At 38.3% G+C, this 72,089-nt stretch overlaps 1 protein-coding gene across 1 annotated transcript; it reads right to left on the bottom strand.

Annotated features, from left to right (window-relative positions):
• Window positions 1-40,381: 40,381 nt before the first annotated feature.
• Window positions 40,382-51,387, bottom strand: LOC124112665 (zinc finger protein ZIC 4-like). Its single transcript, XM_046472799.2, has 2 exons — window positions 50,246-51,387; window positions 40,382-42,274 (listed from the first exon to the last, which is right to left on the bottom strand). The coding sequence occupies exons 1-2, from the start codon at window positions 51,117-51,119 to the stop codon at window positions 41,772-41,774; spliced, it is 1,377 nt and encodes a 458-aa protein (XP_046328755.1). The 5' UTR covers window positions 51,120-51,387; the 3' UTR covers window positions 40,382-41,771.
• Window positions 51,388-72,089: the final 20,702 nt, after the last annotated feature.

Consider the following 72,089-nt stretch of genomic DNA (forward strand, 5'->3'; position numbering starts at 1 on the left):
GATTGAAACATCCAACCAAGTGGAAGTTTCATTGGCATCGCTTCGGGTTTTCCTCCCACATCAAACTTACACTCCGTGTTGATACTGAAATACTGTTTACTCCCTCACTCGTTCCGTTTCTATTGTTAAACAGGGGATGTCTACGGACGGCGCACGGCGAATGGCGACCAAAACAGTTCACGAGGATCCATTCCCCGTTGTCCTTTCAAGTCGACTTAAGACTGAGAATAAAATATGATATTGAAACGGATAACCAGTGTATTTTCATAGTAATAAGAACTCTAACCTAAAAATCTGTATGAGACCATGCGTTACTGTTCAACAGTGGGTAAGTTTGGTTCAATGCCGTTTTGACGATCCGAGTCAGAATAGTTCTTCAGCAACCCATGCTTGCCGCGAAAGTCGACGATGCTTGTCGTAAGAGGCGACTAACGGGATCGGGTTGTCAGGCTCGCAGACTTGGTTGATGCATGTCATCGTATCCGAATTGCGTGGATCGATGATCACGATGTCAGTCACTGGATTGTCTGGTCCAGACTCGAGTATTTACAAACCGCCGTCATATGTTGGAATATTGCTGAGTGAACAACAAACAAACAAACAAACAAACAATACCACTTTGACCAGTATTTCTGTTATAGCAGCTTGTTTACTGAATGGCAGGGACGTTTATAGTGACGTATATTGTAATTACTACTTCACTGACACCCACGAGCATTGTAAAGTGCTGACACACAAGTGATCATAGTCAAGGCGCATTTGGGATTTAAACCACGTCAAGCGGAAGCTAAGGGACTCAACTCTGCAAAGCAAGCTGCATTGCAAGGCGACAGGACCACCCGTACGTCCTGAGAGGACGTTTAGACGTTTCTGGCACAGATGAAGCAGTCGTGAAGGATGCAGAAAGATGTTAAAGTATTAATCCTGCACCATTTATCATGTGATTGTATGAGCGGAGCTATATTGTCAAATGCTGTCATCAAGAATAATAAACGGGTATACAAGGACTATAGTAAGACGGATCCTACTTCTTATGTGAATATTTAATCACTTAGCCCAACTTATACACAAAGGAGGACATTAAAGCGTTCGAGGTGGAATATCAAAGCTATCTGGCGTCTATTATTTACCTCGGGCCCGGAGCGTGAATTTATTAGCACAATTATATAAAACAGTCTTATTTTGTGTTAAGCGACCTGAGTTTTGACTGAAGCAATTACGGCCATGGAACACAGCCCTCGGAGCCCCCATTGTAACTAAGTGCACACAAAGGATAGGACTGTCGGTCTGAGCTCATTAGTGTATAACCATTTTAACGTCATTTCGCGTGATTCCTACGAAAACAGGACATTAAGACACTCGGTTCGAGACAATTAACTTAAAGCACAGGGCACGAGACACGAGATCCACACAGTGACTTTGATCTGTCGTTCCTCGCTCTTATTTTAATTGGAACAGTTCGCGAACATTTGTAACAAAATAAAACACGGATTTCTCCCTCCAGCTATTACCCGGATGCGACGTCGGTGAGAACGTCGATAATTTGGAATCATCTTGCACCTGGAACGAAATTTAAGTTCGGCTTATTAAAACGGATTCTGATCCCTACTCTTCGTCTCTTAATCCATCCTCTAATTTTCGTTTCGACCAATTGAAATCACCCGCTTAGTTAGGGCTAATACCGGTTTCTCGCGAGGCATAAATACCACTTACTTGGCGATTATTTCCGAGTTGGTAAGCTTGGTTACCAGACGGCAATCATTCAATCGTATAACGCGAGCTTATGTGATGGTAAAACGATGATCATTGCTCGAGAAGAGAGTGCCTTCGTGAAACGAGCAGACTGAATAACTACCAATATAGAAACTAGCATGATTCACGGATTCAATATTGTCATTAAGAAGGAAAAACGGTCGTAATGATACGGCGCTGATGAAATTCACTCGCTAATTCTCGGCTGTTTCGTTTGTGGCAGACGACCCAAATGAACAGACGATATTTCGTCGCGTGCAGATCGTGAGCGGAGTCGTTAAATGTCGAACAAAGCCCGAGCTCTCGCTCTGCTCCCACCACTCTTCCTTTCACTAGCCACGGTTCAGTGAAAACACTGCAACAGATTTTGGGTCTCGTTATCAACCACAATCCCGTTTTTCCGCGCCATTGTGAAGAATATAGAGGGGGGGGGGGGGGGGGGGTCAACAACGTTGTCTACACGATATGACCACTTTAACTGTTCACAAATGTCCGGTATACTAGTTTATTCTTGTTCTAAGTAGGAAAAGGGACAATTTGTCGTCATTACGAAATTTGATTATCCGGGCTGAACACATCGCGGTAGAGACCATCTGATGGAGACAACTGCTTTTTTCTTCTCTGTGCACGTGCACATTGTAATTCTTTTGTTCGAAAACCGCATACGCTATTCACGCGAGAGGGTATGAAAAGATATTGTGAACACATGAATAGCAATACAAATTCATTTCAAAATCTTACATTATCTGTGAACTAAACTACGCGCGCGAGCAAGAATAGGAACGAAAGCGAAAACAGCCAATCAAGCACAAGCTCTTACAAGCAGAAGAACGGGGACCGCACGTGCTTGTGATTGTCATTGCGCATGTCAGGAATGGTGACCAGGATTACAAACTGCATTTCTCCTCTATTAACTTCAAGAGTAATTCTTTCTCCCGTCGATTGAGCCCGACCGCACGAGACGTAGAGACCATTGTCTGATGAACACCGAAAATTCCCGCCATTTGTCAAAACCAGACTACTGGCACAATAGCCATGGCAGAGGGCAAATGGCCGATTCTTCATCAAAATGTATCGGCTTTTGAAGGATTTTTGTAGCAATTTGGTTTGATGCGAAGTTGAAAGGTCAGACGGGAATGACAATTGAGCTGTGACAATGGCACACTCGTACCAGCTAATTTCTCTTTATTTTTGCGACATGCCGTAAAAAGAGAGATCGTGTTTGTTGCCACAAAGCGTGTAGCTGTACAAATAGCACCTCGTAACGTAAACGTCAGGGTAAAAGAAAGTTTACACCCATGTTTGATGGTGGCTCAAAGACACAAACAAGAAATGGTTATTCCATGTTGATGTATTTGATACGGGTATCATAGTTGTGTTATGTATCTTAAGTTTACAGCGTTTCGAGGACTGTTTTCAGCCTAGTAAAGTTTTGTTAACGTTTGTAATGTGTTGGTCAAAGAGAATTTTCATGTGTGTAGTTTACTTTACCCGTCTATATCATTAACCAATTCTGATATGCGTATTTAGATTGAGGTCCGAATTGTACCGATATCAATATTCTTGATCAACAAAATAATTTTGTCTTAATGCAAATATGTATGCAAGTTCAGTAAGTTACGTTTTCGAAATAACGAACACAAGGCACCAGGTTCAGTGCTGCTAGACAGCATCAGGACAACAGGGCGTCGATATCTCAGTCGAATCATTTTATGGAGCCAAATTTAGGGCCCACTTGCACAAAGCAATCTTAGCGCTACACCTATTGTAAGCCTATGTTAAAGTATGGAAGTTACGATCATCTTGGTGCCAGGCTTGGTCTTAGCTCTAGTGCTGACATGCACACCTCCTAACATTGTAAACTACTATTTTCGAAAGTGGCAACGGCTGAGGACATCTATTATTTCTTAAGTGACATTTAGTCGAAGAAGTAACGATTTAAATAATTGACACACGATGAAATATTCAGTATGTCTGTCCTCAGTGAGGGGGGCTGGCAACGAGGATGTTCTGTCGCCATGACCACCAAGAGGTGATTATCTCAAGCGTTGTGATGCTGCTGTATCTTGTCTAACGTCTTCACAGAACCGCCTCCGTGGTCTAGTGGATACAACGTCTGTTCGGGAGAGCGGGAGGTCCGACCGCGTAACCAAAATACTTTAAAAGATGATACTTGTTGTTACCCTGCCTGGCGCTCGGCTAAAACAGGAACTGGTCGGCTCGGAGTCAGTGGGGTACTGTGTCTGAGTGGGGTAGTCATCTTAAACTGCAGCATGGTATCGCAGAGGCTAGCACAAACAGCCACACACACACGCACACACACATGCATGTACATGCATGTTACTTACAAGCACCATTTCACCCGATCTCATCAGTTGACAGTTGATTTTATTATTTCAATGACCAGGGCGGTCGGGTAGCCTAGTGGTTAAAGCGTTCGCTCGTCACGCCGAAGACCCGGGTTCGATTCCCGACATGGGTACAATGTGTGAAGCCCATTTCTGGTGTCCCCCGCCGTGATATTGCTGGTATATTGCTGAAAGCGGCGTAAACCATACTCACTCACTCACTCACTCACTCACTATTTCAATGACCGCGTTCACATAACCTCCATTATCTCTACATGTGGTATATAATGGTAAACTTGCATCATTAGCATCAGCACCTGAGACTTCACTCGGCACCTGTTTGTCTTCAACTCCGGATAACTCGACCCCGTCGGGATTCTGGGATACAACTGGTTTGCGGCATGAGGTGACGTCATGGATCGGGTGACTTGGTGACTTGGTGACTTGGCATGTCATCGTACTTCGTCGGCGTGGATCGTTTCACACAGTATCAATCACCGGATTGCTTGGTCCAGACTCCCCATCAATTCGATAGTCCCATTGATTTGGAGTTGACGATTTCACTATATTCTATGAGTTATCACAAATTGTTACCCTTTCAGTTACATAAACTGCAAGTGATTCCATTTAATTTGATTGGCACACCTAATAATTATGTTGGTGTTTATGCTTCCATAAGCCGCCAAAAACATTAGGCTACGCCCACTAGCGGACTTCAGTCTCATGATTGGCTGATAATAGAGAAAGCGGGACTTATTGCGCTGAGCTCATGTCACTGATGTCACTTTGTGTGTGTTAAAGATTAAATAAGCAGCCTGTGAAGTTATTTTTGTTGACTTATTAATTAATAAGAACTGACTTCAATATATTTGCGTCTATGGCATTATAAAAGTAAAAAATGGCGTGCACGCATATTTACACTGTGTACACCCCGTCTTTTTACAGTTTTACCCGGTTTACACGGTGTTCACACCGTTTTTGCACGTTTACTCCCCCATAAAGTCATGTTTTTAGTTTTATTCACTTTTTGAATACACCTGTGTGAAACATTTACTGTGGGTGAAGGTGGAAATATTCCAACAATATGACGGCGGGGGACACCAGAAATTGGCTTCACACATTGTACCCAAGTTGGGAATAGAACCCGGGTCTTCGTCGTGAAGATCGATCGCTTTAACCACCAGGCTAACCTACCTCACCTTGATTGGATAAGGTGAGCTTACAACATAAATGATGACAAAAACATTTAAGGGGGCAAGAAGTAGTTCTGAACGTCGTTACAAACAAAAGAAACGTTATTCATAAAAAAAGGTTTCATGACGTCGCGATCCTACAACTTATGAAGGCCAAAGACTTGATATTTGATGGCGCCATTATCACATGCGGTCCTATTACCTATCACATATATGTCTCTAATCGAGTGACGTCAGGGGAGTAGGGGTCGGGGAGGAGGGGGCGAGATATTTTCACCAAGGGAATATCCAATTTAGTATATACTTTTTGTGTAGTTGTCAACTGGAAAATTGATAAGTTTCATTACAAATGTAAAACCTTGAAACATAAATTCTCCCTACCTGACACGCAGGGACTTTCACCACCCCTTGTAATTGCGAATTAAAAAGTAGTTCCGAGTTTGCAAACTCTTAAAGCTTATAAACAAAAGCAATAAATAGTATTTGAGGTCCCTAAACCTATTTATCATACATTTGCATGTCATAATAAAAAAAATCAACTTCAACAAAACATATTTTTGAAAGTTGCGGGACCGCTGTTGGAAGCGAGGGATAGACGGTGGTCAGGTGACAAAATGATGCTTTGCGAAACAAAAGTCTCGATTGACGAATGAAATGAGACATTTACTGTTTAAAACGAAACATTTTCAAGAGAATAACAAACGACAAGAAGCCATTTTAACTCCAGTAATGACCATATGTCATTATTGTGCTTTGTCAATGATGAACTAACGTAGACAGGAAGTCAGCAGTTTGTGTGCAGGCCAGACACTTACGATAAAGGGAGACAATTTGCGGGGAGTTAACTCTTGTATCATAATAGTTCACCTTTCTCAACTACAGAAAACTGTCTTTCGCACTGAAGTATATAATAAATCACCTAAACACTTTTATGAATTAAACATTACTATTCGGTTGTGATTTCCAAACGGAAAATCCGGTAAGCACTAAAATAAAAGCATATTTTGACCACAGTTTATAAAACAGAATTAGCAATAGTACCACTTAAACACTGGCGGTTTCATTGCATTATCCACGCCGCGAGTGCTGACTGAAGCATACAGGATCATTTTCACCATATTTTTTATAATTCATTTGCGAATGAGTGACTTTATTGACTGAACGAGACGGTAGTTCTCAATAATTAATCTCTCACCCGAGATATCTCGTCTGGCGATCGCTGATTCCCGTCCCGTTTCAGCCGATTGCCTGTAGTCCAGGTTTTCGATCCGCTTATGTGTTAACCCGATAGTCACTGTGTGGTTTACACCCCAGACAGAACAACACTGTACTGAAAGCTTCGTTACGCCAAGTTACCCTTTGAAGGTGTTTATTTTCATCACGCTTACAAGGAATAACATCTCCACGGAACTCGGTCTCGCTACTCGAACACTCAATTCATCCAGATAACAAAATATTTATCAAACATATATCAATGTATGAAATAGGATTCATCACCTGAAGGCCCGATGGAGCAGGATTTGATGTTTTATCGTAGCAGTGGATGCGATCCTTGTTGACTTAAAGTCTTCGATAGGCATTTAGAAGTTGGAAGACCACGAAAACATGACACTTTTTATGGATAGCAATTGTTTTATTCTTTATCACGACGTTTTAGAGCTGCTTCTAGCTCCTTCATCAGGTGATGTATCCATATTGACTTAGTTTCTTATCTAGGGGCGGTCGGGTAGCCTAGTGGTTAAAGCGTTCGCTCGTCACGCCGAAAACCCGGGTTCGATTCCCGACATGGGTACAATGTGTGAAACCCATTTCTGGTGTCCCCCGCCGTGATATTGCTGGGATATTGCTAAAAGCGGCGTAAAAACTATACTCACTCACTCACTCACTAGTTTCTTATCTTGTTATCACGAACTCTCATATGTCGATTCATGTTATATTGAATGAATTACAGTACACAATCGTTAACTCGAACTTCACTATGTCAATATACGGGTAAGTCGATATATTCGATTGTGCCGCTGTGGGTTACTGTGTACAGTGTTCGGGACTCCCTCAGTGGTATGGGTGAAGAGCGTCTTCCTGGAGAGGAAGGTCGCGGGCCTAACAATTCAGTGACAGACAACATGAGCATCGATCCATGCATAGTCATCTCTTACGAAAAGCATAGTCGCCTTTTGCGACAAGCATAGTCACCTCTTACGAAAGGTATAGTCGCCTCTTACGACAAGCATAGTCACCGCTTACGACAAGCCTAGTCACCCCTTACGACAAGCATAGTCACCTCTTACGAAAGGCATAGTCGCCTTTTACGACAAGCATAGTCACCTCTTACGAAAAGCATAGTCAACTCTTACGACAAGCATAGTCGCCTCTTACGTAGGAGCATAGTCACCTTTTACGTCAAGCATAGGCGACTTTTTCGACAAGCAAAGGTTGCTAGGAACCTTTACTTTTATCTAGAATCCCATCGTGTTGTTTTTACGATTAATATACTTGATGGTTTTATTTTAAAAAAATGACATCCGGTGGCCAGGCTGAATATTGCTGACTGCGGCGCTAAACAACAGTCACACTCCCCTCCTTTTGTACAATTTATGTACCTCTGAAGACGTGTCGCTCGTTGGATGTTACTGCTGATATAACAATATCAGTGAAAATCTAAATTTGTCATAAAACAATGCGATGTTGTTATAATATGTTTGTTATACAGTTATTCACGGGAGCTGTCGTGTTTGATGAAAATGACGCCTGCGAAGTCCTATGTCAGAGCTGCTGATCATAATAAGCACTTATGGTGATGATGACAATGATAACGACGATGATGATGGGGATGGGGAGAAGAGAAGAAGAAGAAGGAGGAGTAATTATCCTTATTAGCTCATGATTATGATGATGATGATGATGATTTCCATTTTTCATGATGATGATGATGATGATGATGATGATGATGATGACTACAACAATGTGATGACGATAACGACGAAACACACATGCTTACCACATCCACGGCGACAACGACGCCAATTATTAAGTCAAAAGAAAAAAACGACAACGGCACCATTTTGACGCCTCGTTCCATGAGAAAATATAAAACAGAGCTAAGACGTGTGTAAAGTTAAGAGAAAACAAGGGTAATTTTTTTAATTCTGCAACATAATTATGTATAATCGAAAACAAACTTACCCGAGTGTGGCAACCAACAAACTACATGGGAAAACAGCATAATAAGGTGCCATCAAAACTATAGCATCTATTCATCGACTTCGTCTGTCATTCGCCTTTCTACAAGTATCTATCCACGCATGCCGTCTCCCATCGGAGTTTTAAATGGTGTGTATTTCTCAGGTTTAACAAAAACATCTGGAAAATACACATCATCACGGGGAGTAATATTAATATTTATTGCATATGTGCGCAGGGGTCACATTATGCACTAGTACGCATATTTCAAATGTCCCATACGTTTATTTTGAGTGTAAACGGCCAATGCGATTCGCAACAACTCTATTAACCATTGTCCAAAACTATGTTGCACTCACATTGCATCGACCACATTCTCGTACCACGGCCATGTCCTTCCGTCGAGCAGATTTGATTTTAATCACATGGTATTAGAAAAACAGCCCTTGCTTAAGACACGTTGGAGTTCGTGCTTTCATCTACAAGTCTTAAGTAGGAAAGGAAATCTTGGTAGCATCTGCGCAGAATCGGAATACCACGTGCTCAATGTGATGTGCATATTCAGTCTCGCTCAATCGGAGTCTTTTTTACAAAGATGGTCCCCGTATGCTTCATGGTAAGGAAAAGGGGGTAAATAAAGTTTTTCATCAAAATTCTAAGTGCCATGAAGACATGGTAAATTTGTAGGAAAAAAGCCAAAATATTGTAAGCACAGGTGCAGTGTTAAATCCATCAGAGATTTGCATTCGCAGGAGGAAGCAATCACTTGCTGGGGTCTGTGAGCAAAGAAGGCCGATCCCCCTATAAAAAGTGCCATTTTGGTTATTTGTCGATCGTAAATTCAATTTCAAAATATTTACGACTTTCAATTGTACGAAATAAACCAAATAATCGTTAAATCGGCCGCTGGGATGATTTATCAAGATGCGTCTGTATTAAGCGTTATAAAACATAATGTTAATGCAATATTTATGGACGGGCTGGAAGATTAATAACGACTAGCGCCGGTAATTCGCGTTTCTGTGACAACACCATGGAAAACGCTGAATAAAATAATCTCCAGGACAGGTAGAATATGTCAGAATCGTGTTTTGTTTCGAACAATAAACAATCGGTCCTGTCACGCGTGGTTTAGCGAGATATGAAACTGATACCTCCTATTACAGATGGAGGTAGGATTATCATGATCAGTAGGAAAATTGATACTCTTAACTTCACACAGAGTAAAGGGGAGAAATAGCGATAGTTCTTGCTCCGGTAATATTAATATTTCTATTGACGTGTAGGAAATGAATTTCACATAAATCTTTGCTTGGAAAATAAGTTTATGTTACCGCGAGGCGGCTCAAAAAGCTACGGTATTGATATTTTGGCTTGTTTTAAACTAAACGCGTCATTAATCTAATGCAGTGATTGTATCGCTGTCTTGATGAAGTACATGCAAGGGCGATTTAATGAAAACATTCGAAGAAGGACATGGTTCTGGAGATTTATTATCATTATTATTATCATCATCATCATTATTATCATTATACATATGGCGAAAATGTTGTCATGAGTATATAACCTTTACTTCCCTGTCGAAAATTTACTTAAATACACTTAAAGTTAACCGTTAGGGAAATACCCCTAGCAAATATTTTACAAAATATTGATCAGTCACTATTTAAATCTTTTAGATTTTTTTAGATGTTTTGTATTCTCAGTTCAAGAATAAGTATTCATAAACGAATTTGTGTAAAAGCATGTTTTAGTCTTCACAATGGATTTCTCCACAAGATAAAAAATACGCTTGATGCTTAAAGGTGGAAACACATCTGTATCATTTACACTAAGGATGCTGCTGATCACAAGGGTCACTCATCTCGTCATCTGCAACCCGTGGGATGCTGGTGAAACCCCCAGGCCTCATCCTTCCATCGACATGCTTCAAATGAACTGAAAAAGAACTGCAGAAAAATATGTAGAAAATATTAAAAAAAAAATTTAAATAGATAAATTAATCAAGTACTTAATGCCACCATTAACTTATGGATGACACGCCCCGGGGTAGATCACAACACAGCTGTGAACCAGGCCACAAAGTCATCCTTGAGAATATGTTCGCTTTAAAGTTTGCTGAAAAAAATGTTTTTTAACGTTTGAAGACAACTGAATGTGAACTTTTATATGTCATTATTTTTGGCACCCTGCAGCACGTTTTATTTCATAAAAACCATTGTCTAGATAAAGTATAATTTTTGTTAAATTAAGAGCGATATGCCTTGTTTTCTATGGATTCGACAAGACACACATCCTCTAGAAATACACGTGACGCTAACCCTTATTCCACTCATCACCCCGTTATAACACTGATTTTGATTGCAAACAAGTACTTCCAGATCGAATGTTACTTGATATTGTTTCACAGATATTCATCTTCGACCTATACATCGAAAACTTCAAAACACTGAGGTGCAGTATGGAAACAAAAAAATACGCGTTGAAAAATATAAAAATATATATCAAATACACCCATGCTTGATGGTGGCTAAAAATGAAACAAACAAGAAATGGTTATTCGATGGTGATGTATTTGATACGGGTATCAAAGTTATGTTTTGAAAGTTAAGTTTGCAGTTTTTCGGCCACTAGTTTCAGCCTGATAACGTTTTGGTAATTCTTGTAATATTTTAAACAAAGCTAATTTTAATGTGTATACTTTCGTTGTCCCCACAGTTTATATCGACTACAGTATAGGATATAATATAAAAGAGTACAATTACAGAAACTTCAATGGGTGAGGTGAGGTGAAGTTTGGTTTAACGTCAGATTATGGCACTTATATAGCGACGTGCATGTACGTGTGTGTGTGGCTGCTTGTACTAGTCCGGACAGATGCCGATTTATAGTGCTAGCCCACTGAGATACCATGCCGCAAATTAACATGAATACCCCACTCAGACACAGCATACTTACTCCGAGCCGACCAGTCCTTCTTTTAGCCCCTTGATGCCGAACGCCAGACAGGGTAACAACAAGTACCATCTTTTAACGTATTTTGGTATGACGTGGCCAGGGATCGAACCCCGGACCTGCCGCTCCCCGGGCGGACGTTCTACCACTAGACCACGGAGGCGGCCTAAACTGCAGTGGAGTTGAAAGCCTAACCTTTCTTAGCACAGCACAGCAATTCATAAGCAAAATAAAGAACACAAGACACAAACAACGAACACAGGACATCGCAACACAACGCAGTACAGAACAAAACAAACGAAAACATTGTAATACAAACTAAACTTTATGATGCAATCCAACACAATCAAACACAACCCAACACGATACAAGCCAGTGCCATACATTGGAATATACAAGGGAGCAAAACTATACAACAGGATACAATGGAATACAAAACATAGACCATGTAAGATACAACATGGAGAATACAGATGTGTGTACACCACAACAAGGCAGTCAATACTGATGTGTCGAATGGTCGGTTGTGTCGAACTGATTGAACAGTTGATTGTGAATGACGTTGGGAATCCGATGTTGGGTGTTGCGAATACTCAGAGAAGTTGAATTTCTCAGATCCTTTGGATCGACATAATGTGTTCAACTGCACATAAAACTGTCGAAAGTTGTGACACATGTTCACAAGAAGAATTGATAAAATATATTTACATACTGACAGGCTAAACAAGGTATATACCATGTTTGATGGTGGCTAAAAATGACACAAACACGTTAAGAAATGGTTATTCGATGGTGATGTATTGATACGGGTATCATAGTTATGTTTTGGACCAAGGTTTGCAGTGTTTCAGCAGCTGTTGTCAGACAAGTAATGTTTAATAACGTTTGTGATTCTATAGTTAAATCCAATTTTCAAGTGTATGCTTTCGTTTGCACTGCTGCCCATATCCTTGCAAAAGTCACGTTGGCATTGGACCAGCACTGGTGATGATTTATTAGCCCTGCTTAAATCATTTATAGATGTACATGCAATCGATGTGAACCCATTAAACCCGTTCCCCTTAACAAACAGCTTTCGTTTTGAGGTTATTAAATGTGGTAGTTTTTATCTCGGTTGACACTTAGGTTTTAGTATATGTTAAATAATCATGAATGAATAGAATGAGCTGGCTTGTACCATCTACCCTTTTACCTTTTCTAATCTAATGGCGACTATAAACCACGAATGTAGTTCATTAAAAAAATATTAAAGCATGCAATCCATTTTGTATTTGATCCAGAAAAGACATTTCATGAAGCATTAATTATAAGCTGTTGTAAACATATGGACACACACGCTTTTGTATCGCCCATGCTAAATACGCCTTCAGTATAATGTACTTATAAATGTTAATATTAGCAAGTGTATTTATATATCAAATTACTTATCTTATTGATATATGGGGGGGGGGGGGGGGGGGAAGGGGGGGTCTTACTTATCGTCAAGGCTAATAGACTTTTGCTATGTCCAAGGTGGAGATTAACCAGGCGCTGATGCAGAAATTCCCATTGTATTATGATACGGATAAAATATCACGAGGGATCATTTTCCCTTCGCACCGTTGGAGCCAGCGATGTATCTGTTTATTCAGCGCAGGTTGTGGATGGCTTAGTATTGATATTGACATGCTATGTACAACACCGCCCTATCAATTATCAAAGAACAATGGTACTGATATTGACAAAGCTCACCTAAAATAAATGTTTACAGACAATCTGCAAAAGGACTTTTTATCCAAACAAAAACACTATATCTGTAAATTCCAATAAAATAACAACGGTATTAAACCATGCGATTTAAATGCCACCGTTTGCCAATGGTGGTAACGATTTTTTATTGAGATGGACGGAACCAGATCTCTTCATAAGATTATTGATAAAATTATATAAAAGGCATGACGGAAGCGGCATCTATTTTAAGAGTTACAAACACGTCATTGTGTATGTTAAATTTGAAAAGATATGCATTTTGTGCAGTCACAAAAATGTTATTTAAAATATAAAATAAAACGTCAAAGGTAGCAATTCATCCTTGATTGCACGCATCAGTTCATGTAATTACGTAATTACATACTAGTAACTGAACACATTTCACTTAATACCTAGCATATATGTAAAAACTGTTTCAAAAGAATTTTCGATATTTCTCCTGATATTACCACAGTTTTAACAAACATTTTTTTCAAAATTTCGATTGTCATGCTCAAAGAATGTGATTACATTAAATATTCACGGTGAAGTGCGAGCGGATTGAAATGGTAGGTCGAATCGAAAAAATGTTTGTCAACATTAAAATGAATTGTTTAATTATATTTACATTTTTGCCTAAAGGTTTCAGGTAAACACAAACGTGCGCCGTGCACGTATTGACATATATAGAAGTACACAACTAGCGGTTAATTCGTTCTGTACTTTATCCATAAGTTACTTGTGAGTCACGATATGGCTGATATACTGCCGATGTGACGTTAAATATTAACTCACTCACTACTTGTAATAAACGATTAAAGTAATATTCTACACAATACTGAACATAATACGAATATGATTATTAAAAATGATTAAAGATGGACACAAATATTTCGTTGAGAGTCACCTGTGTATAGTAACTTATTGCAAACGGTAAATTGACATCTCTGCGTTTACAACGGCAATGCTTGACATGTCATATATTGATTGGAGAAAGCATGTGAATGTATTTTAGTAGACTGGACCTGTTTGAATGACTAGATGAGATGTCTAGGTATATGAAGTATAACCCTGAAAAAAAATAGTCTGTGTAAACAAAACTTTAAAGTAATGTTGAAATGATATGTACAACGCGTGAATATACAACAACATCTGATAAGGCTAGATAGCCCCGCGAGTGTTGGACCAACATCTAGCCTCTGAAATGAACATATTTTACAGAAAAAGGCAGTCGTTAAATTATTGTATAAAATATAATAAAAGGGGGACCATAGACTTTCTTCATTTTCAGATACTGCCGTAATCTAGACTTGCCAAATATTATAGACTTGCATGGGCTGTATTGGATATATTTGTTTCAGGTCTGTATGAAAGAGTACGCGAGTGTGAGAGATTTTGTGTCTGCTGAAATGTTCACCCCTGGCCAAGTGGCGCCGGTGGGGGAGGGTGTTGGGACGGATGATGATGCGTGTTGGAGCAGCCGTTGCACCTGTGCAGTCCTTGGTGCATGGATGCACGTGGAGAAATGCATGTTGCACATTGAAATACATGTAAAACGGAGGGGTCAACCGAGTTAAAATCGCATTGGTACCATGTTTCTTTCCGAACCGACGCTGGCTTGTTTTGACGATATTTTAAGGATGGGACTTTAAACGCTTGCACATCCTATTAAGAGTGAATTGAAAATATATCTGTTAGCTACAGATGAGCACTGATGAAGACGAAAATAACTATTTAGGCGAATGGATAATTTAGAAATATAACGAAAGAACGCGAACTCGTGGATTAGTATATTTATACATTTTATCTACTACGTGAATGAGCTGATAGAGAGATGGAGAAATAACATCTGATGGATGGTGGTTGAATGTTGGAACGAACAGTGAATGAATGAATGAATGGATGGATGGATGGATGGATGGATGAATGAATGAATGAATGAATGAATGAATGAATGAATGGATGGATGGATGAATGAATGAATGAATGAATGGATGGATGAATGAATGAATGAATGAATAATGAATGGATGAATGAATGAATGAATGAATGAATGAATGAATGAATGGATGGATGGATGGATGGATGGATGGATGAATGAATGAATGAATGAATGGATGGATGGATGGATGGATGGATGGATGGATGGATGGATGGATGGATGGATGGATGGATGAATGGATGGATGGATGAATGAATGAATGAATGAATGAATGAATGAATGAATGAATATTCCCATGGCAACAGGACACATCTATCTGTCAATATCAACCCCTGACGTTTGATTTTATTAGTGTCTCTGACTACTGATCACGAGTTCATAGCATAGAGACGAGATCAACGACTGGCATTGAAAAGCCGGCTTCTATATGATTATTCAATCAGAAAATTTAATGAACTGGACGCATTTCAAAATTACATATAATTTTATCGTCAGCCCTGTAATCAAAGCAACTCGTGCGAAACAGTACAATGGACTGCAATGGTATGCCAAGCTAAATGTGCCCTCTACAAAGCATATATCATCCATTCAGTCACACTTCAATGGACGCCAACGAAGCATTGCGATTGCAACGATGCTATCTATACCCAGTCAATCAGCACGTGCGGGCTCTCACGGCCGCCATCTTGGTCGTAAACCTGTCGTCGATGTCGTAATTAGGTCTTACGACTTCGAAGTTACGCGAACGGTCAACGGCATTTGATGTCCTGATAGCGGGCGGCAGAGGGTACACGCCAATTTATCCTGAGATTGCTGCAATTCAGTATTGACATTTTATATACATGGCATGCTTTCACAGTTAATCAGTTTTAGAGAATTAGGCTTGGCTTGGCAATTTTATTTGACAATTTCCTTTTCATTCCGTGGTTAAACAATGGCATTAATATTGATTGCAACGTATAAATGGGATACGTATTAAACAATGAGACCCTGGAATGATGCTATTAAAATTAAAAATTCATATTTAATATTTTATTGATTAGATAGTGATGCAAATAAATATACACAAAAATCAGTTCAATCTAATTATTAAAATTGTTTAAAGTAAAGAAACAATATAATATAAAAATTGTAAAATCGATGCTTTCCAAACATATATGTTTGCGCTGTTAAACATATTTTTTTTAAAATATTGTTACTGAAATCCTTAAAATATTAAAACCGACTTTAATCATATCATGCTGAATTTCACGTTTTTTCCAGATTTGTGAAAAAAAATCAATTTTAAAGGTATATTGACACCCCCTAAACAAGATTTTCTGAACACCTTTAACAAATTAATTCGGAATATAAAACAAGTCTATCCCAATTTTATTTCCGTCGATTAATGATGCAGTATCGCAGTCGTTTGAAAGTATTTTTTCCTCCGTATTTTCTCTTTTATGGTACATTTTATTAATATTAAAACTCAAATTGAAATCGTATCTCTTTGATTGAAAGGAGACTTGTTAATTGAAAAGCCCCAAATCCCCACCCAGTCTGATAGACCCCTCACACAGGATTTGCTTCCACGGTTTCCGCGATGTTTAAAAGATTTCCGACGGAAAGGACACTTTCTATGAAATCAAAACATTAAATTATGACTCATATTAAGAGTTGATCGTCTTGGGAGGAAACATGAAACTGATTCGAGTCATTTTCGATAAATTTGCGGCTTTGCATAGGTCCTTTGTGGCTAATCGTTGGGAATGACGGGCCGACAGAGTGAAATGAAATCCCGGAACGGGACACGGATCCGGACAAGTGTTTTTATTAGACACGAAAACGAAATCGTATGGTTATCTTTTCAATATCGCCATGGCCATTTCTAGGGAAATGCCAATTTGAAATATTTCCGGATCAAAATTAAATTACCGGGGCTTTGCGTCGTAATGAATTTTGTTCAATTGAGATCAGACATAAGACTATATCAGACGTGCCCGATTAAACTCATATACATGCAAACAACATTATCTAATTTAATATATAGCTTAGAGACAAAGACGAGGACTGGGTGAAATATAAGGAAGCCATTATTTGAGCATGTTTAGAAGGACATGAATTCTAGTGTCTGTGGTCAGAAGGAATGAATTGTAAATAACATCTATTGTTTACATTTCTAATGTAAAAGGGCTACCATATTATCAAATAAGTGGATGCAGTGGATAGAGAGTCTGCCCGGAGAGCGGAAGGTCGGGGTTCGATCCCCGACCGAGTCATACCGAGAGACGTTAAAAGATGTTTCTTGTTGTTACCCTGCCTGGCGCACGGCTAAAACAAGGACTGGTCGGCTCGGAGTCAGTTTACTGTGTCTGAGTTTATGTTAAACTGCAGCATGGCATCTGAGTGGGCTAGCACTATAAAATCTGCATTAGTCAGACCAGTACAAGCAGACACACACACGTCGCTGTATAAGTGCGACCGCCTCCGTGGTCTAGTGGTAAAGCGTCCGCCCGGAGAGCGCAAGGTCCGGGGTTCGATCCCCGGCCGCGTCATACCAAAAGACGTTAAAAACTTGTTGTTACCCGGTCTGGCGCTCGGCATCAAGGGGCTAAAACAAGGACTGGTCGGCCCGGGGTCAGTATACTGTGTCTGAGTGGGATATTCATGTTAAACTGCGGCATGGTATCTCAGTGAGCTGGCACTATAAATCGGCATCAGTCCGGACTGTACAAGCAGCCACACACAAACACACACGTACATGAACGTCGCTATATAAGTGCAATAATTTTGGACGCGACGTTAAACCCAATTTCACCTCACCTCACCTGTATAAGTGCAATAATTTTGAACGCGGCGTTAAACCCATTTCACCGCCCTTGAATACATACATGCTCTGTTGACAGATGGACGTAAGTCGTGGTGTACTTTAAGGTTTTAGTTAACACAGACGTATGCCTCATTCATCTATCGACTGCCCTGTAGTGTCGAGGCGTTACAATAGTAACCATCTATCCTAAAATCACAAGATGACAAGCGCTATAGACAATAGGCGGTTTAGGCATTAGTAATAGTGGCTTGATAACTAGTTTTCCGGGATGGCTTTATAACGAGACTTCGTTTTTGCCACGCTATAGAGAAAAGGCGTCGTTACGAGTGATTCAAGAGGTTGACACACAACTCCAGATGCCATAAAGCATTCAGACACAATCGTGTGCTATACAATTTCAAATTTGAATAAAATTTCTTTACAAATTTGCATGGCATTAAAAGTGATTTTTCAACAATTACTGTTACAACTTATTACAACTTAAGGAAGCATGCAATAATTCTCCTCATATCTGTATCAACTGAAGCATCTTTATATATCTTTGAGTGGATATCTGTCTCCGTATCGGTATAGCCGATCGGAAATTTAAACATGTTATTGTTCATTGTCTTAAATACGAGTAATTGATAATATTTTTATTGTAATCGTCGGAATCTGGAGGATTGAATCTGGAATTTCCTCGACAAATGTGCGTTAATTGTCAGCTTCAGTATATCCAGGTCTCTTTGAAAGTCCTTTCTTTGGCTAGTTGATGATGCACTTGCATAAATTTACCATTTTATAAAATTTACCATCTCATATCTCACACCATGCGATATGAACTTCTATAGCAGTAAACATTTAAAGGACTAAAAGCGTCATATAAATTTTGAGTCACTTTTGAAGTTCCGATATTGTTTGTATTGTTACCAAGCCATTGTATCCAAAACCACAAGACCCCAAGTGCCGTGTTGTATTATTGGGTTGTATTAATGATTGCTTAAAATGACATTTCGAATAAATTGTAGAAAAACAAAACATAGGCGAAACAAAACAGCTTTTCGAATTATCACCCAATTTGATTTTGTATGTAGGGCATGGGGTGTATAAAAACAATAACTCGTGAGCCGTTGTGTCAATGTTTACAGACGAGATAACAGTACTTCTAAATTAAATTTATCATTCTAGGATGAAATCATTTCGGTCTGGATTCGTCATCTGATGAGACGCCGAATGACGTCAGGTACAGATACACCATTATCACCGCGTTCCGTCCCCTTCAAACCTTTGTTAACAATTGCTTTAAACCCAACAGAGCTAAAAAAAGTACTTTTATAACGTTGCGATATGTTTAACGTAGCCGATCACACAGTTCTCTTCAAGCGTAAGCAATTTTTTATGGTTTAAAATACATCTCATAAGCTTGAACATCTCACCAAAACCACAATCTTTATAAACAAACATCTAATGACATCGCCCTGGGACTTTTTTTCACCAAATAATCTTTGAACTGTCTACACGGTGTGAAAACGTCACTTTTCTAACCCCACAACCGAAGAGCTTCAAGCTGTGCAGAGTCATCGCCATAAGAAGAAGGCACAGTTTCGTAGCTGGGGAGCGACTCCGTTCAAACAAGACGTTCTGTTCGATATAAAAAAACTCTTGTGGTACAAACAAGGAAAGAGCTCGTCTTCAGGGACCACCTCCTTGCTATATAGTGTTGGGTTACAATAGGCTATCCCGGGATCCTATTAACAGTATTCTAAAGCCCTGTCGAGTAGTCAGTCGGCCGTATAAAATTCTCCTACGAGTATTCACATTTTCGACATTGATGGCGCGTCGAATTATGCTAGGTAGTTTCAGCTGAAATATGTGAGTTTGAAACCTGATAGTGTCCCATTGCTTGTCCTTGTCACATTTTGGAAAAGTTGTAAAAGAAATAATTCCTCGTAGATTCAACTAAATCGACCTTGATAGTCTGAAATATGCCAATGTAATAGGTATAGGCAAGAAAACCCTAAAGCGGTGTCGGCAATACCTAGATCAAGTTTCATATAACGAAAAAAACTTGGTATCTCAAACATAGTTTCAGTCATAATTATAAAGTAAAACCAGGTATAACAGTTATAAAACATATCATGCAACAATTTTTGTCTCTAAACAAATGTGTTTAGCTAAAGACATTTTAACGATGAATTACATTTCAGTTTTATATACAAGAAGTATATTATGGGAATGATCAACCACGTGATGTCATTTATCACACACTGTTAATAAAAACTAATGCTCCACATTCCGACATCAAGCAGAAAATGAATATTGCTGATGTGTAGATATGTATTTTGGAATGAATAGGCGTTTCCGTCTTCAGCACTTAAACTGACGGTACTGAATTTATTCGAAAGTGATATGTAATTCAAGCACGCGACATGAAAGTGAATACGACAATAGTTGTCAGGGTAACATTATCACAACATCTAATCCTGACCTTCTACGTCATTTAGCCCGTACACGCCATTTTCCATCCCGCTACCTGTGATATATTCGTTAACAAGAAAGGTATCCGGATACGCTATAGCTTGCGTTAAAAGGTCAAGAGAGAAATGCATATATAGCTGTTATCTAGCATAGGAAATAGTTTATAAGCTAACGACGTTCCAGCCCTACCTATACGTGTCACAAGACACGTCAACTCCTTACATACAAAAATCTTACTGGGATAATTACGGATAGCTTAAGTGTATAAGTGACATGCCTGTGTACATGTATTTTTTAAGGAAATTGAAGAATACTGATATCGGGTGATCGGGTGGATTAAGTTCTCGTTGACTTGGCGTATTCTCGTACCCTTTTATGGATCTTTACTCATGACGTTGATCACTGGGTTTTCTGGTCCAGAGTCGATTGTTTCCGTACCCCCGTTGTATGGCAGGAGTATCGTGTTTGTTTGTTGCCTACCGCCACGTTAGACAACAAACAAACATTTACTCATTTATGTAATTTATGATTGGTAGGTACAACCTATAGAGAAGGCTATGCTTCCATTTTGACGAACACTTGGTTTCTGACTCATTTTCACTGTTCCATTCATACACTGTTAATCACCATTTAGTCTATGCAATCTGTTTCGGTAGATAATCGGGGTACAATGTGTGGAGCCCATTTCTGGTGTCCCCCGCCGTGATATTGCTGGAATATTGCTAAAAGCGGCGTAAAACCATACTCACTCACTTACTCGGTAGATAATCGAGGTTATGTTTTGGTGTTAGTTATAAATGTCTATATATGGCGATTTTGACGTCAGGGATTGTAAGATATGACGTCGAACTGTGACGTCATTGCTTTGATGTACTATGACATAGGGATCCAGCTTAAACAAAGCTGCATTAATTTGATTGTTTATTCGTGCCTAAGGAATCTCTTCAGCACAGTTTCTTTCAGGAAGTCATAAAGGTGTGATAGATGCCTGAAAAAAGTTAGGGTGCAAGGAATATTGCATGTGGTAAAATAATAATAGTAAAACCGCCAACGCCAGATAATAACGACTCTATATTATCCGACGAAAGAGATTCCATTGTATGTAAAAGGAAAAAACAGGGGCGAAAATGATATGAATGGATCATTGAAAATCAATGATGACACCAGGTTTTCGCGAAAATGGTAAAAAGATCTCCGACCCTCCGGCATTCGCCATTCACAATGTGCACAAAAAAAATTATAAAAGAAAATTTTCACTTTAGAGACCTCGACCCAAAGTTATCTTGATGACGTGATGGAGTGACGTTTAAGCTCGGTACCTATATCACAGTGACTCACAGCCATGACATCACTGATGCGAAAGTACTTAATGAATTATTTCATAAACACCGTGTTAAGAAATCAGATGATTTTTTAACTGTTCAAGAACGACAAAGAGAACTTTTTACAGCACAATAACATTCGGTTCCTAATACCCCTAATCGAATTCTTTTGGTAATGTATTATATTACTCCAGTATTCTTTAAGACAATGCTAATATTGAAGTTGAAATAACATTTATGAAGCAATTCACGTACCTAAAAGGATTTTCATGCCTGGTGATAACTGTCTGTATTTATACACAAAAATCTAATTTCATTAAATCAATAAAATCAATATTTTGTATTCTTAATGTGTCTTTATATTCCGATGGCGCTCTTGAAAATAGACACGTTTATTCGCGCCAATCTTCAATATTTTAACAGGCTATATTTCAATGAAATATTATGCAAATATGTACATTAGCGAATTGAATCGTGCCAGGCAAAGCAACAAGTATATCATATTTTTTCTGTTGACATTTGTAACGATGAGGCAGAGTCCGCTCTGCCGTAAATTGCTTCTTTCATCACATCTCGTATCCTCTCGCGGCCTCTCGCGAACAAGCGAGTCTTTCCATCTTTTTACAACCGGAGCTGTTGCCTCGAGGCCAACATAGCCTGTAATATCTCCTCTTCTATAGAAGAGCGCTGTACTAAAGCTGTAATTTTTCTACCTTCCTTCTTAAAGAATGTGTTCGCCGAAGCAATGCATTTGGGGCGCTAACTGTGGACGACAGTCTGATAATAAAGCGGTCTAAAGTAGCTATTTGTCAACACAATAGCTTGTATCGCTGCAGGTCGTTCTCTTGACATGCGCAGAGACTGGTTGGCAGATAGAAAAGCGTAGGGTAGCGCATCCCTCTCTTTCTTTCCGATTTTTGGACTTATTCAATTGACAATTAAAACTAAATTTTTGTAGCCGTTCACGTTGAGCCCCACTTGGTGTCAATCAGCGTTGGTTTAACATGGCGGCGACATAAAAGATATGACTAGGGCTGTGATGGGTTATTTTTTACCTGCTCGTTCAGCGTTGAACGAGGTCACACTACCGTGACCTAGGTAGGATAAAATCTAAAATAGTTCATTTTACTTCTTGAATTGGACTGTCACACACGGTGAATAGATTCGACTGAGGTCGGTGTGTGGACACGTCTACAATCTGTGACTTTGATTAAATGCGATGGGTAATTGCCTACTACTAGAGCCCCATATACGTATCTTGACAGATGACGAGGGATGGAGGGGAGAGGGGGGACGTTGATGTTAGGAGCTGCAACAATGAGGGATATTGTTCCCCCGGCGTTTCCAGAGAGTGTTAGGTTACATTCTGGTCAATTTAAACTTTCAAATAAATAGAAAAGTTAGATGACAGAGGGAGAAGAGAAGCGCTCTTCGTATAAGAGCGTGGTAGCTTGACAAGGGGCATTATTCGTCCCTTCTAAAGACTACTCTAAGCAGTTGTTTCTCAACCCGGTGTCCCCGTGGTCTGTTTGGGTATGTCGGGTGGCTTGGTACCGGTGCTTCTGCTCCTGGTTTCTCCTCAGTCCCTCCTCTAACGCTGTCGCCCCTCACAAACTCCAGTCAAAACTGGAAAAGGCAAACCCACTATTCCACTGGTTCCTAAAGAACTCATTTTGCAACATCGATGAAATTACTACCACTACTACTACTACTACTACTACTACTACTACTACTACTACTTCTACCACTACTAGCCTAGTGGTTAAAGCGTTCGCTCATCACGCCGAAGACCGGGTTCGATTCCACACATGGGTGCAATTTGTGAAGCCCATTTGTGGTGTCCGTCTTGAATATTGCCAAAAGCGGAGTAAAACCATACTCACTCACACACAACTGAGAGTTTCTAGGGCTTCGGTCCTGCCCCTCACAGAATCACATGTCACACATATGGTGTCTCCTTGGACAAGTGACTGTGTTCGAAATGTGCCACTGTTTATCCAGCAGTGAATGGGTACCCGGTAGGATGAGATGACAATGTGGTTGTTAATATTCTAGCGCTTCACAGGCAGCTCGGGCAATAGATAATAATTGTTGAGTGCAAACTGATCCATTGACCGGGGTAGTAATGGCAAAGCGCTAAGGGTATGCTTAGGCATTGAGTACAGCCCCATACAAATAGACTACTACTACTACATCACCAAAACATTAAAAATACTGATAATATCAACAAAAATAATAGTGACAGTGATGATATTGATCTTGGATATGCCGTATATAGCTGAACGATTATTTATCCGTCCATTACTTTTATTTTAAGTATTTTATTTCATTTTATTTATTTTTGTATTTATTTTTAAACATAATTTCAAATTACAAATTCCCCATGAAACATAAATGTAGAATTAAAAGCAAGTGTTTCCCCTTCGCGACGTATTGTAGTGACGTATATAGTGCATATAGAATTCATTCACTTTCGCTTTTGTGTAATCTTGGTAACATCTCAAGAGAAACGGGGTAAAAATGTATATTTGTTGTGGTTTTAGTCAAACTACAATACATCGTGCACATCCCCGTAATGGTATCTCAATATAAAGCGGAACCTTCTCATCGAGACGAAACTATTAGAAATGTATCCCTAGTCTGACATGAATACATAATGCCCTCAAAAGATGAGAGTTTCATTGCCTGGAGAGGCGATACACCACGCCGTCAGCACACAGAAGGAAAATCACATCCTGCATCATAGATAATGCTATAGATGTCGTTCGACACAGATGGTATTTAAACTTAATTCTGGGGATAAGATAAAATTTATACTGATCGTATTTCCAGACAAATATGAGAATACCTTAATAAGACAGTTGTCCTATTTATCAAACACTCAATTCAAGTTACTGGAATAAGAGGATACTTCAATTATTTCTGTGAGATTACCCATTTATGGATAACGGGGAATGCTTAAGCGATGCATCCTTAAATACATATACCCACTCTTGATCTATTTTCTCTCTCCGTGGGGGACCTCTCATAAGCCCTGCCATTATCCTCTGTATAAAAACCAATTAAAGAAGCATATACATTTAGGTACATTTTATTCAATGAATCCCATTTAAACTGCAATGGATTAAAGAAACTAATGCGTCTTCGTCTATAAAAGAAATCGTTGAATTTCTTATGGTAATCATTTTAGTAATTTCGGGGCTTATTGAAAAATATTTTCTGCACATGTTCGTGCAATGTTTATGGTTCTTTTTGAACGATGATTGACACCTGAAAAGCACAAGTGGGGGGTTAAATAGTTCCTCTGTTAATCGCACTTTTAAATAATATCGATGAATTTTTACAGTAATTAAACTTTCTCCTCAGCTATCGTCAAAATGCGCCATTTTGGTCGCTACCAAAACGTAAGAGTCGACTTGAATCCTTTTCGGTGACACTTTCCCTCATCTCAATAATAAACAATTCAAAGAAAACGTCGGGAAAAGAATGATTGCATTTTCTTGGCGTTACTTTGCATCGATCTTCCCCTCATTCTAAGTACAAAGTTGTTCAAAGAATATTATGAACAGAGCTCAACAAAACCTTTCTCCGACGTGAACGGGTCTGGACACCACAAAGGATCCAATTCAATATACCATAGTCGAGGCATCGTCACTGCCCCGAGAAATCAATTCGAAGACACAGCATTTGCAGGAACGGTTTGAATTCGATGTAAACCTTTTCCGAAAAAGCTTTAACGTTGTGTCAGCCGAGCCAGCCCACTTCGCAAGAAGCGTATAGATTTCCAATAGGACACGAGTAGCTATGAGCTCGTCATCCCAGAATATTGGCAGAACCAGAGACAAACAAAGACTAGTTGTTTCAACTGCCAATACGGTGGGAGCTCGACGGTTCGTCTAGTGTTCATTATGGGGAGCTTGTTTGTGAGATAATCTGTTAAAGTCTGGCATCACCCATGAGGGAGGTCTGCTTGTCAGGATGATTTGGAAGGGGTGTCCGACAAGGATGTTTTCTTGCCCCGTGTCATTTAAGCTTCCATGCTGAAAATATCGCTTCGTTGTACGGTTTTGAGATATTTTATATGTTTTTATAGCTTTTTACGATGTGACACATCGTTCGAACATAGAGATAGTAATTGACACCTGGTGTGGGTTGTAAAATACAATTGACATATAACATCACCGACCAACTCATACTTTGCATGTATAAATAGTCTCCAGAGAAAGGGATGATTTGAGAAGGGAGGGAGGGGGAGAGAGAGCACATGCAAGATGTATAATGCACACCATCATCTGTTCTGGCATCAACATGTTTAAGAGAAAGAATAGATATAAATAAAAAAGCGCAAATACCTTCCATAACCATAAAGATATCTCTGCAAAAGTTCGTTGCAGGATGAAGACCATGTCATGAGCATATGTTTATGAAACACTTTCAAAAAGTGATGATACGAGGTGTTTGCGAAAAGGGGAGCGTATCCTGGCCCCCTGTCGCCGTCACAAACACATGCAAAGGCAAGTGTTCACCTGAACAAACGTGGAAATATATGGTACAAGTTAAAAAAGAGAACTTGATCATTTTGATCACTGATACGTCAAAATTGGAAATATCTTCAACATAAAACCTTTTGAAAGCTCCACTACAGACTTATCAGTTGTAACCCTGATCAAACACACTATTTAGCTAGAGTCGTATGACACCCTTTTGAAATCTTCGTAGAAAGAGCATACTGATTTGTACCTCAAAGCCTGTGAAATGTGGACACCATTGGAATATTTCTAGACATAAAGGACATTTGACTGTTGGAAAGCTGAATCATCCCTCTTGCCATACAGTTTTGTTGATATTTTGTTGTCAACCTGAATCTCAATGCATATATCTCAATATAAAAGAGATGAGGCGGTTTCACCGGTCCCTATCTATTTCTAGTACTGGTGTTTGAATCCATAGAAGGGAATTGGCTATTTCACCATTACTGAACGATATCAGATTGTCAACATACCTGAAGCTTAAGTTAACCTGATTTGATTTGTTTTTGCCAATTCGAGCAGAAATCCCCGTTAATTTTCATAAAAGAACATGCATGTATCAACAAGGAGGGGAGTATAACCGGTGCTCTATTTGTGTGGACAAATGCATAAAGATCAAATACGACGTGAACTTCTGACATGACTTAATGCCAAACTCGAAAACGTTCACTTCTTGTCACAAGAAGCAAAATGTCTATAAATTTCTATTTTACCTTTTTTCCATAAAGCAAATTATTCAGTATCCAAATACAATACTAGCAACCCAATCTAAAAATGTATTTAAAAAAAAAATATATATATATATATATATTTATCACAAAGTTAGAACAAATAAGCAGAACAAAAGGCACCATCAAGAGTAGTCTTTCATACAGACCCTGAAACAAATATATCCAATACAGCACATGAAAGTCTATAATGTTTGGCATGTCTAGATTGCTGCGGTATCTGAAAATGAAGAAAGTCTCTGGGCTCCTTTTCATAATATTTAATAACTTTAATTTAACAACTGGTCATTTCGGTAAAATATGTTCATTTCAGAGACTAGATGTTAGTCTACATTGAGAGTAAAGGTACAACACTGTACGGTAAAGGGTTGTTTGAGAATTGATTCTGATGACAAAGAACTAGGGAACGAAAGGAAACGGTATCCTATGACTCGACTTCAGAGAATATCTGAGCTGGCCGGGTATTGGCTCAACCCGAAATATTCTAACATTTCCCTTTGTCGTGTGACCAAGTTCCATGACACAGCAGCAACCAGTTATATACTATATTTCCGCGCGTTCCCGTATTTTTTTCGATCAATATATGTATGAATATATTTGTGGAGAAGTCTCGCATAACATCCCGATGTAGAACGTAAGGTGGAGTGTGTCTGGACACCTGTTGGGTCTCTAATGGGTCTTTTATCAGTGTGGTCTATGTCTACGTCCAGTTGTGTGTAGAGCTCGTGTATATCCTCAATGGAGCGTTCAGGAGTATTCATAGCTGTAGATGTGATCGATTATAGGAGAACAATGCATACTATGTGCTTAGATGATTGTGAACGCACAGCGGGAATCAATGCAGGTCATTTTAGATGATTAATAGTTTCTACTACTACTACTACTACTACTACTACTACTACTACTACTACTACTACCACTACTACTACTACTACTACTACTACTACTAGTGCGGCTATAAACAGTATTACTATTATTTTTATTACTTTTATCATTACTACTACTACTACAACCCCTAATACTGCTGCTGCCACTACTATTGCCGCTGCCACTACAACTACTACTACTACTACTACTACTACTACTACTATTAATATTACGACTACTGCTGCTGAAACTACTAATACTACTGCTGCTGCTACTACTACTACTGCTGCTACTACTACTGCTGCTGCTTCTACTACTACTACATTACTACCCACATCTATCCCGGATGCGTAGATCGGTGCTCATGATATCAATCACTGAATTGTCTGCCCGAGACCCGATTATTTACAGACCGCTGTCATATAGTTGGGATATTGCCGAATGCGGTGTTAACCAACAAACAAAAACATTTAAGCCACAACACTGTACATCAACTGCCTCTCCAGCGACAACATCGATATACTACAGCCGTCGCTTTTACTACTAGCAGTACTACGTCTTTTCTTTGACAATATTGATAAAAATACATCACGGTGTTGTAACTTTCAATAGAACTGGCCTGGATTCACAGGTATTACCATACCAGTGTAAATATAGAACATCCAACAAGGTCAACACAAGGCATTATTCCACTAGCATCCTCACCAGTGTCATATGTCCATTCATACACACAACAATGAAATCGGGGCTTACTGTATCCATTATCAATATCTAACAAACAAAACTGTAATCATAGTTAGGGCCATTATCTATAATACCCAACCCGTAACATGAATTAATATTTAGTCATGGTCCGTTACGGAACAATTATCCAGATCTAGCGATATACCTCATAGCACTTGAGCCCTGACCAGTGATATGTAATTTTCAATGTGGTGTCGTGTATGTTCAAATACCTTAGTAGACAGATGTATGCGTGTGCTGTGGGTCGTATCCGGCGAAGGTCGTGCATCGTAATTTCTGTACACTTTTTATGCACGCTAAACGCTCTGTCCTATCCTAGTCACGTGTAATTAAATTATGAGATCAAAGGCTTATGTCATTAGTGTGGTTTGTATACATATCATATAGTCTATCAAGCTTCACAAACGTAGGAATTACCTGCAGAGTTAACGGACCATCGAAAGTGGGACGAGAGTATATAGAATTTGGGCCCTCGCAGCCTAAAAAAAAAATCACATTTTAATATCGTTATTCTATGCGCGTTGAATGCTATTCAACTCCGGGTTGTTTCTTAAACGTTTCAATCAAGGAAATGTTTATGTTTAGTCATAGTGACGGATGTTGTTTGAAGCAAGATGTTATCATATGTACGTTTACGCTACAACGGCCACATAATAAATGTTTGTTTTTTTATAAATACCTATTTTACTTTCAAGCACATGTGCAACCTTGACCTTGCAAGATCATACAGTTTTGGTGTAATATTCCTCTTCACAAATGATAAATAGAGTGGAATGTCTTTTTTCATCTTCTCATAAGTCTCGATTTGTTGCGCAACCGTCACGACCCCGAGATCCCAGAATCACTATAATAATAATAATAATTACATGTTCAATCGTACTTCCTTCTTAACACATTCATTATTATCATCTCCCACACATGTCAGAGAACACCATCGGGTCACTGCCTCCCGACATTTGACCCCTGAACCGTGACATGTTTTGGAGGTAACCAAATCTTTGGCACCTATTTCCGGCAAACCTTTGCCCGACTTTAGGACGGCGGCAGAAGTGTGAACTTGACTACAAAAAGGCTTAGCTGTAGCCGGATTATCACTCTTTAAACAAAATATTTATCCTAAGTCCGAAATATTCCAATTCCCAAGCTCAATAAGCTCACCTTTTTATTTGGCAGGGACCATAGCTCCATCTTTTTAAGACTTATCTCTAACTCAGATTCTCACGACTTGCGTAATTGTTTGAAGGTCCAAATTCGAAGGGTGAGAATCGCGGTCTTATTTCCAAGGAATGGGCATATAAATAAGAAATTATCAATTGCATAGTAAATTTAACTGACTCTTGTTGACCATATTTTAAATCACAATATTAAACAAAAACATACATAAAATGTTAAATGCGTGTGCGCTCCGTGCCTGGACCTTATTAAAGTGGAGGGACAATATGACCAAATTTATTATGAAATGTGAAATGACTTGACGTAATGGTGTGATAAATAGCATTAATATGAACTATTTATTTCTTCAGAATAGCTATTCTTTTTCTTCAAAGATATTGCGTGATTATAATATAAAGTTGTCCGATAAATACTACTTGAAACGTGTAACATTTCGCATTTCATTATTAACTAATTCAAATACAAAACTCATAAATACTTTTATGGATATATGTAAAATTTAGTTACCAATGCCGAATCATGCATGACCGATATTTTTCATGACGTCATAATGACGTCATTCCAACATTAAGGGAGGTTTTCAACGATTGCTCTTATATTTTAATCAGTTACGTTTGACAATGTCATCGGAAAACGTCAGCAATTGTTTGCAAACAAACATGCTTCTAATGACACATTGACCATATTAAATTTTAAAAAGATTTTATATTTATTTTATATCAGAAAAAAATAAACATAGAATCTTTCGGATGGGTTTCAGATTAAATTGATTTTAAGTTCTATAAGTTAAGGTAATTTCTTTATTTCTAATATAGACATTTAGTAAGATAGGTTATTACTATCTGAGCCCTAGGAATTGATTTAGGAATTGAGGAGTTTCAAAGTGTTTGTTGACGCGGTAAGAGCAGTAATGACGTCACTGACATATCTGTCAGTTACATTTTCTTACGTGACGCCAGACAAGTGGAATATTAATTACTTTATTCTGATAAGGCGTGTTGGGTAATAATCACAAAATGTTTCAAACAAGGCGTGAAAACGTTCTCGCAATAATTCGGACCCCCAGCGAAGCTGTCATGTCCGGTAGAGTTCGCCGCTACATGTCATAACTAACCGAACTGGAAAATAAGATAGACAACAAATTTGAACTTATTCGCATTCATCTTATAATAAGGATCTCGGCATAAGTAGTTATCTATTGGACTTAATGCGTCCAGACCGTCATTTGAAAACAATTCATCCGCAATAATGACGACCTGCCAATTGACAGGAAGTAGGTTAAATACGATCATCCGGACAACTATCATCAGTTAAGAATGGCCAGTTCATTAGGCCTCAGATGGACATTGATTACTGTAATTCTATAACAGCGATTATGGGATATAAGCATTTGCTTTTGTTGGGGTAATTCGGTGTGATGTAATGGGGAGGGTTTAGAATAGGGTTTGGGTCCACTAAGTAGTCATTAGGAACAGGGTATTCTATAGACGAAGGGTTCAAAATTCCTCATTGAGCTGCCTTCATTGAAGAGACAATTCCACCCCGCGGCGCTAGGGGGAAGGCTATTTGGAGAACGTCACTAGCACATCAAGTTGACATGGTGGTGGCGTGGGAGAGGAAAGACGCTCGAATTACGTGTTTGCCCATCGTAAGACATGTTATTCAGACAAGACAGACAGCGAGGGGAGGGTAACTGACGCTAATTGGCGAACTTGGCCGACGATAGGCCACGAGTCACGAGGAATCCCGACACTGGCGGAGCGAGCGCCGGGCACAACAAATCACTCCTCCTTTACCATAATAATAATATTTTGTCGGTGGCTTGTCTGCTTCGTCGTGTTCAACCTGCAAGACGCGCTCGGCGGCGCTGATGTCGTGCGGTCACTGTTTACACGTTTGAAGTGGGGAATGATAAACAAACGAATCACGGGATCTTGAAGGGTCACAGGAGATGCAACTGCCACGCCTCGAGATGCTGCAGACATGATCGTCGACTGTCGACATCAGCTGGGGAAGGGGGGAATGAACATGAACAACTAACTAATATTGTAGATGAGGGGGAAACAACCCACAATGCTATCTACTGCCACCAATACGCCTACAGCAACTACTACAACTGCTGCTACTTCTACTACTACTACTACTGCTTCTACAACTACTACTACTACTACTATTACTACTACTACTACTACTTCTACCACTACCACTACCACTACCACCACCACTACCACTACTGCTACTACTACTACTGCTGATACTACTTCTACTACTACTACTACTACTACTACTGCTACTACTACTACTACTACTACTACTGCTGCTACTACTACTATTGTCACTACAAGTACTACTACTTCCACAACTAACTATCTATCTATCTATCTGTCTATCTATCTATCTATCTATCTATCTATCTATCTATCTATCTATCTATCTATCTATCTATCTATCTATATATATATATATTCCTAAGATATTGTTATTATACACCTATCTATTATTATTCTTTTCACAAAGTTTATCACTGAAGCCAAATACCTGTCACAACGGTCTAGAACAATGAACTTCCATGCACATCAATATAATCTTTTTGTTTAATCACCCAAGTCGAAACCCCTTAACCCAGTTATCGACACGTGTGGAATTAATGCACGTATCGCAGAGGATGGTATTATCCAGTTTTTCTTTGAAAAACTACTGCCCACATAATATAGAAGTTTATCCGACTATCGACTACAGTTGCCTGCGTATAGCCTGGAGTGGGTCTATGAATGACAATCACTGGCCGTGAAATCTATGCAGTCTCTAAGTTCCGTGCTTGCTGTATACTTACAGTGGAGCGTGTCACTCCAAGGATGTGTACGGCTAGATGTATGTGTAGTTTCACAGCCTCTACTCGCGTCATTTTCAACACTTAATTTACACAGCTAAGTACGGGAAAGATGAAGTGCAAGCACTCAACAGCGCTAAGTGTGAACACTGTAAAACAAAACATCAACTGGTAGCTTTAAGTGTCCTTTAAAACAAATGGAAACTGTTCTTTTTTTTGTTCTTTTTATTATTTAGTTAACTTTGGTATTTATTATGTTATTTTTATAAATATGAAAAAGTGGTGTTTTAAATAAAAGAAATATGTTTTATAAAATAAACTTTAAAAAATATGTCAAGTTAGTTGTTATATATTTTAACCTATAAAAGGAACACGTTTTATCATATGGTTATAAAATGTATGTAAAAACTTTAAAAAAAATCTTTTGATAATAAAAGGTATATGTTGTGTTTGTCTAGAATAAAATACATCTTCTTTGTTTTCTGTGATATTCACACGACACACATACTTTATTTGTTTTATCATATTTGGCGTATTATGTAGACGACGACTAAAATTAGATAACTTGACATGGGGCGTGTTTTAAGCTGCAGTACAACCATCAACGATTTACAGGTAGTGCATATATTGTTTTATGGACGTTTGTGGGGGACAATAGATTGCGCACTCCATGATGGTAAAACTGAGACTTAGAAAGGCGATCTTCACTAATGATTATTTGGTAAGAATAGGCTGCACTTTTACACGGGACATTAGTTAGTGCTTTGTTGGACGATACATAAATAGTTAGCAATTTGAGAACAATAGCTAGCGTCATTTCTACAGCGAAATCTTTGGCATCGTGGACTTAGTTAATTACTATGAAATTAGCACAGGTGATGTTAAACACAGCCTTGTTTGTCCGTGTTTCTTAAGCCCTTTCAATATCACTTCTTAATGTTCTAAAACAGAATCATCATGCCCAAATCATTTTCCATTCTTTTTACATCTTTCACGAAGTTGTAAAACTGATAGCCAAGTTCCATGCATTGGGCCGTGTCACAATCAGTTGGATTCAAATTCCGTATTTTCTACTTGAGTGAACAATATTCAAGAAATTTGGCATGCAGTTTGAACTTGATTGAATTTATTATCAACTAAGCGCTATGCCTTTATGACTGAAGAAGAACGGTGTTAAGTCAGGCATTCCTCTCCTGTTTCGTTTTAGTTTTTACCGTGGCACACTTTTTACACAAACTCGCCTGAGTTGATATAATTTCCAAATTGTATTGATAAAACGAACCATAAAACGACATGACCCCAGTATCGGCGTTTTACGGCTTCCATTTATTTTTCTATACCTAATACCTGGACGATAAGCAAATGCATACGGAATTGAAAATATCACTCAAGGAACGTGCTTAAGGAGATAGGTGTGCATTTAAAGAGGTGGATAAAGAATTGGAGTGCAAACTTAATAGTACTGCAAATATATAAGGAGATATATCAAGTCAGGGTGTGCTTGATGTGCACTGGATTTGAACTTTTTATGAATTTACAAAACTGGCAGTAAATTAAAAACGGGATTTGATTTTCAAACAATTCATTATTATTTGAAAATATAACTATAAATCGACACTTATATTTAAAAGTGTAACACTTCTCTGGTAGAAATGCTAAAACAAATCGTATTATGACAAGTTCAGAATAACTCAACATTCCATTGAGTTAAATGAATTGAATACAATGTCATCGACAGTGTACGCACTATAAGCAAGCCATAGTTGCATCATGATAGCATCGTGTGAAATATGTAACAGTCAAGGCTTAAAAAGCGTTTCACACAATCCATTCCGCCCGAGTAAATATCCTTCCACACTTACTGAAGCCTGTAAAACACATCGGTTCCAAATCCTTGATCGTCTGCTATGTTTATTGAAATCGCCTTTTAGCAGACGACACTTCTATCGTCTGCTCATGAAGATATTTCCCGCCACTGTAGCTTCCGCGATCACTTCTTCACTGGATATGATTTTATTTAGTTAATATGAAGAGTAATTGCATTGGGGTCAGACGTGGAGAGATGTGTAATACTTTCACCGGTGTATTGATCAGAGACTGAAGCTAGGCAAAATGTTGCAGCAGCCATGTTTGCGGGGATCCCCTTCAAGCGTGACTGAAGATTCAGGTGCATGGGTCCTGTATCAAGACAATCTGTAGTCCTTTGTGTTTTACAACTCCTCCCAAATCCCTAACCTAGAAAGCAATTATTAGAATATCACACACGTGGGTGTTTGAACAAATATTGGGTATAAGTTATTATACATACTGTGGTCGTTGACAAAGGATCAAACGTATTGTGTTATTTCAAACAGATATATCATACCGTATTTTTCATAATTAGATTTTATCATCCGATATATTCACATGTCATTTACAACCCCTCCCTCTGACAACTCCCATTCCACCATAAAAGACTAAGAGCAGTGTGACGTGTATATCCGTTCAAAATTCGTTTTTATTGACAGCGGTTAGTTAGGACTCAGTTCATTTGTGTCAGTACGAATCCACCGGAGAGATTGATGTCCTTTTTGGAGAAATACCATTTATGTTAACTATGCCGACATATCTGCATGTTCAACCTATCCTGACGAATATTATAATACTATTTCCGTTCCGTTTCAATATTACGACATGCATTGTCCTGTAGAAGCTATTCCGGCGTATGCATTATAAAACATAGTAATAATAATAACATGTGATACCTTTTTCAGTACCAATGATATTCGATACTCAACAAAATATTATTAATTGAAATCCACTCTAACTAAGCGAACACATGCCTCATTTGTAATACACAAAATTATGACAATGACATTGTTTTCCAACTATCGTTTCCGTTTGACAAGAAGTATGCAAAAAACAGCGACGTCTTGCTAATCAAAAAGGGATATATCACAGCTAATATACGCTTATGGGAAACGGGATAGAAACTGTTTCAAACATAACTAGTTTAACAAACCTTGCACACATTTGGAAAATGTATTATTGTAAGCCAATGTATGGTTGTGTTTCAATCACCGACTATACCCAGTCACCACAATTCCAACAGGGACCGTAATCATTTTGAATGTCCAACGCTAGAACAAATTTCGACAGCAAGTCTCCATCAACGTGCGTGTAGTAACTTGACCGTTAATGGCTGACCAATGGCGAGTCTACTGTTGTTTATATATATATTTTGATCATGAACCTACATTGTTTCAAAAAGAGCAACATTTCATTCATAAATACGCGCCTAAGTTAAATGTAAAGGCGTAAGTTTATTTGTCCATTGTCACCTTGGTATTGTGACGTCATAGTTTCCTAAATGTTATGACGTCACGTAACTATATGTTACTACTTCATGTCCGTTATTCAGTTATGGCCTGATGAGTTGAAAGCGCTAGCCTATTAAAACTGTGATCAATCTTACTCCACTTATTTAATTATATATATATATATATATATACTCACTCACTCACTCACACACACACACACACACACACACACATATATATATATATATATATATATATATATATATATATATATATATATATGTGTGTGTGTGTGTATATATATATACATATATAATTATCGTTTTATAATGAGTGATATTATTATTATTATTATTGTCCTCCCTATCTAGAACCACCACGGAGAGACGAACATCATCAGGCCAAGAGTATTATTATTATTATTATTTATGTTGTTGTTATATATCTATCTGGTCTTTCATACGCTCTACCTTGTGCTTCAAGAAATATAGAAAAGTACATTTTATTGTACCATTGTATGTATAAAAAGGTTACATAAAAATCCATACGCTGATGTATATCTTATGTAGAAGTCAATGTTGGTCTTTGTATGGTGGAAATACTCCTACTTGTGTTAAGTGTGGAATATACGTCAAGGCAGTTAACAAGGGCCGCCACCATACGTCAAATGCTTTAAGTGTTTTGAAAACCAATATTTACTGGACGGTTACATAATAGTCATGGATATAAGTCAATGAATATGTCATGATATCAAACTGTGTCACGCCATCAGGTGTGACGATCACTCGACAGCCTGTGAATCTATGAACTAAAATAATACAAGAATAGGTATATAACATTATTAAATAATAAATCCCCCTAAACCAGTAAAGTCAATATGTTCGTTTTACACATTTATATATTTCATATTAGATTAATTGCGCAAGCAGTCTGTAAAAAAATGGCGAATATCATTATGATGCCAAATGTTCACTGTATGAAATATTCCAGCTTAACGTGTTCAACTATTATAATTGCTTTTGAGAAAACAAAGATTGTCGAGCCCATATGTCCAGTGTCGGCGAAATGAAACTATCCCTTCAAAGCCCAGCGACAATATATTGCCATAAAGGTGAAAATACCTTCCCCATGAGCACAGCAGGTAGCGACCTAATGTCATTGACTAAGATCATTAATGTCATCTGAAAATTTTATTTACGAATCAAACGTGTCATTAAGAATTCTATCGCCGCAATGTCTTCTGAAAGGTTCGCTTCTTACTGTAGCGTTCAACGATTAAACTAAGCCAGGCGGTTTATGATATTTAGAGGGAGTGAATATCATTGGTTGGGAATTCCTCAAAGGAATAGATTCTCCCGGCAGATTAATACTGTCAAATGATATTATATTTACAAAAGACTTCTTTGATTAAATCATATTCCTTTTAATCATTAACAAGAAAACATTGGAGATGTTTTGAACTGTAGTTGTATAATCTCGTGTATAAAATACAATTTAATTCATATGTCTCAATAACAAATAATATTTTGGTTTCACGTTTAAGTGACATGAGCTATGTTGGATACTACATGTATGTATTAATCATATCAAACTGCCAGCAAAAGTATACACTTGAAAATTGGATTTGACCAAACAATGACAAAAGTTATATAAATGTTTAAACGCTGAAAACAGTCGGCGAAACACTGCAAACCTAGGGTCCCAAACACACCCATGATACCTATATCAAATACATCACCATCGAATAACCATGTCTTGTTTGTTTCCCTTTTAGCCACGAGTAAACATGGTGTATACTTTCGTTTGACCGTCAGTAATCACTACATTGCTTGTAGGAAAGGGAATAGTGGGAAGGGGAACAGAAAATAGAGACACATAATTTCGTAAGATTAAAGACATATCTACTACAGGTATATTATATATTACAGCTTTATATGCATCTAACGCAATTATTAATCATAACGATAATGTACATTGTCTACATAATCCATTACAGCTTAACATACACTTGAACTTTTTTAATCATATGCACGTGTTCTAATGAAGTGTTTTTTAAAGAATTGCATCTGAGGTAAATTATCCCTTATATAGTCAACCTTTAGCCTGGTACAGTCGTACATGTCAACAACGCCTTTCATGTGTGGTATTTACGACACATATGGTGACATTCAGAATTTGCTGATTAAACGAACTGTGGAAGTCATAAGCATTAATTACAAATGATTTTATGTAGAAATATGGTTAATTATAGAAACTAGAATATGCATAAGTAGAGTGGGTGGTTTCCTAGCCAGGGTGAATTATTGATTGATTATTAGTATGAATATGATTTACCTTCATAACATACTCATAACGATATTTTACGATCCAAAGTCATTCTGAACATGTGCTACAAATGTATGTCCTGTTACAGAAGAGATGTCTTGTGAATATGGATAGGCGTTTGTCGAGTTACAATTAGAGTTCGACCTACACGCTGGTTTTATACAACGAAAGGTTGACCTATGTCAAAAATTTCGTATTTAAAAAAATATATTAATGTTTATATCAAAGTCAAATATCTTCATTATATTCATCGTTGTATGGTTCAATCACGAATGTATCTGGTCACTGACACATATCGATATATCGTGTTTCTTAAAATACTTATTTCAGAATTATTTCAATTCTTGACACGGTACGGGTACTAAAACAACATGGCATCTGTTGTTATCAACATCAACTTCTCGTGATCAAAAACACGACAATGACCTGTTCGAGACTTGTGTTTCAAATCAATATTGCTGTTGTTTCAGTTTGAAAGGCTTCGTGACGTGTGCTATTAATCCACTGTTAATTTCACATTTGAACATTGGATACATAATTAGCAATTGATTAAGTACAGCCGTTAATATGAGTAATCGTAATTATTACATTACATATTATAAATGCTCTTAAACGCTACATTTATTACTTACATATGATTTATATGGACACAATTACTTGATCAAATGATCCATGAAATAACGTAATACTTATGGTTTAAATTCATAACACACTAATTCCGTGTTTACATGCCGCCATTGCTATTTTCAAAGTATCTATATTACATAATGTATTTACATAATATAGCATCCAGTGCCCCACATAATAATGTATATGATTAACAATGGCCAGCTGTTGCTTATATCAAGACAACTTTTTAAAATGACGGCATATTCAAACGCTCATGAACTAGACAGGTGAGACTATCATACTAGATAAGCTTGTTGAAAATGTGCTTAAAATGAAATAGTTAGCATCGTTCTCATTCCATTTTATGTCACGTGCAATACTTGAGTTTGAATATTTCATTCCACACGCAAAATGTCATCATGCGATTTTATGATCAAAATAGAATCCTTGTCGTAACTGTAGATTTAAATATGCATAAGATCTTCAGAAAGCAAACATTTATTACAAAAAGAGAAATCATGACACGACGGTAAACGTCATATATCAGTAAATAAGTTTGTTCAAGTGTATGGTTTATCTTAAAAACAAAGTTTTGGCCCAATTATTTTATTTTTGTCTTAACTTATGAGATCGTACTTTCGTTTAAAGAACTTGCATTTTTTATCTATTACTATAAAGGTTAAGAGAAGTTATAACTCAAAGGAAAACGAAAAACCCATTACCCATGTAAACAGCTGCTGGCTTAACCCATCACGACATGTACCTTTCTAAGTAATCGTCACTAAATTAATAATTGAATCAACGTTTGCTTGATTTGAGATTGTTCTTGATCCAAAGAGATTTGATCCAAATGCATGTAACAATACAACCAACAATTTGTAACAATTTGAAACTATATAGATATACCCATACTAATTTAATAGTCTCTTGTGTATGCATTAATACAAGTCTTTTATATCAAGTGTGCAAAAATGCAAAACCACGTGTGCATTTCATCAGTTCCCAACATAGTCTTGAAAAAACATCAGTCATTTTTCTTTTAAGTATCTGGAAAATGACTTTCTCCATCCCTCTAGATATAGTCTGTTTGCAAGAATGATTTAACACGCGGGTTCAAAGGAGGGGAGCCTTGCTTCTTATGGCAATCCACAGACGTTGGGGAAATGTCTATATGACTTGCAGACTGTTTTAACTTCGAAATGCACCTCGTATGTTTCAAGTTAAGCTACTATTATGGCTATATGATTGTGATTTAAATGCTTTCATGCCATCCTAGGCCTAGGGGTTCCACTAAATTGCTAATCCAGAAAAGCATTATCCGCATTGGAACAATCTGTCGAGAACGATACCCATTCATAAATTGATTTAGGTGTTTTTCTTTAATATATATTGATTAAGAATACATCTTCGTTCTTCCATACAATGCTTCAATAATTTCGGAATACGTTTTCCAAAAGTATTGATGACTCAAAGATTAATTTAGATGGATTTCTTTTCGCCAGTTTGTCCTTGAATGTGATTGCTGATGCGTTCTATGAAATACACTTTGTATTTCAACTTGAAGGTAGTCAAATGAAACGGACGAGAATGCTGAAATGTTTTCAAAATTTGTATTTACAAATGGTTAACATAGACGTATGAAATCTACAATCGTGACTATTCTAGCATACATACAGTCGGACATACATACAATCACTCAATAGAGTCGGGACTTTAAGTTTACCCATTGTATAATAAATAAAACGCCAGGCCTGGCTAAGAAGCCAAAGTCCGACCAGGAATTCCTGGCACAAGAGGCCGAGCAGCACCACAGTCTCACTGTCAGGCCTGACCATGCCAGATCAGGTCTCAACAGGCCCGCGTAGGGTCGAGAAGGACCTCAATTGCTACTATGGTACTTCACCCGACAACCATGCCATAAAATATTGGTAGAACGGTCTCACTTGCAAGCCATGGTGACGTCACGTTACAAAATGAACCCATCATTAGACAACAATGGTTAATTTGGGCTAACCATCCATTCAATTATGTTATGATGGTTGAATCTGGGAGGTTTCAATCAAGTGAATGATCGAGTCTATTTAAAACGGAATGAAAAGTCAGAGCACGTGCTAATGGCTTAAGCAGACGACACTTCGCGGTTGTGGCGCCACCTGCCAATGTGACGTCACTTCCGCTTAAGAGATTCCGTAATGCTGTTCACTACTTGTACCTCGATAATCAACATCTCCAATATAACAACAGTTAAATTAATAAAATTTATAAAGGCAATAACAATATTGTGAGATTCAAATTGTTTGGGCTTCCGCGCAAACGACAAGAATTATTGCATTTGGCTAATTGTTTTGGACCTAGATCTGGCTACCATACGATACTTGTGTAGTGAAATAAAATGGACGGAAAACTAGAGAACAAATGCTGTGTGTCGACTACGGGAAACCATAGCAACGGTCTCAGTATACATTGGTATATATTTTTGGTAAGAAGTTAAATAAAGGAACTGTACCTTCGACGCATGACTCCCCGTGAGAGGTTAAGGTCAAATGTCAAAGTTCGTTCCTAGTCACTATGAATTGCCTCAGTGAGCACCACAAAAAGTCCTTATAAAGAAATAAGTGGCAAGCTAGAGGTTATACTGTTCTGTATCACTAGTCTTTGCACAGCTGTTTCTCGATTCGTGTCCTTCTCGTATTTTCTCGTCATTTCTCGTCATCGCTTTGAACCCGCTGTAATACTGTTCCTAGTGATATAAACAAGCATATTCTTTGGGAGTTCCGTTTTTGTCAGGTAAAAATACCCCGAGAGTTTCTCTGGCTTCGCCTAACCTTCACGCATGCAACCTTCGTCTCCACCGGAAGTGAAAGTCATGAGATGCTGCAGTATCTCTCGGAGCAGACGCACCGGAAACCATCAACTGCGCATGCACCATATTGCAGTTTGGAACTGAGGAAGTGAGTTTCACGACATTAGTCTCTATGGCGTCACGTGTATTGCACGACCGGAGGGGGGTGAAGCGATGTGATGTGGGCTAAAGAGTTGATAGGGGAATGATCACTTGGGGGTGTTGGCATACCAGCAGCACTCTGACACACATACCACTCGCTGAGATTTGTAGGGTGGGGGTGCACGAGCCCTGGGGCGCCGAGGGACAAGATGGGACTACTTTGGGACAACGATGACGAATTGAGAGAGTTTGATGACGTCACTGGAGCGCTGGAGCTGCTTGTGGTGGGGCTGGTGGCCGGAGTGGAGTCACTGCTGGGGCTATCAGGGTCATCTGAGTCAAATGGAAGGGGAGAGGTCTTTCCGTGGACTTTCATATGTTTCCTCAGAGAACTCGGATGGGTGTAGCTCTTATCGCATCCCTTGACCTTGCAGTTGTAGGGCTTGTCGCTGGTGTGGACGTGAGAATGTTTCTTTCTGTCGGAGGAGTTGGCGAAGCGCCGGTCGCAACCTTCGTACTCACACTTAAACGGCTTCTCTCCTGAAAAGACGGAAAGAACGAGACGTAAATACAACAGCTCGCATAGAGGGGAACAATATGGACAAAAGTGGTTTTCATTCTCAAGTAAAAAGCGTTGGTAAATCGCTCTCACAAAACATAGAATTGCTTTAAATGAGGACAGACGGAATTGACAAACGCTTACAAATTGACAAAACGGTTACGTTTGCTCGCCGTACATTGCAGGTCAATAATTTTGCGTGTTCAAATAACGATGCTTTACAGGCATGAATTTGTCCTGACCCAAGCGATATTCAGGACCAAGACGCTCTTCTCAGCGTACAGGATTATGAAGTCTGAGGAGTGTCATTGAACGCACCCATTATCGTTAAACCTTCCTATTTGTGCGTTCAATCTAAGGGGAGCTTATAAAAACAACGTCAGGAGAACGTCAACAAATACCATGTAAATCTACAATTATTGATATTACGATTTGAAATAATATTTGCGGTGAAAATGTAATATGTAACGTTAGAAATTCACAACAAATGATAAAATAACACTCGTTTTCTTAAGTGTTATTCAAACTTGGCTTGAATGCGAGATATTTGTTCGTGTAATGTCGGATACAAGTGTTTCGGAAAATCGACTGATTTAATCATTCATATCAACTCTTAACGAAGAACAAGCGATTCAAAACCTTAATCGTCATCGGGGACAGCAGAAATCACACGTGTTAAATATTAAACACGCTGAAACATGACAGGCAGTCTACGGTTGATATTTTACATTTTCCAGTGTTCTCGAATGAGTGTACAGCAGTTTGTCCACTTGGCAAACTAGATATCACTTTAGCGGGAATTTACTCGCAAGTAATCCCAGGAGAAGTATAAAACGTGCACTGGTATTAGAAGCGAATTCGGAGTGTTTAATGTTCTACTTGCATAACGAGTTGGCAAGAGAAAAGCCTGCATTTCATCAGAAAACCGGTGCTGAATTTCACTAAACCCAGATGGCTTTGCGCCCGCGACACATATGGGCTTGGAGTGACGATTTAGTGAATTTTTGGAAGATTAAACCAGCTTTTTAAAAGGATTTCGGAGAAAGGGGAACTGACTTTTTATCAGCTTTGGTTTACAGTTTCACAGAAGTATACGTGTATCGTTATATCGTTGAACACAGCAGCATTTTATGAAAAATGAAAACTGACATTTTCATAAAGATTTATGCCCCGTTACACAAATATCTGTTTTAGAAGATTTAGTTGGTTTTTGTCAGTGATTCCCAAAAGATATCGAAGAGGTAATATGCTTAGGTTCCTTGGAGAGGTTCGCGGTTTTAAAATGAAATTAGTAAGCATATCAGATTTAATTCTTTTAAAAGACTGGTCGCATTACCAAGATAACACTAACCGATCGGGTCTGAAATCTGATACCGACTATAACTCAATAATTCCCAAAACACTCCATTATTCACCAAAGAATCCCAACTTCCAAAAAATGAAACTACATTTTGGAGACCTAATAATATCTGTTAACCTTGTTTTATAATTATCAAATATCATTCTAAACTTTTAAGCATGGGGCTAAAACAAACTTATTTCCCTTTCAAATATCAGAAAAATACAGTAATATTGATACTGTGACATTTGACTCTACTCGCCGATTTCCCCACATCCAGTCCTCTTATTTAATTGGGATAAATCGTCTGCATCAATTCGAGCACGAGGAATTGGTGATTTAATGAAAATATTTACCAAGACCTAACTATCTCTCTACGCGAGGAAGAATTGCTTTGTACGTTTCCAATTGCGCGGCCGCATAATGCTAACGAAAATTAAGTTTGCAAGCGATGATAGTCAATTTAGGCCGGTCACAGGCACCGTAATCCAGTCAAGCTTAATAACGGAACAGGGTGAATGGGATAAACCTGTATTGCTTGATATAAACACCCTTATCAAGGATCAGCTGATCTTACCGTCTGACAGATGGGACTTATATTAATACCGTGTTATGATTTGTTTATATTACCAGAACGTATTGATGCTTTGGGATAAAGTTTGGGAGTTACTTTATGCTTCGTGCAAATATTTATGTTAGCAGTAAGCTGATGTGTCGATTTAATAATGAACTGGATATTTAGTTACGTAATTAAGAGGTTGAACCCATTGCTTAATCCGCTATACTAACATGGCAGGTGAATACGGGAATTAAGCTTTTTTTCAATTTGTACCTGCATTTCTACTTAGAATGCCGAACTGCCATTACGAAGTTCATTAAGTTTAGTTAATAATAATATTTATTAAATCACAGAACCTACACAGAAATTAAATATTTGATGAAACTAATGTTCCAATTCTTTGAGAATGTAAAATTTATTGAAGTATTTAAAAAAGAAATGTATAAATGTGGTGATACTCTGTTAATGATTCTTAACACAGAATTAAATTCGGAAATAAACTCTGATTAAAATGATTGAAAATGAGTTATATGTGAATATCACCAGGTGATTCTCGATATTTGATTGACAGCTGTGGGTTTGAGATTGGACTGATCAGCTGGTATGAAATTGACAAGTGTCTATGAACTTTGAACAGGCGTGCGTGTCATATTAGTGACGGGCGATTGATAGGTAGGGCGTAGATACAAGCTCTAGATAACCTATCGTCACTACATATCCAGGTAATGACTGGCTAATCGTACACGTCACAATCACACCGCATGAATTTCAGAAATGTATATATTGCGTCACTGGCTTTTTAAACGAATACTTCCTCAAACTTCTTGATAGGGCCCGAACAATAATCAAGATTGTTGTTTACGTCATTATCAATTTGATTAGAAAAGTCATATTATGTGATTATATAATATAATACGTGAAAATTATGATGAGTTTTATTTTGCCATTTTCTCAAATACATAGTTATGTATACATAATTTAATTTATTTTTAAATCGGATACAAATATATTTTTTTAAACATCTATAATAATTGCAATTATGAAATATTTCAATGCTCAGACCTAAATGGAGCGCAGGACAATCAGTGTCAATACAATAGCGTGGGAAATTACGTTTTCGTCAGATGGCAATATTTTGATCAACGCCAAGGAATCGATTGTAGTTTGTAGCCAGCTATTATAATTCCCCAGTCATGTGCAGAGAAGAGCGATGCCGTTGTCACTGCGTCTGGTGCAGCCATTGTGTTCCATACCAGCCAGTTATGAATATATCTCACGGTAGATATACCCTAATAACTAGTTACGTAGATTCTGTAAGAAAGGCGTCTGTATGTTGTCGTACGTGGCCCCGTCACTAGCACGTTAACCGGAGAAATAAGTTGTTTGTGCGAAATAGATTAGCGGGTATTTGCCATGTAATGTTGTTAATTTCACCGTCGTTGTAATATACAACGTACACAGATCACACATCAAAGACCCCATGTAACAAAACCGGTTATGGAGTGTCTGTCGCTATAATTATTTCGGATTGGAATAGATACGTGTTTTAATAAAGAATACAACTGCATTATTAAGCAGGGTAGTTTGTATTGTAATCCGATATGAAATCAAAATATGCTTTTGAATAGCGAGAGAAGAACCGTTTTGAAATGTATCCTTGTCAATTTCATGCTGACCGTATTCAATTTCCTGGAAGATTCCAACTCAGACTATTCACAATAAGTATAGCTGAATAACAATATAAGCATTGTGAACATATCACGGCATGCAAACTTAGCCATATTGATGAATAAATGTAACTTTATAAATATTTTCTTCCAGCGATGAACAAGTATTGCCATGTCATATTTACCAAGTATTGTTTATGTTGACTTTCTATCCAAACGTAAGGCTAAGAGGAAGCATTTGAATTTTGTTATCAAACAAGCATTGGTGGCGCCAAAAGTTTAGTTTATTTTTAATTTTTCAAATCACTTTTGTTGTAAATCTAAAAACATTAAACCCTTACGGGACAGAGGACCAACGTTATGTAGTAGTAATTGACACGATTATTTTGCGTGAAAATGCCAAGAGACTCATTAGATTGTTTAAGGTAAGTACTTATATATCGGCCATACTTCTGTAATGTTCAAATATGAAAATAATTGTTGAGAAAAACGAGCTTGATTAGGCCAGTGTACATTCAGCTTAGTCGTCTCTACATTTCATTCAATTACACACGACTCGCAGAACGGTTAATCAAAATATTTTCAAACTCATGACGGACTAATGGCGAAAATTGCCTAATTGATCATTTGGAATTTAGGAAATTGATCATAATTGTATGATTGGTCTTCTGGCTAACAAATACACCAACCATTACGTTGATAAATCGCGTCAGGAGCATCATAAAACGATTCTTAAATTTCAGTTTAAAAAAAATCTTTTGTTACAATTATACATTTTTTGTGTGCCTCGTGTTCGAGAGTATATTCAACTCCAAATTGTCGCTATGACAACGGGGGAAATATTCAAGGTTTAAATGTCATTGCCGTTAATTAACATGTAACCTACTTTGTCACATAATAACCCTTATTGTGCGGTAGTAAAGTGTGATAGTGCTAGACACATGTGTTTCACAGAACCAGTCCCATGTAACAATTAATCCCGCAGACTTTGTCCGAGGTTTGCTAGTAATGCATTACCAACCACAATGAACACGTTACTATTTACCAAAATGTTTGAGGAAGTCGAGTAATGTTAAAAAATGATACTGTTATAATAAGAACGAATTCGCTGTGTTGATGAATATAGATCACAAACATATGTTTACAAGATTGTTTTCGTAATGCATGTTCCACACCTTTAGTGGTTGGCACAGTAATTAATTTACAGCTACTACTAATCACCGTAAGCGTAATTAACAACAGATTTAGCAAGCGCCGGAAAAACGTGTTAATTCGAAGCAGCTTTCTATAATTATTATATTGCATTTAGGTCGTTTAATCTTGCAAGTGTATGTTGTTTATTGCTAGCTTCTTATCAGGAAACTTATGTAACTATCTTCATATTAATCATTGTCACAACAAGATCCACTCAATATTCATAGGTTTAAATTATTCAGTGAAAATTAAAAAAATATGTTATGAATTAAGATAATTGCTGATTTTTCAATAAGTATTAATGATACTGTTCTTTTGTGGGTTATGACTTAACTGCCACCTTCCTTGTAGTGTTAGTATGGGAGTCGAGTTATTTCGTTAAATTTACTTAAAACAGATGAAATATTTGATGAAATAACAACAGCTAAAGGTTACACACATGAGTGTTATTTTGACGTATGAAAAAAATATCCAGTGACGTGAAGCTTCTCAAATCCGTCCTACTTCGCGCAGTCATCATTCGGCGTTTTTCAGTGAACAGATTTAAGCACACGTTTAAATGATTAACACAACTGCAGCGGATTTTCGCTTCAAAACCCCGAGCGCTTTCCCTGGTACCAGATTTGCCTTTAAAGAATGGTCAAAACATCTTCGTCCAACCTACAGTTGATAAAACGCTTAAGAAAACGCGAATAATGATTTTGCAAGACGCACCCCCTTGGGAGTGCGGTGTCCGTGTGGGGTCCATTTCACCCCTGCCCTGGTGAAGTGTTCGACAGGGTTCCCTAGCCCCCTGGGTCCAATAAACTCGCAATGTCTTATTGTTTTAAACGCCTCATCTACACTAAACTGAAGCACAGGAGCAGAGGCCTTACATTTGATATAGTTTAGTCGTAACTCTCAACATGTGTGTTTTAATTCTGGTTTCAAGTTACATTATTTACAAGTTTTTCTCAAAGAAAATTCTCCACGTATTTATTTAGATTGTGACGTGTAAATTCGAAATTGTCAATACAGCGTGTTTGAGATATTTCGTAAGAAATAAACAATTAGGGTTAAATAATAAACACATTTTAAAGTATATTTCAAGGGATTGTATATGGTTGGTGAAAAAGGAGAGATCACACGAAATTAATTTCCTAATATTATAAGGAAGAGGCTTTATTTCCGTGAAAATAATGCACGTAGTAACATAGGACTCGCAGTTCAGTCCAACCGACGACCGTACTTCGATACCTTTCTAAATTCTCTCTCATCCTAATGCGATTAAGCGAGTGTTCCGTGTTAAAAGAGGGTATAGAGATTACGATGCCGCGCTCTGAATCTGTTTAAGTACGGTGAAAGCATGTTTTTCCATGTTGTCAAACTCTCTGAGTTATTTTTCGGGTCAAGTCCATGTGTCGTGCACGTTTATCGGTCCACGAGCTTTGATCGGTTTTCAGGACTTGCAATCGCCGACCCTGGGCCCAAACACACACTGATTTTAGCTCATCGGTTCCAAGTGAAAGAACTAATTTCTTTCCACTTGTGAGCATTAGCTTCTGGTTTTGAAATAAACGACGGATAGGCTCATCATGGATGACTTTATAGCTTAGTCAACTTTCCCAAACCCCGAGGAAATTAAAAACAGACCTGTCAAGGTACTTATTTCCCGTAGTAGAACCATGTGTATGTATCGCGCACCCCACGTGTACGCGTGATCGATTTCGTAGCAATTGACATCAACACATGTAGATTGCAGACAGATACTGAAACCTGCATTACTCATGTTAGATATTAGTGTAAGTTTATACTTATAATATCACACGTATAAAATGTTCTTACAATCATACATTGTTTATATCGCAGCAAAGTGTCAAGTTTTTTTAAATTTTATTATTGACTGTTATATCGAAATAACCTTAGCTATAATAAATATTACACATGTTACTAAATTGAGTACTGGAATAAATACGTATTTGAAGTGTTAAATTTACAAAATGTAATATGTGTATCAAAGAACTTAAATATTAATGACAAGGTCTGAAAATTGCTAAACTGGTTAAGATATATTAATAAAATAAACCAAACCTATGCTTTTGATTTAAGCTCCTCTTATAAACACATTTCTCCATATTTCCCTTTACGCCGAATCTATAATCCTGTTTTAAATTAAAACCTGATTTGGAGGAGGGTTGTTTATACTATTCTATAATCAAATTACAAGCAATATCCTCAGCGTTGCTGCTAGACGGATGGATTTCATCTATTATAACTTCAAAAGGACAGGATAAAATATTAACGAAAACCACGTTTAGGTGACTTGCCTTAGATAATAATATGCACAGAAAGATGTACTTCGGCAGTCAATCAACTTAAATTATTCAATAGTATCCGTCTTATTCTTTAAACAAAATTAACAGAGCGTTTCGAGGGCCATAACATCCTTTACAATGTTTAACATCAATATGAAACAAATTTGATACTTACATGTTAAAATAAAATAAATTTAAAGAATTTAAATAGTCTTAAGTATTGATTGTAAAGAAAATATTAGGTGAAATAAAATACTTTGTTTATGTTTTAGAAATTAGCAGAGATGTTAACGGCGGATAGAGGAGAAAGCATCTGCATGTAAACAATTTGTAGGGATTTTCTTAAACAAATATTTACAATAATGATATGGCAGTTAGCATGGTCGAACGTAGGGAAGCTAGTCAACTACTTAATGATCGTGGTGAACGCAATCAAATGTCATCACTTCGATAAGAAGGGCTTATCACGTTTCTAAACAATCATGTTTGTATAACAATTACTCTTGCCATGCGACGGTTAGCTTAAACGTGAAATTAGCTGTTGTCATAACACTGAGAGTACGAAAGGTGAAAAATAAATCCGCGGTGTTTTGGTTGCAATATACAGTCCGAATGAAAGATTAGCGGCTTTTTAAAGACTCCTGTCTAACGATAAACACAGCAGTATTTAGCTACGGCTTTTTACACAAAACATATGGCGTAAAAGTGATCTTTACATTTCACATCCGTTAGGAATGTCCATTTCACTGAAAATGACAAGCCGAAAAAAATGTCGATTTCGTCTAATTGTGATAATGTTAGGATCTTATACGCAGAACTAGGATGTCAATTTCCCGTGTCACGGTGATCCGTGTCGCTGTGATAACATAGTGGAGATACAGAAGAAGAAATATACACACCTGTATGGGTACGTTTGTGAATCTTGAGATTCTCACTCCTTGCGAAGACTTTGCCACATCCTGGGAAGGGACAGGGGAAGGGTTTTTCCCCGGTATGCACTCGGATGTGATTGACAAGTTTGTATTTCGCTTTGAATGGACGTCCTTCACGGGGACAGTTTTGCCAGTAACACGCGTGGTTTGTCTGTTCGGGTCCGCCTACATGCTCCACTGTAATATGTGTCACTATTTCATGCATCGTGTTAAATGTCTTGTTGCACGTTTTCCTTGGCTCCTGTTGTTCTTGGTCCACCCACAAACACGTGTGTTCTTGCTTCATCGGGGGTCGCATATACCTGAAGAAGGCCCCGGGTCCGTGGGGGGTCATGTTCATGGGGTGGTGGTTAATATGCCCCATGTTTAGATGGTGCTGGGGCGGGGGGAAATGGTCCGGTCGTGCGGTCATTTGGCTAAACTGATCCCTGTACAACGGCACTGGACTGTTCATGTTCATATGTCCAGGGTTGTGGTGGGCTGCTTCGTGAAGCCCCGGGAACAACACATGGCTGGGGGTGGGGTCGGGGTGGTGAGCCGCGTGGAGCCCCGCACTTGAGGGTACGAACATACTGTGATGGGGGGTGGCGTTCGTATCGGGTCCCCCAAGACCCATCTCCCTCCTGGTATGCGGTAGGAACAGTTCTCTCGTTGCGTACCCACCGTGAACCGCGTGGGGGTGAGTGTGGGGCACCCCAAATCCGTTTGTCTGGGTGGTGAACTGATGGTTTGGTTGTCCGTGCATCCCCCCACCGTCTCCCATAGGGTGGGGCGGGCTCAGCTTCAGTGCCCCTGGGGGTAGGTGTGGGGTGTGCGCAGTATCCATGAACGGGTTGATCATGATGAACTTAGTCCCTGGCTGGGTAGCGGCAAGGGGCCTCGGTGATGTGGGGAGTTGGCGAGATGTATCCGCAAGGTGCTGTGCCTCTCACATCAGTTGATGCTGTTACAACAACGGTGATTCACCGTATACAACTCACAATCGCTGCTGTAAGCTTTAAGATAAAGTCGGTTCACTAATCTCGATGATAAACCTACTGTCAAATGTGGTTGGCTGGACTTGCAAACACGAGTAACAGCCAGTGGATTCAAGGGAAAGTGCTGTTCGTCCCAACCAAAACAGTTGCCTTGTACACATCCCAGCGGGAGGGGCGTGTCGGGCTACAATACACGAGCTCGCTGATTGGCTTAGCGCGGAGAGATTGACACCTCACCACGGCCGCTCGGCTAGTGGTTCGCCGTGATTGGATTAAGAGGCCGCGCCCCGCCTCTCGCGATATCTCAGATAGAAATGTCAATCTTTTTAACACACTTTATCACCCGTTGAGCACGGCTTGTTTTTACAGTGATGATCATCCGCGCTTGTGACTGAATACCTTGACTTTCTGTATTTGACCGTTGACGGGCTGTTAGTTTTGAGAACTGACAATTCACGTTGTTCACTGTTCACTGGGGTTGTGGCATGGCTGAAGTCAGCGCGACACGGCCGTGATAGGAGTTCACTGTTGAACACTCGTCCTCTCAGTTTGACATATATAAAATTATAATATAACTAAGTTTATGAAATTATAAATATACTGTTTGAATTAATTGTGTTCTCGCAATACAATATCCCTTTTTACCAAACATTCAGATTTGAACACTATTCGACACTTCGTGAGTGATCGTTTGAAAATATCATTGAAGAGACATGTAATTTGTATAATAATAAATGACATATGTATATATAGTCTTACAGGGGAGTTCTTTCAAAATAGACTAAATTCAACACGAAAGATGCAAGAATATTACAATTGTATCCCATTTTTCTCTGACTACATAACATTTGATATATTTTTTCAATTTACAACTCAACATTTTTCACCTACACATATATGCACAAAGATTCTAAAGTTGTCTAGAAATATTTATTGTGTCGCAATTAATAATAACGTATCGTTCTCGTTTCCCACGATTTCCTCCCAAAATACGAAATTGTTTATAAAAACAACATGTCAGATTTTCATATAAACAGATATTATTTCCTCTTGTCAGTTCTTTTGTTTTTTTGCTCGGGAAACCGGATCAACATCCAATTTCAAGCTTTCGACTTATATTTAATTACTGGTCTTGTCCTACCCTACATTTAAAATGTAATTAGTCCGTCATGTGGTGTAACGTTCATCTGACATGTCAATCGAGTCTCGCTCCATCGCTTAGCCTCCTCGTGTCATCACGTGAAACTTGTTAAAATTGAGGTATTTTCGCGACGCCTAATCTCTAAGATTTGTTTACAGGTACCTAACAATGGTATTCCTGTGGGAAGAAGATTTGGGGTGGTTAGACTTCGCGCCTGAGACAGTCGAGGTGACGAATCTTCCACCCCTTGTTCTACGGCAGCCAGATAACAATGACGGTCAGGATGATGGTATTGACAGCTATGAACAAGCCTTGATTGAAATGTATCTGATTTGCTCATTGGTGGAGAAATATAAAACAAACTAACCTGGCGGAAACGTGATGAAATGTACACGTCAAATACACGCTAAAACGAGGATGAATATCTGAACTTAGATTGGAGTTTAGCTCCGGGGTATGGTGTTTTTACATGGCGGATTTGAGATGAATCTTCACAAATTCTTGATCCGACATACAAGCAGACAATGCATTTTGCGATAGGACATCAGACCAGGTGACAATTACCCGACCTGTTTAAAAACCCTCCCCTAATACAAACTTCGAAGGGGAATTTGCCCCGGGGAACGAAATCAGCCAAGTAGCAAATTCATCCGGTGTCAAAGTTTGGATTATTTTCACGACTTAGAACAACGTTTGTGTACCTCTGAAAGAAAATAGATTCACGAAAAGAAAAATGTTTGATTTTGTTAACCGGTAATGAAGCCAACCTCCCACCTCAGTGCAAAGAGAGTAGCGAATTATAATACGGTAGTAAGATAGACCCCGGTAGGAGATGTTGACTCGGCTTTCGTGTTGTATTAATTAATGGGGTCGGGTTGTACGTTGAGAACTGCCGGGGAAGATTTCATGATAAGATTATAAGTTTTTCCTTTGCTGTGGCGAGCTGTACAGAGAAGTAAGACTCGTATCGGATATTTCAATCGATTTCTGGTCATTTTTCAAAAGAAGATACCAAGTTATCAAACGGCTATCCCCCTTAAGATGGTCCGTCCGTGACAAAAGCGTTAGGCTGAGTATTTAGAGGATGATAAGGGATTCACAGCAGTGTGAGGGCAAATAGTGACAGAAACCTGGTTTGGTATGGGTAGGGGGTGAGGAGAGTGAGGGGGTTCCCAGGGTGGGGGCGCGGCGGGAGGGGTCGTCAAGGGGGGAGGACCACCTAGGGTATAACGGTAATGATTTTGCAAGTGACACGGTTTTTTAAATTGTATTTGTTAAGTGACTGGTGTTTAATTAAGGTGACATGACTGTTTTGACATATGTGCTGGCTCCACATGTAAGGTATGCGCTGTTGGGGGTATGCATGCTAATATGCTAAAGGTGCTAACGGACTATCGGTTAATGCATGCATGACACGTGGCAGAATCACGTTACGAAATTATAATAATCTCAACAATACGCCCTCCCCCAAAACAAACAACAACAAAACAAAACAAACAAACCCAACAAAAACAAACAACAATAACCAAGTAAAATAAAATGAAAACACAAAAAATAAAAAAATATGAAATAAAAAGAAATTAAATAACAATATATATTATTTGTTACAAGGTTTTCAATTGAGACGATTGTTGTAGAATTCAGTTCATATATTAAACAGTGTTATTCTGTTGCATGTATTGATATGCACAACTTGCTACCTTGTTTGACCCATGTCCCTGTATAACGAATCCGCCCCATTCCCTATCACTCGCTTCCTACCACAGCTGCTCTCATTCAATTATACACAATAAAGGACGTTTTGCAAAAAATGCATGATTCCGCTTTGTAATTTGATGATGTAAAAGGATTTACAAAGGAGTTATACTATATTTTTCATGACTGTTCCAGACAAGCTTTTTTAAAACATAAATAAACTAATTGTATCTTTTTTAAAACTGTGATATATCTAGATTTCGTCTAATAACGTCCCTTGGTTAATGTCTCCGTCTTCCTTGATTCTGTTAATACGATAGATAATCCATCACCATCTAGGCCAGCTAGTTTTTTTCTCTTCCTCATTTCCTAAGCTTATTGTTGAATCCGATTTCTCACTTAAACTAATCGCCTTCAATTGATAAGGTGAACAAGTCCGTGTTATTGAGTGCAACATAATGTATATATCAATTGTACTTTTCATATTTAAGACAAATAAAATCATCAATTTAACTTTCAAATATCCTACCACTTAAAGGTATCTCGCCCACAGTTGAAAGATAAACATTGTTTGCTAAAAATACGAATTGAGAAACGTTGTAGTTATGCTTGTCATAGATTGACAAACTTGTTTAAAATGTTAAAAATTAAGTTGCCAGGTCTATATGATTCATTATCAATGTTTTCAATCATATACCTCTTTGATATACATGGGGTACGGTTTGGCCATATAGCAATAACTGTCATGGCGTATCAATGGTCTAATATATATCTGTACTTACACATATATATCTGTGATATTAACGTTCATAAAGTATTAAATAGCTCATCTTATCACAAAGATACTGATTTTACGAGACCATAAAATTCTAAAAATAACCTAGCATAATTGTAACATGCAAAACTATTGCACCGAGTTAATTAGCCCAGTGTTCACAAAGTAACACGTTCAACTGGTCACACCTTTCCTTACTCTCAGAGAAGCTACATGGCTTGGTCTGGGTTAATTATTATTATATGAATTCTGAGATTAAACACATCGCTTGCTTTGCGTATTTTATAATCCATAAATTAAGTAATTAATGCTATTGGCAGAGTGGTCCTGGAAAACTGAAGCTTGCTGTAAGTAATTATGGCACTGTTCCTGGACACGTGCGATTACTCGTGTCTTATATTGCCATTACGACATAATCCCCCGAAGTAAGAGGACGTTGAGAATGTGTTTAATAGCAGACATACTTTAACATGTGTTTCTTATAAAAGAGTATTTACTGTTATCTTATAGATGTACATTGTGATTAATTTAAATGATTATTGTCTACACATGTAATTACGGAACTGATAATGTAATTTTTTCTCTTCATTAGGAGACATATAACGATGCTTATTATTAATGAATTACAAAGAGAAAGGAAACCTCTAGTGTCACATATATTGTGTAAAAAACAATTACCGGACACGAAAAAAGTATTCAGGATTATTTACCAGCTTTTCTCTACTTCTCTGATTTGACGTTTTGGAATTGATTGGTTTAAGGGACTTGGATCAAGTTCAGTTTTACGTAAAACATAAGTTTTTCACATTGATAAAACTAAAATACATGTCTATATTACGTGTTATGAATCAGAGGCATCAAGCGTCATTAAATACAAGTATATAGTATGTAGTTTAAATGTTGGTGTATTATATTCCTGAGTGTCTACAATGAATGTAATCAAAACCGATCTGGATGATTCAAAAGCAAGTCTATCTAGATCAAATCAGCATTAGAAAAATGGTTTAAAAAGAGGCAAAAGTACCGTGTAATAATTTGCATAGACTCTAAATGTATTGCTGCAATGCTATTTTGGTCCTTGTTCATTTATTCAGATTTCTATTTAAGTGTATTGTGCGGACAGTGGGGCTGACACACACACACACACACACACACACACACACACACACACACACACACACACACACACACACACACACACACACACACACACACACACACACACACACACACACACACACACAATCATCACATACTAAAGAAGGCACCACACACACAAGCACCACACACAGTCACCGTACACGACCAAAAATAACTCTAATATTCTTCATGGGACACACACAAGCATCACATACACAAACATGCACCGCACACACACGCACGCGTACACGCACATGCGCTCTCACACACACACACAGGCACCTCACACAGAAGTGCCACACACACGTATCACATACACAAATAAAAGCAGCGCTAATATTCTTCATGTCACAGGCACACACAAACTCATCACATACACACACAAGTACCACACACACAGTCTTCATGACACACACACAAGCACCACACACAAACGCAAACATAAAATCAACTCTTATGTTCTTTATGACACACGCACACAAACAAACATCACACACACACACACACACACACACACACACACACACACACACACACACACACACACATCCCCATCCATTCAACTGCTTCATCCAGTTCGTCACACACACACAAGCATCACATACAGATATATGCACCACCCAGTTTGTCTCTGCAGCCCCGATAACACCAGCACGTCGGTGCCCGAACTAATCTCCTTGTAAACATACCTCCCTGACTCCCTTAAAAAGAGAATTATAATATTCTCCATACACAACCATCCCGGTTTAATATATTCGGAATCCTTCCACCCCACCCCCACCCCCCACGTTCCAGCCCCACCCCCCAGGAAGAAAACATACATATATCAAATCAGATGGAAAGACTCTTCCTGAGCTCATGCATTAATAGGGGCCACACAAATTCTACTTTTCGACACAAAAGATCCAAAACGACATAAAACTATCAAGATGAACATTTTCACGGGGACGCCTTTAAATGGTTTCGTGTATTTTACATGATAAAGACAGATTTAATTCCAAAAAGGTTTTAATGACAATTTGACATATTGCATTCATATTTCTATTCGCCGAATGTCAGGTAAGAGAGCAAGTAACTAAAAATTTAGTTGCTGATGAACACTGTAGAGGATGTCAATGTCAGTTGCACTCGGATCGCTTGTCCTTTGCATGAACAATTGTGATGTATTCTGGATTGAAGAGAAAACGTCGCGGTAAAGTACATTTTGAAACGAACGTTTCTTTCCAACAAACTCAATCTATCATCTCGACACATATATGTACAAAACCTGTTCAAATGTTGACTGAAAAACAATCAATTACGAATCACCTCATACAAACTTTCACAAAATTAATTTTCCTTTTATTTGTTTATTGTCACAAACAATTTTCATCAGACGAGGGAAATATTCAATTTCACTGGATGCCATGGCAATTCTATAGATGTGTCTCACCGCCAAGTTAAATACACGCGGGACAAACATCATCTCATTGGAGTGTTCCATTCGAGGTGTTTTGAGATTCCAAAACATTACTTCAGTATTCTGGTTACACGTTGACAAAACAAGATTCCGAGAGCAATTTGGAAATGACTGTTATTAATTAATCCCTTGTTTAGAACGGTCTCTATTTGTCGTGCAATAAAGATTTCCCAGCTCCCTCGGCTGAGTCCGCCAGGACATAAAATGTCACTGTTGAAATCTGATATACGGTACAGACGGATTTGTTCCATTGGGATATCCGTTCCCTAATGAGGAACGACAAAGAGCGAAATAGGCACATTTTGACAGAGATTTGGTAACAATAGAAACGAATACACCAGTTCTCTCTGTATTATATCAGTTTAAAAGTGTTATTTTGAACATACATAAGTTAACAATTCGTTTATTGTAAAAAAAGGTTTATTTAATTAGTTAAAAGTAATTTTCTTAATATATTATTTAAAAAAAAATATATGTTATTAGCAATTCGTTTGTTCTTTAGCAAAAGTATTGTGTAATGTGTACATGAATAATATATCTGGACAATGTTGTTCACTTTCTGTAAAATACTTAGATTTGTCCAAGTGATGTCGGTATATATGCTAGAATATATTTAGATTTATACATGTATTTCATTGCGATGGTATTATCAATCACACTATATTAATGACATGTGCGTTCACTACTAAACAGAAATGAACGCTCATGTGGAGTAATATTGACTGTTATGTATGTCAAAAATATTTCATTACAAAATTAAAATACAATCTCCCGTTGCGAGGACAAAACAGGACAAGTATCAACATTGGCGCTTACACAATATTGAAATTTGATTGTTGAGTATCTGAAATTGGATAGTGTTCAATTGTCTGATGCCATTTCTTTGGCGTGTCGTATTTCACATGTGCAGCTCGTCGATATCATGCCGCTCACAGGTATAACCATACACGAACTTGCCAATTTCACTCATCAATTTCATGTCTGTTTCCCCCGGGGGTTTTCTCAAAGCTCGGATGTCTATTTTTTATGATATGTCAACACGAGGAAATACAATACTGTAGAGTTCTGCTCTTCTGTGTTCGTGTTTTGTGTTATGGGTGAAAAGTATGCTGGATTTTCGGTATTATTTTTAATTTCTTCATCATTTTTATAACATCATCAATGCATATCCCCTTCAATCATCGAAATGAGCAATATTATATATGGAGCTATATATCATTTGTGTTTCAACTAAACGAATCACAGTTCACATTGCGTTTCGTTTTTATTGTTTTTCTTTGTTAAACATTCAGGGAAATCAAAGTACGTGTAACACTGTTAAGTTTTAGTTTTAAATGATTTTTCTGAGTTGCACTGACAGAAATTCACATGACACACCGTTTCCCTCCCTTGACACTGCGCATGCGTCACGCACCACTGAACATGAAGACAAATCCCAACATCCGGGCCACAGTGTCATCGATTTCTATGACGTCATATTCCAGCTGGACTTTTTGATCTTACGAGACGCCATACGTCTCACGTCTGTCATGTTATAGTGATTGATAATTTGAATAATGTCACGTGACGCTGTCCCCTCTAATGGACAGTGTGTGACTTTATTAGTATAAATGATGAATATGAAAAATAATATATGCTAATATTACGCGAATAGTATGAGACATTAACGCCGGTCACAGTCATCGTCGTGTGGGTCGCTCTGATATTTGTCTGTAAATTATGCCACTCATCCTGTTTAAGACTGATGTTCAGAAGTGAAGCTCATCCAACAGTGATACTTACGCATGCCACCAAAAATTCAACCATTAAACTAAAAGAACCAAACTGAACAAATGTTTAACGCCCCCAAATCGAATGATCTGAAAAATATACTGAAACATTATGCGGACGCCTTGCATGTTAATTTGCAAACAACTTCAGAAATATAATATAGTTTGTTTTGCATGGCATTTCAATTCAGTCCATTATCAAAATAGAAATATGTCCCTCCGCTCATGATATCATACATTAACCTTTGCGGGTCATAACCTGCATTAATCCGACAATGCATTTTTCCATACATGCAAATCAAATTCATAATCCTTCAAAAATATGTTATCAATCATTCTTTAAATAAAAAAAATGTACATTGTGTTGAAAAGTGCAGTTTCATTATACGAAACGAATAAAACACTTTCTGGTGACAGATTTCCTGTCGTCGACGTTGTCATCATCATCACTGGTGTTGTTCTTGCTGTTGGATGTATTATATATTTACAAAAACATAAAAAAAAATTAAATATGTGTACATGTTTGTGATGATTATACATGTGCAAACAGACAGTATGAATGTATTGATTACAATTAAACAGTATTATGTTTCAATTGTTATGAAATATAATGTTTACATGTTACGGATAGCTGTTTTATATTAAAAAGTTCATCAACAGTTAATCGGTCAATCGGTCAAATCGACACGGTTGAAGTTTTGACAGAAACAACACGGCAAGTAATTGAACTACATCAGTTGTGACATAATTTCGCTCATCGAGTCAGATTTGTATATTCGCGCGCGGCTAACTTGCGCAGCTATTAGATCTTTGCGGTGTTTGTTTTGACAATAGATTACTTGCTGTGACATGCATCTGATTAAGCAATTGTTTTGACAGAGAGTTGGTTGTTGTGGCAGTTGATTGACGGCTGATATAGACATAACAAGGCCATACAAATGTAATCCCTTCTAATTGACAGTCAAATAAACAGCAATCATTCGAAACATCTCGATTTTCTAGAATATTTGATAAAGGTTGAAACACAAAAATTAAGCATTGCAGCAAAAGTACATTTTGTTAGGTGCAACATGTAAGTTTTATTGCTGATATTTTTAAACATTTCTATAGATGGAGACTGTGTGTGTTTAACGTCTCACGTCTCAGAGGTGTAAAATGTTCACGTGCCTTGTTACGATTTGACACGTGAAATGAACACCTCTTTCCATATGTACATTGCATATGAATGCCATACTGATGAACCTCGTTCAAAGCTCGACTTTTTTTAAACTGACCTAAATGAGAGTGACATTAACACTATTTTCTGACTCCAAAATCTGAAACTTTAATTCATACAACAAAAAAAAGAATAAAAAAAAAATATGATCTAAATCGGAATACTGCGAAATGGTGTGATTCAGCCACTCTAACAAAACTACTGTTATTTATGGAGAAATAAAAACAACGGATGTCGAAATATGAAACAACACATATACTACAATTTGAACTGTCGTCGCATATTCACCCTAAGTTTTATTTGCGATCAACGGTGTCTCTTAATGATATCGACACGGGAATTGATGAGATCACAGCCGCACAATCTCTTCTTGCGACAGGCTTGAGCTCACCACCTCGTCCCTTAAACAAACAATTGCAGCGAAGAGTCACACATAGCAAATCAGATTATGACACGAATTGCGAGGATTGCAGAATGATAAGTGAGGTTTTATGTAGAGAAGCGTGAGTTTAAACACATATCAGCTGCCACTGTAATTTGCCGTTTGCACATTCAAACAATCAATAGCTATGTGCACCTCACACCTTCAACATGCTAGTGTACATACGTTTTGCCGTTGCGTTATTTTGAGTACTACGGTTTGTGATCTGTTGACATACATTAAAAATTATTATTATACATATATACATTATATATATATTTATATACCGCACGTATCCAAGTACTAGTATCTGCTCAAATGCGGTACTATTTGTTCCCCGACCACTGGACCCGTTTGCATTCCATTCATCATTCTCAACTCCCTGGGGAGTATACAACCCAAGCTGCCTAGGGGCGCTAGCAGGTTTTTACATCCACCCCCAAACACCGAAACGAAATACTTTCATAAAAAGAGCACTGGGATATATAGGTGAAACGAAACTTCAAGATAATTTATATGAATATTGTCCGTATTTCAGTCTGTTATATATTTTGATAACGTATATTCATTTGTTAATTATGGAGGAAGGGTCATGGAATTACAACTCAAGTAGCGTTCCTTCGGTGAGGTCTTTGAAAATAAGATAAATATTTGAGGATGTTTTCTTCCTCAGACGATCACCTGATGGAGTGTCAAGAAGTAGTCCTGAAAGGTCGTTACGATCAATTTAGAAGGTGTTGTCCATAAAAGTTCATTCATAATACAATCTGGCTCTTTCAAATGATACTGAATTTTTTATACATAAGGTAAACTTCGGGGCAAGAGAAAATATACACCTACTTTTGATGGAGGCTCAATATGAAACAAATAAAAAACGGTTATTCGATGGTGATGAATTTGATACGGGTAGCATAGCTATGTTCTCGACCAAAGTTTGCAGTGTTTCGGCGACTGTTTTCAACCTAGTAACGTTTTGATAAGTTTATAATTTAGGGGTTAAATCTAATTTTTAATATTATGCATAGTTCTCCCGACAGTTTATGTTTCGAATATTTCACGACTTTTATATTTTCCTTAAATAATGAATAAAATATAAAAAAGTATGATGATTATTAAAACCAAATAATTTTGATCCGAATTAATTACTAAGAAACGTCATATAAACGTAACCTTGATTTGTATATTCGCGAGCGAATTGATAAGAAATTCAATCGATGAGTTCGTTGTTTAGAAGGCAATTCTGGCATAATCAAATCTCCTAAATCAACGGCTTAATCTGCCTTGTATGTTAGACTCACAATCTGTTACAAAAACATCGCGCCTCTGTAATGAACTACCAATCAGGCTTTGACACAAATCACGCCGATCTAAGCTGGTTTATTGACATTTTATTGGCCACGAGCCTCACAGTAGGTAAATGTCAGTGTCACAACACGAGATGTGTTACTTAAATGTCATTGTTTGCAAACTACACACAAGCGAGCTTGTCTTTGATGGCTGGTTAGATGTTGATAACTGTGCACAATTGTTCATTAGTCTTTGCCAAGGAATGTAGGGAGAATATCGAATCTCTAATTTGACGTCAATTTCGGTTGTTGTTGCTATTGCGAGTAGATTTCGAGTGATGTAGGTTTCGTTCAGTCGAGTCTGAAATTGACAAGTGACAGGTGATGGACACAGCTGATAGACACAGCTGATGTCAGTTGCTATGATTTGATTTACATATTCTTTTCGTCGGATGCTACACTCGATCGTCTTCTATCTACAAACGCTCATTGAAGTATTTATCCCTTCAGTCGGCTCTTGCGACAAGCATAATCTCCTCTCATGACCAGCAAGGGTTGCTAAATACAAAATCAAACCCCGTTTTTCTTCTCCCGATTAAGGGGCTGTGGGGTAGCCTATTGGTTTAAGCGTTAGCTCGACACGCCGAAGACCCGGGTTCGATTCCTTACACGAGTGCACGATGTTAAGCTCATGTCGGGTGTCCCCGTCGACCAAGTGTTTGAACATTGCTAAAAACGATGTAAAATACTTCTGAATCAAAACAAACACCCTTCAATAAATAAATAAACAGTGAGTAGGGATTTACGTCGATTTGAGCAATGATACAGCAATATCACGGCGAGGGACACCAAAAATGGGCCTCACAATTGTACCCATGTGGGGAATCGAACCCGGGTTGTAGGTATGACGAGCGAACGCTTTAACCACTAGGCTATCCCACACCCCTCTTATATAAATCAAGCAAATAAGATAATACACTTCACCACATCAACAACAGCCGTTGAGAATAAAATTTAAAAAAGCAAACTAATCAGAAACCAAATCAGCCGAAATGAAAATTTGATTTATTTTACACAAAGTTCATCACTGCTGACAAATATTCCCATTTCACTTCACTAAGTTTCTCTGCATTCCGAATCCAAGTACCGATAACCGGCGATACCCGATAAGCCGGCAGGGTAACTTCCGGTATTATCTGTCGGCCGTCACCGTGAGTAAACTGGTCGAGGTGGAGCTGTCAGAAGCGGGACATTGCCAGATAGCGGGCCAGGGGAGACGTTAATTTGATTGTTGTCGCAAATTCAGGGACTAGCAGAGATATGAAGTGAGATTAAGTACAACAATATGAAGATTCACTGTGGGAAGATTCGACGACATGACAGGGACAAGCCACTTTGACGTCAGGGTTTTTTAACGGGTTTAACAGATCTTTATTTGGGATATTATTATTTTTTTAATGTATTTTTTTATGTTAAATGGACACAGACTTTACTAACACAAGATTATTTTAATTTCTGATTTTTATATTTTTTCCTGAATAGACATAATGTTTTTTGTTGCATTTTTTTAACCCGGGAGAGATGTATGTATGTCCATTGAATTCACCCTCACCCTCACCCCCACCTTACAAACTTCATATCTACCCAACCCATCCTCCCACCTCGATACTGAAGATGAAAGGCCTGTCCTGACAACGGCTTCAGTGTTTGAACGAAGGTCAAAGTTCAAATTGGTTTGTGTAAGTTGAAGAATTCAATAAACGATTTCCCAAATTCAAAACTTTGATAAGTATATTTACATACTGTTATTATTAATGGGCTATCTAAGGCATCGCACAACGCATATAGCCCCGAATGTGTGAGTGTGTGTCTGTATTAAATGGATTAAAGCTAAGACCGAATAAGACGTGACGGTTGTAAACATTTGAATTAATATTAACCTTATATCTCACTATGTACAGGTCGGTGCCTTTTGAGAAAACTTCGCCGTCAGGGTATGTCACGTGTCGATAACCCCACATTGACAGAACGCCACTACTGGGCCAAGAAGTCCATCAACTAATATCGATATAAGTACATGTTTCGTTACCGGTCAATCGTTTCAAAACTCTTCATAAAAATATAACGAAACCTCGCTAATCCGGAAATTACCAATTCCCAATAATTGTTCGGATTACCAAATGTCCTGATTAACGAATAATCAATAAAAATACAACTTTAAGGACAACAACTTCTAGTTTATTGCATATAGCGACGTGTCGTTGTATATTCTTACTCTTTTATGAACGAATAATCTTTCAGGGTCCGTTAAAAGTGGTTTCACTGTAAACGACGTCACATGTGTGCATTGCTTATAAAATACCTAATGTATGATGCATCAGTACAACAGGTGGATATATTCACAACAGCAATGTTTGTTAGATCAATATGCATGTAATAGTCAATCTTATCTATTAATGTAAAATAGATAAATGGGTCAAGTTTCCTCTTCATCAGCGATCTTCGGTCATTTTAAACCTGCTTCTATGTAAATTGTCATTAATCTTCATCACTTACAATTCGTATACTCTCTGTTCAAACCGTGATTTTATTAAGTCATTACTTTTGTTAAGTTTCCACACCTACTGCGCATGCGGCATATGTTCAACGTAAACCTCTCACATCGTTAAGGTTTTAGTTTGATAAATGTCACTTGACAGTACATCAATCTTCAAGTTTAAATGACAATAAAATCACGAACAGATTCAATTCTACTTCTTTCTATCCACGACGACACAGGGAAGGTAATATTTTAAACGTTAACTACACAGCCCAGCTGCCCCCCGGGGAATTCCTGACCCCCACGGGCTGGGCTGATGGTCAAATGGAGGTGTTAAGTGTCTTAGCCAACATATTGTGTGTCTGGTGACCACATGGGTCCACGCTGACCACGACTGACCAGCTGGACGGCGGGTCTGGTACGCTGGATCGCCAGTAACGCTCAGTGTTGGTTTACAGACCTGGAGAAGCTTTAACTCCTGTTTAAGCGGGTGTTTAAACAATGCTGAATGTTGCTACTCTCCCTGATTGACCAATATTTGTATAACACGGTACTCTAAATCGCCATTACGTATATGTGTAGCTGATAAATGGATTAAGGGTTGATTTGTTTAGGAAACGCGGTGTTAATATGGCTGTTGAGTAGAGTAAATGCGATACAATCCTTCACGAAAATAAACATTGATTGTTTATTATTTAATGGTAGACTGATTGTGTTAAGAACAACTTGACCTGTGGTCAAGCAAGATATAATGACCGGGATTTGTGACCATTAGCTGTTCTACAACCAACGTGTACATATATATAAGTTTTGATGTATATTTTATTGAACTGTGGTTCAATATAAAATAGTACCTCTGGATTGATAAATTCTAACTTTTATTATTAGAGCGTTTCTTTCGCTGGAAGATTTTGTAGCAGAAATCATCATAAGGAAATACGCAGATACGTTGTTGCCGAAATTTGATGTGACTATTTGTTTTCCATATAAATTTTGAAAGCCAAAAATACGTCCGGACATATAGAATTACATACACCGCAAGACATCATTAAAATAAAATTGTTGAATTCACACATACGCAGAAACATTTGCTCCGCGAAGTATATTATAGGGGACAGCAAACGGAAATCCCTTCGAACGTGTTCAGCAAGCCCGTAAAAACTACCAAGGGCAGATAACTCTCTACTCTACCACCTTTGTCCCCCCTTCTTGTCCCTCCGCACCCGTCTGTCGGGGACGGGGAGGGACATTGTTGTCCCTTCTCCCTAATTGGGGAAACGACAATACATTTCATGTTCCTGATTCAGCGCTGAGCGAAGGTTATAGAAAGGTTTACAATGCCTTAACTCCGAATTTATTTCACGCGGGTGAACACGAATAATGGTTACGCGCGACAAAGCTTGTTAATGGTATTGTTCTTGATTAAGCTGAAGGGGCCGAGGACTTTAACTCGGTATTACGGGGCAGCGTTTATTCTGGCTACTGATCGAATTGTAAGGATAGAAAAAATGTTTGTGTTTCGCTGAATCCGAGTGAAAAATATGCGATTACTTCGCTCACTCGGGCCTGAAAATATCGCCCTGATTTTTCTAAGCGAAAAACTATTCAGATTTGTTTGTGGTTTTTGAGGCCTGTTTTGCAATTTTAACTAACGATAGGTGCATTATCTATATGAGCGCACTCCGAATATTGCTTGTGTTAAAATAGAATGAAAAAGGCAAAAACATATACGATGCTCATATATATCACATACATATACATACATAATTCTTATCGTTTTGAGGTTTTGAAGACATTTTGTCAGCTTCAATGTACTGCAGTAACAAGGGAGACGTTTGTATAATTGAATATATATTTATTGTTAGTATATATCCAAAGCTGTTTCTCCTGCCGTGTAGCGTCATTACAGCATCTGCTTGATTGACATTCTAGAAGATGGTGAGTAAATACGAAAACATACATATTTTTGAATAAGTAACTTATTGAATAAATCAGCCATTGTTATCCAGAAATTGTAGGTTTTCGCCCCTTATGCCATGCTAGAAACGTGTTTCAGCAGTGATCGCAAGTTTGTTTGTTTTATTGTTCTTTAACGCCGCACTCAGCAATATTCCAGATATATGACGGCGGTGTGTAAATATTCGAGTCTGGACCAGACAATCCAGTGATAGTCATCCAACAACTTTCAGATGATTATGTATATTTGATACTGAGTATCCATATTCATTTGGCAACATAATATCTATATTCACATCATTAGAATATCAATATGAAATATATTTTCCTTTGATATATTCGCCCTCTGAAACGCTAAACAGACAGTTTACCACTTTATAACCCTTTAATCCAAATAAAAAACAAACCATTAATCTGCGTCGGCATTGGTATCGGCATTGATTCTCACATCAAGGGTATTGTCTATCAAATACACGGAACTTCATACCATTGATTATTAAAACACAACATTGGTGCCCGTTCCCCTTAAAGCGATACTGAGGCGCGTGTAGAAGGAGGGGTCCCTACGGGACTTTGACAAAACGTTACTAGAAATACTACAACCATCCCCTTAGAAATCCCTAACGATATAACAAGATTGTCATCCACCTAAACTGAATGACTATTTAGTATACACATCCCTGGGGTCAAATACAAACGAGCTCCCCTGAGTGACCAATGTTTATTGAAGACCCCTAGGGTAGAGGAACCTGGCCCCACGCTCGCTGTGATAACGCACGGGTTGGTTTCAGGGGCACGGGCCTAGACAGGGGGTCAAAGATTACAGGTCACCGGGGAGTAATGTTAGGGTCACTAAATGATAGATTTTAGGTTATTAGGAATCGATTTACAACGACCCGGCTTACTTCAAAGGTTACAGGTGATGGTATCAATAGTTTTTGAGATTGTCAAAACATTTGTTCGGTCGTCTTTGATATGTTGTAATTGTTTTTTAACGTAGGTTTTTTATTACTTAATGATTCTAGGGGTGTGGAACACACTTGAAAACATACGTTCTTGTTTGATGTTTTGGGCGATAGTTTATTTAAAACAAATTACAGAGTTTGACATTAGCCACATGTTTGTAAAAGTATAATGGGTTTTCTAGTTTATTGCTTGGTAAATATTGTATGTCTGTCTTGACGTAAGTTAATGATGTTACTGCTCATTTATGTGATTTGGAAAAGACGAATTAAGTTCCCTTCAACACAAAATAGACAGACAGTTTTGTTTTTCACGAAGGCCATCAGAACAGCAGTACTGAAGAGCTTCAAACGACTTTGCAGAGAGTTATTTCCTAAAGGAAGATAAACAAGAGATTTATCTTACTGTGAAAACATAATTCTAAGTTTAACATGACTTTAACATTTGTTGACTGCAATAACAATCTTTGCAATATTTGCAATGTATGATAATTACCATATACTGTTGTGGGAATACATACATACATACATACATACATACATACATACATACATACATACATACATACATACATACATACATGGGGCGGTTGGGTAGCCTAGTGGTTATTAAAGCGTTCGCTCGTCACGCCGAAGATCCGGGTTCGAATCCCGACATGGGTACAATGTGTGAAGCCCATTTCTGGTGTCCCCCGCCGTGATATTGCTGGAATATTGCTAAAAGCGGCGTAAAACCAAACTCACTCACTCACATACACACATACATACATTCACACATTCACACATTTATATAAAACGCCAACGCCAGATAATAACCAGTCTCGATTATCTGCCGAAACATATTGGCCGTAAAATACAAAAGTATGATGGAACTTATGTGAATGGATCACTAAAGTGTTTTGTGATGACACCTGGTGTTCGCGAAAACAGATCTTTATGATATTTATTAATGTCTGAGTCATACCAAGAACGAAAGAAAAAAACAGCTTTAATTCGGACGGTACCGTTCCTATTAAAGGCGCCCAGATTACCTGGATGGTGATAAATATTGGTAAAAATCTCTGCCAAATGCAGAGTCCATTGTACGATGCCGACCACATCATGAGCATGTGGAGATGAATCACTACCAAATAGGGTGTTGGCGATAAGTTCAGCATATCCTCCCCCACCGGAGGCATCCGTTACAAACACATGCACAGACAAGTCAATTGGTAACCTGAACAAGCAAGGAAACATATGGTACAAGATAAAATTATAAATTGCATCTGGTCATTTTGGTCACAGATGCGTCAAATTTCGAAATGTCCTCCACATGTCTACCTTACAATCAGACCGCCTCCGGGGCGTAGTGGATATAACGTCTGCCAGGAGAGCGGAAGTCGGTGGTTCGATCCCCGGGCTTCGTCATACCAAAAGACGTTAAAAGATGGTACATGTTCTTACCTTGCCTGGCTCTCCGCATTAAGGAGCTAAAACAAGGACTGATGGGATCGGACTAGATTTACTGTGTCTGATTGAGGAATTCATGTTAAACTGCGGGACAAAAGCTTGATTATAGTATCTCAGTGGGCTGGCACTATAAAACCGGCATTCTGATAAGTACAACCAGCCAAATACACATACGTGCATACACGTCGCTGTTTAAGTGCAGTAGTCTTGAACCCATGAAGATCCAGGGTAGAATAGGTCTTCAGCAACCCATGCTTGCTGGAAAAGGCGACTATGCTTGTCGTAAGAGGCGACTGACCTCATCGGGTGGTCAGGCTCGCTGGCTTGGTTGATGCATGTCATCGTATCCCTATTGCGTGGATCGATGCTCATGACGTCAATCACTGGATTGTCTAGAACAGACTCGATTATTTACAGACCGCCGTCATATAGCTGGAATATTGCTGAGTGCGGCGTTAAACATCACACAAGGTATATTGTCTTTTCAAATGATCATCTTTTTCAGATTTCATTTGCTTCTCTGAACAGGAAGACAACGGGTTCCATTGATAACAACTTTATTGTTTGTAACGACGTTTAAAGGCTACCACTTGCTCTTTCCACTGGTGAATACTGAGTTAAGGGGCCGTACGTAGCCATGAAACGTCGCCAAAAACAATAAAGAAGTTGTTATCCTTAGAATGTGTCATGTCTTCACGTTCTTTCAACGTTAAAATGCCCACCAAAGTTTCCAGTTCACTGAACACGCCTTGTCGCAATTCGCATACACTTGAACCCAAAGTCACGTACAAAAACGTAATTAAGAAAATACGGCTACAATGTCATTAAATGGTCAAATGTCATTAATTATTTCGATCTAAAGTGCTCAGTTATTCTCTCTACTGGTGTTATTTGACCTTACACCCAGTCAAACATCACCAGGGTAGCGTTGCCGCCACATACACGGGTGCTGTGCGCACGTGAAGGGCGTGGTACCGACCATACCACCCGAACTGTTGCAGCGTATCAGGTTAAATTAACACTCAGCGCATCCAAGTCAGTTTGATAGTTTTCGTGTGGTTCCCTCTCAATCACGAACCCATGGCGTTCCTAACACCTTCAAGATTTCCCCCAGGCAAGATCGCATAGCAGGGTCTCGCTGCTTCTTCCACTCTCACGGATTTCGCTACCGAGTGGTTGTGGTACCAAATCAGAAATTTCTTGACGAAAATGAGGAGTAATAAAAGAAGTGGTAGGGGACGCGAGAGATGAGGAGATGCTGACAATATCTCGCGGGAGGGAACCGGTAGCGACCGTTGCGCGCGTGCTACTCTGCAAGACTTCGTGCGCAATTCGCGTTCCCTCTCGCAGCACGAAACTCGAAATCTGTAAGTCTCGCGCTAACCCGGAGTGTCATTTGCAAAGATTTCGTAGAGTTCCCGGTAGGATTTCGTTATCAATTTTTCGTGTCGGCTAATAACGACGGAAGCAGGCACTGAACTTCCTCTAATTTCAATACAATAATTTTCACAGGACGACAAAAATCATTAAATTATTTTTTATCACCTATAATTTAAGCCTATTTACGTACGTTTAAAAAGTTACTTTGAATTAGGACACATCTTGTTTTTTGCGTGTAGACACAATTACGTCTTCATACTTATTGGTTTTTGCTTATACAATATCTTTTCTTAAGCAAAGTAGGTGCAGTGCGTAACATTAGCATAGCGTTTGAAAAGATTAAAAACGTATTTCATATTTCCATATTGAAGATTTTAAATGATACGATCCTAGAAAAAGTACCACGTATCGGAAGTAAAAAAGATGACCACATTTCAAAATTTTGTTTTGACTTAGATACTGTTCGTTAATCACGGGGTGTTTGTGAGTGGCTACCAGTCCATGGAGATCGCTGCACAGATATTGCCGAATCAGCACATTTAGAAATATGTTGACGGAGAGTTAAAGATAATATTAATACGTGAAATGAAACAATACTCTTCGCACACATTGACATGACAGAATGACTGATAAACCAAAAACTCGCCAAAATAAATTAGATGTATGGTTATGGTCGTAGCATTACTCATTGGCGTGATTATAGACAAAGTGCTGGCATGAACTATGTTACCAGTATATCCACAGTCGTGGCATGAACTATGTTACCAGTATATCCACAGTCGTGGCATGAACTATGTTACCAGTATATCCACAGTCGTAGCATGAACTATGTTACCAGTATATCCACAGTCGTAGCATGAACAATGTTACCAGTATATCCACAAGTCGTAGCATGGTCTATGTTACCAGTATATCCACAGTCGTATCATGAACTATGTTACCAGTATATCCACAGTTGTAGCATGAACAATGTTACCAGTATATCCAGAGTCGTAGCATGAACTATGTTACCAGTATATCCACAGTCGTATCATGAACTATGTTACCAGTATATCCACAGTTGTAGCATGAACAATGTTACCAGTATATCCACAGTCGTAGCATGAACAATGTTGGCAGTATATCCACAGTCGTAGCATAAACAATGTTAGCAGTATAACCACAGTCGTAGCATGAACTATTTTGCTAGTTTGACCACAGTCGTAACATCAACAATGTTGGCAGTAGAACCACAGTTGTAGCGTGAACTATTTTGCCAGTTTGACCACAGTCGTAGCATGAACTATGCTACCAGTATATCCACAGTCGTAGCATGAACTATTGTGCCAGTTTGACCACAGTCGTAGCATGAACAATGTTGACAGTATAACCACAGTCGTAGCATGAACTATTGTGCCAGTTTGACCACAGTCGTAGCATGAACTTTTGTGCCAGTTTGACCACAGTCGTAGCATGAACTATGCTACCAGTATATCCACAGTTATAGCTTGAACTATTTTGCCAGTTTGACCACAGTCGTAGCATGAACAATGTTGGCAGTATATCCACAGTCGTAGCATGAACTATTGTGCCAGTTTGACCACAGTCGTAGCATGAACTTTTGTGCCAGTTTGACCACAGTCGTAGCATGAACAATGTTGGCAGTA

The sequence above is a fragment of the Haliotis rufescens genome, unplaced genomic scaffold (genome assembly GCF_023055435.1).
Source record: "Haliotis rufescens isolate VD_foot unplaced genomic scaffold, xgHalRufe1.0.p SCAF_95, whole genome shotgun sequence".
Taxonomy (NCBI): Eukaryota; Metazoa; Mollusca; class Gastropoda; order Lepetellida; family Haliotidae; genus Haliotis; species Haliotis rufescens.

Coding starts and splice junctions, on each gene's coding strand:
- LOC124112665 (XM_046472799.2), bottom strand. CDS start 51,119: ATGATCAACCCGTTCATGGATACTGCGCACACCCCACACCTACCCCCA. Junction 42,275..50,245: donor TCACAAACGTACCCATACAG/GTGTGTATATTT, acceptor CCGTCTTTTCAG/GAGAGAAGCCGTTTAAGTGT.